The sequence below is a fragment of the Trachemys scripta genome, chromosome 22 (assembly GCF_013100865.1).
Source record: "Trachemys scripta elegans isolate TJP31775 chromosome 22, CAS_Tse_1.0, whole genome shotgun sequence".
In the NCBI taxonomy this organism is placed as follows: Eukaryota; Metazoa; Chordata; order Testudines; family Emydidae; genus Trachemys; species Trachemys scripta.
The window spans coordinates 5,763,739-5,833,227 of record NC_048319.1 but is presented as its reverse complement, the minus strand read 5'-3'; the positions used below and the strand labels follow the sequence as shown (position 1 = coordinate 5,833,227).

Genomic DNA, 69,489 nt, shown 5'->3' with positions numbered 1-69,489 from the left:
CTTGCTGGAGGGGTTGATCTATTGGAGCAGGTCATGGTGGGAGAACCCACCTGCCTTTTCGGGTTCATGAAACCTCTAGAACTTATTTTTAAAAAAGTTTGGAGTTTCATTAAACTTTTTGGAGTTTCGCTAAAGTTTTCTTCTCTTTTCTTTCTCTTTTCCCCCCCCCCCTCTCCTTTTTACCCTTAATTTAAACCATTGTTTTTCAAGGGAAATTTAATGTGAAAAACATGTTTTGTTTTTATATTATCTGGAAGCCTGTACTAGGCAAGCCAGCGAGATTCTTCTCTGAAAGTCATTCTGGCTCCGCTGCTGAGGCCGACGGGGCGAATCTAAGAATGGGCCGTGCCATGGAGCAGCACAGGACTCGCATTTCACTGAAGCCAGTCAGAAGTGGAGCCTTCAAGCTACCAAGACCCTAGACCCCTGATTTCTGAGTAGGTTGTAAGCCTGGCAAAGTTAGATTTCCCCCCCCCCGCCCCCCCTCCTGCTAGTAGCTTGCTGAGCCAATGTAACTTTTGTCATTGCGGTTCTTTGAACAATTCCTCTCTTTCCGGTACTGAACTATGTAAATTATGGTCACATCAGACCTGCCAGGAGGGGACTGATCCAACTTCTAGCGAAGGGCCCGATCCTGTAAGATGCTGTGCGCCTTCCGCCAGGTGCTGACTACCCTCAAAACCCCCCTGAAGCCAATGGGAGCAGAGTGTTCTCAGTGCCTTGCAGCATCAAGGCCTCAGATGCCATTTTGCAGCTTGCTTCTCTTCCCGGTGATTCAGTGGGAGCAGGATTGGGTCTTCAGTGGGAAAAGCTGACAGTATAAATAGCACTTTCTTACTCAATGTCTCTGCTCCCCACCATGTGTCAAGCCGTGAGTAATAGCTGCTTGCCTTGCTTTCGTTTCTCTGGTTAGTGCGGCATTGACAGGATGGCCCTGCAAGAGCGGGCTGGATTCCATTCGGCCCCATTCATCCTCCTCCATCACACCATCAGCTGGCATCCGGTCGCAGGCTCTTTGTCACAGGTGATGACGTGCAAGGGGCAGGATGAAAGCAGCTGGCTCTTCAGACCTTGTCGGTGGAGCTTGCAAGGCAGAATGTGGAGTCGCATATTGAGCAACTGGGATCCATCGTTGAGAGAGACTAGACACAGAGCCCTGGGATGGGCCAGATTGTCCCCTCTTGCCAGAAGACAGGAGAGTTGGGTTGGTACACTGTATGAGAGTCACCGTGAGGAGTTAGTACCCCATCGTTCCATTGGGGTGAACGGGGGGAGGGTGGATGGTAGAATTTCTCTCCTATTCCTGGCAGAAAGTGCACAGCTTTTGGCCCCCCGGAACCAACAGACCTTGGGTGATCTGCCAGATGAAAGGACTATCCGCACAGACATCCTCTTCTTGTACACCGGCTTTGAGGAACCTCTGCTCCTCACCCGTCTCTGCCCCCAGCTCTCTGGAAGGTCCCACCAGGCTAACGGGCTCTGAGTATTGCTCACTTCGGAGCAGATTCCCTGCAAGGATGATGGGCAGGACAATGCATTAAGCAACCCAGTCCTCTCTTCAACTGCACTCCCTGCCACCTCTATCCCCACATGCAGATCCCACATCCGGTAGCGTGCCCTCCTCACAGGATGGGGAGGGAAGAGGCGGGCGCGGAGGAGGCAGCACCCCCTTCTGCCCGGAAAGGGGAAGATCGCCCACCTGAGCATGCAGCGCTCAGCAGGACCCTCCGGCCCAACATCCTTGTTCATAGTCACTTTTCTAGCTCTAACCAAGCTCTGCAGCTGGTGTACGTCGGCCCAGCTCCCTCTGGAATTGATCCTCTGTGCCACTAACTGCGACTGTTACCTGTTGTTACGGCCTTTGTCCCTTTTCCTGCTTATTCATCCCCCAGTCAGACTCCTAACCCCTGGTGTTATTGCGGGCTTGTGAAATGACGTGGCCCAGATCCATCATGCATGACACAGTTTGCTACGCAACTCACGCAGGAATGTAGTGTAGACAAAGTTATGAGTCAACACACAAGTAGGCTGTGGGGGTTCCCAGTGCCAATGGTTCTTCCGTCCTGTTTAACGTCATGGGTGAAACTGAGTCTTGATGTATAAAAGGGTGCAACTCTATTAAAGGCATCTGGGTTGAGTTTGCCCCAGAGGAGCAGACACAGTGCCACATAACAGAAGTGTAATCAATGGGGGGGTGTCGCAATGCAATAGTTCCGTGACATTTTAGACACATCTTTGCGCACCATGTTACTTGGGCGATATGACTGCACCATCTGTATTTGTGCAATACCCTTTTGTGCAAATAGTTTTTGTGCACTGCTCCTGAATTAAAATTCTTGGACCAACAGATCCAAACATCTTGCACCCATTAGAATAGGACATTGATGGCAACATGATTCCTTTGACTTGCATGTCTTGGAAGGGACTTTGGACACGGTGCTGTTTTCCCCATGGCCCAGAGCAATCTTGGACGCCTCTGGATGTGCTCATTCAGGACTCTTCATGTGCCCTAGATTATCTCCCCACTACGCGGTGTCCACCTGGCTTCAGTTAGACCCAGGCAAGTGACTTGGGCAGAGACTCTGGGTCATTAGAAACATAACCTCTTCAGCGACCACTAAAATCTTGCCATCCACCCTTCCTCTCTTCTTTCATAGCCTGGCACTTGTGCCCCAGCCCCCATCCTAATGATCAGACAATTATATGCGTAACTCGATCATTTCATAGGGAACCAATTAAGGCAGCTATAAATCTATGTGCATCCACAGCCTGGAGAAATCGAATACAGAGCCAGTGAACGCCATAGACAACAGGCATCTGGTCCTTCACTCAGATGGAAAACCAGCTTCATCAAGGACTAGCTGCTTCTCTTCAGTAGTAACAACGTGACTCTACCGACTTCTGTACAACTTTCCCAGCTCCAAGGTGCTGTCTATATTTCTCTGCTTTCCCTAGCTCTACTTCACAGCCCCGGTCATGTTTCTTATGCCTTTCTTTTCAGGCAGTTGGGGCCATAAACTTCAATGTGCTTCAGTATTGACGAACGTGTTTTAAAAATCTCCAAGTCCATTGACTTCATTACACCTGCTTATGCCAAGGCTTAATTTGCTCCTCCACGTTCAACAGCCCAGACTCTGACATGTTGTAATGAAAGAAAAGGACCTCACTAGAGGTCAGAAGTCAAATCCTGGCCCTATTGAAATCATGAGAGGTTTGCCATTGAATACAGTAAGGCTAGATTTTACCCAAGAAGTCTTTACTGGGACACACAAGAGCTACTGGAGGATCTCGAGATCACACATTTTGCTTTGAATCTTCAAAGCACACTAACACCAACTAATTGCAGCAATCCTCCCAATGCTCTTGAAAGGTAGGTAACCAAGAATGATGTCAACATTCTTCAGACGCATAGGGGTCAAGGCCCTGACCGTCTGCGGTATTTAGGATGCACATACTGGGTCAGACCAGCGGTCCATCCAGCCCAGTAGCCTGTGTCTTCCAACAGTGGCCAGTGCCAGGTGCCCCGGAGGGAATGAACAGAACCGGGAATCACCAAGTGATCCATCCCCTGTAGCCCATCCCCAGCTTCTGGCAAACAGAGGCTAGGGACACCATCCCTGCCCATCCTGGCTAATTGCCATTGATGGACCTATCCTCCACGAACTTCTCTAATTCCTTTTTGAACCCTGTTAAAGTCTTGGTCTTCTCCATATCCTCTGGCAAGGAGTTCCGCAGGTTGACTGTGCCTTGTGCGAAGAAATACATTGAAGTCCTTGGGAGTTAAGCACCTAAATATCGTTGAAGATCTAGGCCCAAGTGACTTGTCACAGAGTAAGTTGCAGAGCTGGATTAGAACAAAGAAAGTCAGAGGCTCTTAGCCTTGTGCAAGCGCTCATAGACCACTCTGCCTCTCCAGCCAGATGCAGAAGATGAGCAATGTTCCTGTTGGAATGGCAGGGAGACAATGTAGGCAAGGGGTACAGGCTGATTTCTGACCTGTTACTATCTGTATTATGGTAGCACCTAGAGGTTCCAAGCAAGATCCTAGCCCCACTGAGCTAGGCACTGTACAAACGCATCGTAAGAGACAATCCCTATCCCAAAGAGTTTACATTCTAAATGGGCAAAACAGACAAAAGGAGGATTATTATTCCCATTCTACAGATGGGAAACTTACTCCTTCCAGGGCTAGTGAGCTAGCCCACCATCTCATAGTGATATTGACTGGTGAATGGATAGAGAACCATTGAACCAGCTGAAGAGAACAGGATGGCACACCAGGATTAGAAAGACACTCAGAAGGATGCAAGGAATACTGGGAAACTTTGAGCTCACGTGGGAACCCAAAACCTGGGTGAAGAAAGTAAGGGGAAGAAGCACCCCCAAGAACAGAAAAAGGCTGGAGCAAACTTAGTCTGAGTAAGAAACCGAGTCAGGTTCTCTGGACTTTGCCCAGCATAACTGAGGAGCAAGAGGCCATAATGCCAGGAAAAAGAGACCCACCAGGAGCAATAAGGAGGCTGATGTGGCTTTGGATGGGGCTGACGCAAAGCTCTGAGGATTAAGGAGGTGATGTCCTGGAAACGGAGAAGGAAAGAACCAGGGAAGAATATTCAGTTGGATGAAGCTTGCAGAGACGAAACACAAGCGGCTCTGTGCAGGGCCGGCTCCAGCATTTCTGCCACCCCAAGCAAAAAAAAAAAAAAAAAAAATTGGGGGACAGCCGCGATCGGCGGTAGCAGTTCAGCAGTAGGTCCTTTGCTTCTAGAGGGAATGAGGGACCTGCCGCCCCCAAATTGCCGCAGGTGTCGCCCCTCTCCCTTGGCCGCCCCAAGTACCTGCTTGTTAAGCTGGTGCTTGGAGCCAGCCCTGGCTCTGTGGCACTAAAGATGTCTCTGGGCTGGAATAGCTTTCAGGCCACCTTCAGTGGAGAGAGGGGTCAGGATCAGGAAAACAGCTAGAGTGGGGCTGCAGCTGGATTCAGTTAGAGTCTTGGGTATGTTGCAGGATCTATTGCCATGGGATTGAACACACATGGAGCAGGTTGCTTAATATAGGGTCAGATTTTCTATCTAGGTGGCTTTGAAAATCTGGGTCTAATTCACCATCTATTGAAATCAATGGAAAGACTCCCACTGACTTCGGGGGGGCTTTAGATCAGGTCCTTCTAGAGCGAACCGAGGCAAGGAGATGTAATGAGCCGATAGAAGTGTATGGATGCAGAGTATAGTCCGAGAAGAGCTCTGCAGGCACCGAGGGGTTAATGGGACCCTGAGCAATAAACAACTGGGGTCACAGAGAGCAAACCGGTGCCCGACAAACTCAATAGCTTTTCTGATCGAATTACAGCCTGAGATGCAGGCAGCGTAATAGATCGGAACTTTAATTAAGCATTTGACACAGCGCCTTGTGAAATCTTACCCAAATAATTCATTCAAATTGCCTGGGATATAAGCACTGCCACATGTGCTGAAATCTGGCAGGAGGATAGTAAACAAATGGCAAAGTGTCAAGTCGGGGTGGGGAGTTGGTTTGCTGCAGGACTGGGCATGGGGCGGTTTTGTCATTTAACCCCCTTGCTGTTAATAATCTGGAAGATGAGGTAAATGGGGTATTAATTAGCTGTGCAGTTGATGCTACAGTAGGGCACGGTGCAGCCAACGGCTTGGCTGGAGAGGGAAAACGGCAGTCAGGAAAAGCAGATGCACTGGGATAAAAGACCAAGTAGTGGAACTAGGTATTTATAAGGTGGTATCATTAGTATCTTGCATTTCCTACAGAGGCTTTATTTGAAGAAACCAGGGTGAGTACTCAGGGGGAGTCTGACTTGATCAAGACCAAACATCCCAAGGGAATCCTATTTGGAGGCATTGGTCTTTGAAAGATTTGAAACCCTCTCTCCCCATTTTGCAGAAATGGAAGTGTGACATGAAAAGATTTCTGGGGTAGGAGAAGAGAGCTCAGTAATTCTTAGCATTTCTTCGGAGGTTTTCATCTTCAAAGACTTTTGTGGATATTAACGAATTAATCCTCAACGACTTCCCCGCGAGGGACCATAGGATGGAGCAAGAAACATTATCTTTGTTTGACAGATGGGGAAACTGAGGCATGGAGCTGTGAAGCAACGGGCCCCAGGGGAACAGAGGAAGCTAGCCTCAGAGCTGGGATTAGAACACAGCAGTGCCTGATGTCCAGCTCTGGGCTCAGACCCACTAGTCTGTACATATATCTCCCCAACTCCGTGGATAAGACCATGGTCTACAAGCAGCTCTCTCATTCAGACTACATAGAAAGCGTGAACGGGGGGGGGGGGGGGGGAATACAGCCATGAGGCAAACCCAGTAAATCACTCTGAATAAAGGGCCAGTTGATTTAAATGGGCGTAGCTCCGTTGACGTTGATGGAGCTGCACCATTTTATACTAGCTGAGGATCCGGCCATTTCCCTTAGTCATAGAATCATAGAATATTAGGGCAGGAAGAGACCTCAGGAGGTATCTAGCCCAACCCCCTGCTCAAAGCAGGACCAACCCCAACTAAATCATCCCAGCCAAGGCTTTGTCAAGCCGGGCTTTAAAAACCTCTAAGCGTGGAGATTCCACCACCCTAAATAACCCATTCCAGTGCTTCACCACCCTCCTAGTGAAATAGTGTTTCCTACTTTCCAACCTAAACCTCCCCCACTGCAACTGGAGACCATTACTCCTCGTTCTGTCATCTGCCACCCCTGAGAACAGCCGAGCTCCATCCTCTTTGGAACCCCCCTTCAGGGAGTTGAAGGCTGCTATCAAATCCCCCCATATTCTTCTCTTCTGCAGACTAAATAACCCCAGTTTCCCTCAGCCTTATCCCTAGCTCTTATTCATCACTTTTCATCAGTAGGTCTCAAAGTACTTTATAAAGAAAGTCAGTATCATTATTCCCTTTTTACAGATGGGGAAACTGAGGCAATGAGCAGGGTAGTGACTTGCCCAATGTCACCCAACAGCTAATGGCAGAAACAGGGATACAAGCCAGCTCTCCTAGTGCTCTATCCATTAGGCGACACTGCCTTAATACACCCTACTGTGCCTGAGTGCTGAAGACATCTCAGAACAACATAAGATACATGCTGAAGTCCCTGGGCACAAGTAAAGAGTGGAGTTTTGCCCTTATATCTTGGTTCCCTGGCTTTGCTGGGCTTACATTTGGATCGTGTGCCAGATCCTTTGGTGATATAAACCGAGGCAGCTCCACTGACTTCAGAGTAGCCACACCAATTTACACTAAAGACCTGGTCCTCTGAGCCAGATTCTAATCGTGTGTTCAACATGTACACGGCAATAATGCACAGTGGTCGTTTTCTATTGTGTGACACGTAAAATGTCTTGCTATTTCTTGTGCAAAACACTATTGCCAAAGGTCAGCCTAAAAAATTCCCTGTCCAGAATAAAGCTACCTCTGTATTCTCTGTAATCACCCCCCTGCTTAGGCAAATGCCTAAGTAAATAGATGGTTCTTATATTACACCCTGAAGGTCAGTGGGTTGGGACTCTGTTCAATCACAGAGCAAATTCCTACACTCAAGGGTCCCCCCCACCCCACCCGCTTCTGCTGCCTGGTCTCCCATGTTTATTTGTAGGTTTTTCTATGGCACTCATCATCAGTTGTATCAGAGCAGCCCCTGAGTGTTAGTGGATTACATCCCGGTGGAGTAGGGAGCTATCAATGCCATTTTACTGGTGGGGAAACTGAGGCCGATAGTGAGATTAAATTATTTGCCCGAGGCCCCACAGTAAATCTATTGCCGAGCCGGGATGGAAACCCCAATCTCGTGTAGCTCTAGCCATGGGATCTTTAAGAAGCACTTTGCTCAATGCCACTAATGAATTCAATGCCTTGTTGCAAATTGGAGCCATAATTTATGTAGCAGAGTGTAATTAGCCCAAACAAAGGAGAGAAGCAAGATTCTCTTGAAGGGTCATCTGCGGTTCAGGGATTATGGAATGAGATTAAAGAAGATTGTTTCTTTTTCCCTCTTTAATGTACACATAATTTTAAAATACCACTACAGAGCAAAATACCATTGGAAGCCGCTTGATCCAGAACAATGCCAGCACCCAGACAGCTAACCCGAGTCGTTTCAACAAGGGAACAGAATCAGACAGAGAAGGTCAAGTGCAAGGTTACCATTTATTGTGTCTGTAAAGAATTGCTTTATCCCTGCCCACCAAACACTGTAGCGGCACCAAAGCCTGTTGCAAAAGCCAGCATTACAATGTCCCTCTCCGTGGAGGGCAGATCTAGAAGAAACATTTGGGCCTCGCCAAAGAGACATGTTTCGTTTCTTGGGTGCTCAGATTAAGCTCAGGCACCTATGACCTTTTATCACTGGACAGAAAACATACTGTACTTGGTTTTTCCGGCATGGCTTCTCCCTTTCCCCTTATGGCTTCATATCTGCCAGCCATTCCGTTTTGTTTTGACCTTAGGCTGACAAACATAAGCGCACCAGGGAAAATGTGAAAAGGGGAAGAAGGATTGTCTGTTGATTACAGCACAGGACTGGTTGTTACCTTCAGTTCCTGGCTCTGCTACAGAACTTCCCCCCCTCCTAGCATGACCTTAGGCAAGCCACTTCCTCTCGCTGGGCCTCAGTTTCCCCAGCTTTAAAATGGGGATAATGATACTTCCCTGCCTTCCAGGGATGCTGAAGCTAAATTCATTCGTGCTTAGAAAGGGACAGATCCTCGGCTGACGTAAAGTGTCATATCTTCATTGACTACAGTAGCAAAGCTATGACAATTTATATTAGCTGAGTATCCTTCTTCCCCCAGCCTTTGCAATCCTTGAAGGGACTTAATTATGTTCTGAGAGGAAGAAAATATGCCATGTTTTGACCTTTTCCCTCCCCAACACAATGCTGTAGACGTAGGGCATCTGACCAGCAGTTCTGGCAGCCTGCCTCCAGAGGTGGCCAATCCTTGCTGCTGCTGAGAAAGGTAACCTCCTCCCCATTGTGCAATGCCAGGAAAAAATCCCATCTTGGCCACTTCAATGAGCAGCTCCTGCCTTGAAGCGGGTGGATTAATGATCCCTCTGCGGTGCTGCATACTTGTTCTTGCTGATTTAAAGCCAGCCACAGAATTTGACTCTCCGACCCCCTGCCCTTCGTGGGCAATTGCTTAGAGCAAACGCGGCAAAGGTCCACGTGCCGCAAGAGAAAGGTACAAGGCAGCTGGCAACTAGCCTCTGCCACTGCCCAGGCTGCTGTCCCGTGCTGCTCTTTTTAGTGAAGTTGTCTCTGCACAAAGGCTGGGGCATTTTGATTTGGTAGCTTTTGCCATGCACTATGTATGGGTGTGATGCCTGCACGAGGTGCAGGGTAATGGAGAATCTGGTTCTGTGCGTGGCCGGCCTTTCCCGTTTCTTACGATTCTAGCTGGCTGGAGAGAGTTGCTCCTTCCACGGGACATTTAGCCCTGGCTGGACCTGAACTAATCCCCCACCAAACCAGGACTCAGGGATAACTCTGGGATAGCATCAGCAGCTCTGAGATGACCTGCTCTGAGCAGCAAGATCGCTGCTCCATAAGGCAGAATTTAAGCGAGAGGGAGTATGAAGCAAGAGAGGTCCCCTGTGGCATCTGGAAGGGGCCTCCTTTCGGAAAGACCCTGGATCAGTTTTGCAGAGTGAGTGACCTCAGTGGAGGCCAGTGTTAAGGGTCTGATGTTCAGGGTCAGCTGTGAAGTACAGAGGGACAAAAAATAAAGGTGACAGGGGTTAGAAAAGACCTCTGAAACAGCTGCAGGAAGAGGCAGAGAGAATACAGCATGCGTCTCTGCTTTACCCAACCCCAGGGAGGCTGGGAACAAGCGTGGTTGGAGTGGGGCATGATCGGAACCTGGTAGCTATGCAGAATGATATTCACATGGAAGTGATATCACTCCAGATTCCCTTAACTTCCACTCCACCCTAGCACTGGTGTTGCACAGGCCTGGGCAGATGAGTCAGTGGCCCCTGAGGCGTGATGCTAAGAGAGGGAAGGGAGCCAGGCAGAATCACAAAGCAGCTAGAACTTCATTTCCCTGTATTTTCTCTGGATCTGCAGGTTCTGGAAGCCACGTCCCTTCCCCCTTCCAGCCCTCCCACCCCATGGAAAACCTGCCAACCTGTAATATCCATGGAAAACCTGCCAACATTTACTTTGCAGACTCTCCTTGGCCTCACAGACATGCACCAAGCATAGAAGACTAAGCACAGGGCTGGGAGCCAGGACTTCTAACCCTCACTCTGACACTGAATTGCTCTATGATGGCCTGTCTGTGCCTCAGTTTCCCCATCTACAAAATGTGGCTAACACTGTTCTACTAGCGAGGCTGTGAACTTTAATTAATTAACATTTACAAAGTGCTTTGAAGATGAAAAAGGCTGCATCACAGCAGAATAGTAGTAATATGATCTGAAATTACTGGGCACTCTGGCACCGTGAGTGAGAGGGTGCTGTAAAACCTAGGTCACTAGACAGCTAGATTTAACCTGAAAGAAAACCCCAGGCCCACGCATGGCTGAACTTTGCCAAAATTCAAATCAGGGGTCTGGATTATTCGCTGCCCTACAACCCATGCAGACATTTGCACTAGGACGGACTCTGCAGTCTGGTCCCATCCTTCCACTGAGTCAAATTATTTGCTCGACTCCACATTAGTACACACACACACACACACACACATATCCTGAAGTTCCAAGAGAAATCTCTGGGGAATAACACTCGATCTGACCCTCCCAACAAATCTACGTTCCACCAACAACTTCAACAAAAAACCCAACAGCCTAATATTAATTCTGCGGGGCTCTCTAGCTTTTTTCCCCTTCTGCTTCTTTTTTGAACCAACTGTGATGTATAAAGTGCTATAATTATTCCCCACAACTAAGCAACAACTACAAACTTAAGCCATTTGCCATCCAGCCTGGAACCATGAGTGATTCTAAGCTGGGGCTGGCAGGAGTAAACAGAGCTAGGGAGAGATCTACTCCACATACCAGAGACATGTGTTTAAAGGGTCAGGCAGGGAGCATTATTTTGGCGGAAAAAGTATAAGGAGTGGAGAAAAGAAACAGAAAAAAGTCGACGCTCGCAGCCAGCTACGCGAGAGAGTTTTCTCCCCATCCCTCCTCCTGTCAGCTTGTGTGTACGTTATTGATGAGAGTGGGAGTGGGGTGATTTGTAACCTCAGACAATCAAGCCTGAAAACATACATTCGTCCAGACAGACACACACACACACACACACACACACTGCTCTTCCCGGCACTTCACTGGCTGCGGCGCGGGCACCGCCCACCCCAGCAGCATGATTCAACCCTGCACGAAAAAAAAAATCTTTATATAGCCAGTGTGAAACTGAGATTTGTAACTCAAAAGGCAACAGGTCAGCCCAGGACCAGGCGAAGAGACTTGGAGGGCCAGCCCACGCCTCTCCCCCTCGGAGATCTGCGGGAGCCGCACGCCCCTGGGGCAAAGGAGAGGGCTCGGCGGGGGTGGGAAATTGACTACCCAACTTTTCAAGTTTTGGGGCTGCCTGGCTGGTTTTTGATCGCTTGTCTGGGCTCAACATGAAGCCCTGGCTGGTGCTGGTGCTGGCTGGGATGTGGTGTCACATCACTGGAGGGGAAGGGGACGCCGTCCAGGGTAAGTGATTCTCCGAGGCTGCTCCAGGTGCATTTCTTAACGACAACCCCGGCCAAAAAAACCCAAACAACCCGATGCTGCCCTGAAGCAAACTGTCCCGAGTTAGGGACGGGCAGGCAGCTGCAGACGCGTGCTTGTTTGCAGGTGAGCTTTGCAAACCTCGCCGGGCAGAAGTTGGGGGGGGGGGGGGGGGCTTATTCCCCCTCCAAAATAAAACCCTTTCCCGTTTTTAGGTGAAACGTTGCTATTCTGCAGCGCTAAGGTCTCCAGTAGTTCAAAGCCGGTTCTGATCTCAGACCGGACCTTGTCCCGAACGAATCCGGATCAGGATCCCAGCCTGCCCCCTCCCCCGGTCAGCACCAATGCCAGGCGCACCTTTGGTTGGGTGTTGGATGAACTTCCTAGCAGCGCACGCCTGGATGAACGCGGCCGTTCGTGTGGGAGCTGCCGCAGAGTGGGGTGCCCCTGGGGGGCTGCAAAACTACCTGTGCTCCAAACGGTCTGGCTAGTTTCTGCTCTGGAGAGCTGGGCTAGTCCCCAGCTGGAGCTCCAGGGAGGCTCCTTTGCACTTGGGAGTTGAGTAACTTTTAAAACGAATCATCTATGGGATGGGTTGGTTGCATCAACTCTGGATCTGTGCAAATCACGTGCAGTCTAGACAACTGCATTGGGGCAGACTGGGGGAGATGCCGGACAAACACCCATCCATTTACCTGCCACCTGTTTCTTACCGTTCCCCAGCTGGGCTTAGGAAGAAATTGCCTTCCTGTGGTGTAATTCAGCAGGTGTCTTAACCTCAGGGGAGCAATCCCCTAGGGGTCGTCACAAACAGGTGTGTGTGTGTGGGGAGGTTGTGACCACTTCCCCCTTCTCAGATTGCTAAATGGGAAGGGGTTTTCTAGCTAGATGGGCGAGAGATCCCAGGCTGGGAGGGGGTCCCAGTATGGGAAAAGTTGAGAACCACTATAAATCTAGCATTATGGTCGGTCACCCCTGGCCGCTACTGGAGACTAGCTATTGTTGTCCAGTATCGGGGTAGCCGTGTTAGTCTGTATCCACAAAAACGACAAGGAGTCCAGTGGCACCTTAAAGACTAACTGCTTTATTTGGGCATGAGCTTTCGTGGGTAAAAAAACACAACATGTTGCATCTGAAGAAGTGGGTTTTTTACCCACGAAAGCTCATGCCCAAATAAATCTGTTAGTCTTTAAGGTGCCACCGGACTCCTCGTTGTTTTTGTAGCTATTGGTGGGCTTCACAGGAGCATTTCTTCTCACCAGACTTGTTACGGGCCCAATCCTCTGAGCTTCTGAGCATCCTCCGCCCTCCCCCATAGCTTCTCTCCCTGCCCCATTTGGTCTTGTGTGAAGACATAAGGATGAAGTCCCACTATCATGATCATACTGATATAGACTGCAGTGTCATGAAGGCTGTGATTTCATTGTGGAAGGAAGCCTCAAGCAAAGAGATTCCGGGCAAATGTTAGCCAAGTCCCCTGCTATCTCAGTATACTGCGGCTGGTCTGTTTCACCAAGTTGGTGTTAGTAGAAAAGTTGCCCACTGGGGTCAGTTCCTAAAAAGTGCTGAGTACCCATAACTCCCACTGACGTCCACAGGTGCTCACCTCCCATCAGGATCAGTCCCTAAGGATCTCAAAAGCAAGAGAACACACATGCTTCCTAGGGCAGCCATAGTGCTGAGTTTTATCCGTTTAAAAACTAGAAATGATTTCCAAACGCCAGCTCGAAACATTGGGCGTTCAGAATCCAAACCTGGGAACCGACTTGAATTTAGCAGCCCTGCCCAGGGGCCTGATTTTCCATTGCCTCGTGCGGTCATTTACCCCCGGGCCAAGTGAGTACCAGGTACTATCATTCTGTTCTGGTAGCATTTTACCATTGCAAATTGCTGCTGAAGATGGAAGGTAATGGAGAATCAGGCCCCTCGGGTTTATAAAGGGGCATCCTCAAACCCCAGATCCATCTAACTGGAGCGTTCCAAAGCCAGGTGCAGAGGTTGCTGCTTGTGCCCCTTTCTGTTAAGAACATTAACATAAAATAACACTAAGCGTGGGGTTTGCCTATGGAATTTTACTAATGGCTGTCTACCGGGGAACCTGCCTTAGAGATGCCAGCTAGCTAACAAATCCCTATCTTACGAGAACATTTTAAAGCATCCAAGTTCCCACTGCAGTTTTGCTCAGCCTGTATATAAAGCTCGAATTCTGCCAGGCAGTGGGTTTTTGCTTCTTCCTTGAGTGACAGAGCGAGGTCAATGGGGACCTTACTTCAGAAATATTTCTAATCACCTTAGCTATGGCATCATCTTAGCATGCTGCAATTATTCATAGATTTTATGCTCGCAGCATCCTTGGGAGGTAGGATTCCTGGTTCACAGACACGGACTTTAATGTGATTTACCAAAGGGCCACAGGGCACAGCTGGGAATTGGACCTAGATCCCAGCCTCATGCCTTCGCCACAAGACAAATCTGGGCCATTGTCTGCACCGCAATGTTTCCCCTGATACTTAGTGCACCTCTGAACCTGGTCTAATCTGAATAAAATTACTACAGCTTGTACATTGTATGAGATACGGTTGCTGACTGGCAATGGGAGCACAGGCCATTCGGACCCTTGCTGAAATCAAAAGAATGGTTACAAATATCAGCCAAGGTCCAGTTAAATCATGGGGATTAGATGCACTAACAGTGCCACATGGGCAGTCGCTGGGTCAAAGCCCTGGAGTCCTTAATGAGTTCTTATTCTCATAGAGGAAGGATGATCCGGTGACTATGCACGATCCTGGATTTAGGAGACCTGGATTCAATTCCCCTTCCTCCACATCTGAGCCTCTGTGCCTGAGTTCTCCATTTAACAGCACTTCCCCTACCTCGCAGGGATGCTGGGAGTCTAAATGCATTCAAGTTTGTAAGGAGCTCAGGTACTCCAGCAGTGGGGGCTAGAGAAGTACCATAGATGGTTTCAGTCCCCGCTGAGGCACAAATTAAGGGGTGAAATCCTGGTTCCATTGAAATCAATGGCACAACTCCTGTTTTCAGCTTTTCACCCTAGGAACAACAGGAACTTTGCCTGAGTAGGAACCTGGGGAATTAACTCCTTCCCAGGGATTGTAAAACCAAGCCTGTGACCACTCCTCCTCGTTAAAGAACCCAGGACAAGTATACAGGTGTTTGCCCCGAGGTCCAGGCCAAATTGCAGTTCGGAGAGTTGCATCCTGTCTCCCTCCAATTCTCCCCTGCAGTATGCAATTGGATATGGGATTCTAATTTGCTTCTTTCTTCCCTGAACTGGTGTGCAGCCTTGTTAAACAGATTCGGTGCTTCTCCCTAGCTGCATTTCAGCAGTACCAGAAGTGTTACTTGCGTATAAATTCTCCTGGCGGTTAAGTTTACACAGTGCATTGGGGTTCCTTCAAGTTGAAAGGCACTAGGTTTTGAAGGACCCTAAAGAGTGCCAACGGTATGGTACCTAGGCACAGTTAGAAATGCAAGAAGTTGTTCTATGTAGTAGAATGGGATTAATGGGTGTGTTAAAGTAACGACACAGGGTAAATGTTAGTGATAATCTTAAAACAGTTGTTTTTTCTCATAAGGCTCAGGACAACTGACCCCCTCTTCACTTGCAAATTATTTTGTCAACTAAACTATTCTAAAATAGCCAGATTCCAGAAAACCTTGTTCGGATTGTATCCAAATTTAGAAATTCTCCCCTCCCCGGTAGCTGTGTGTCATCTCCCAGCCTGCAATGAATTTAAATCCTACTGGAAGGATGACCTTGCTTCACTAAGGAGGCTCCTGGGGAGGGGTTTGGCCCACTTCTAATACTCGTGCTTATATTTTTCACTAGCTTTTGGAGCGGTGTGGTGGGAACGGACATTTGTGGGACTGAGATGCTATGAAATCGGGAGGTCCTCGGGTAATTTTAATTAATTTCCCGGATCTAACCTAATTTATTTCTATGGTGCCGGTGGCACTTTACATACCTATGACTAGTGGAAATGCTACAGAGAAATGAGTGGGTCAGGATGGAGGTGCATTGAGGTGAGCGGGGAGCCCAGGAGTGGGGCAGGTGCAGGTTAAGGTTGGGGAGGACTGACAGAGAGCTGTGTGGGGAGCCCAGCACTGGAACGGCTGGCTGAGTTGCAGCAGAGCGGTGTGGAATGCCGGGATTGGAATTGATGGAGTTGGATCTGCTGGGGCCAGGATTGGGGAGGACTGACAGAGCTGTGTGTGGGTTGTCTAGGACTGGAACAGCCAGGCAGGCTGCAAGTCAGGAATGAGGAGGGTTGGCAGAGCCGTGAGGGGGGCCAAAGCTCCCCACATCTTGCATCCGAGCTTAATACCCAGCCAGTTATTGAGATTTCCCCTTGATGAATTATGTTCGGGAGAGGGCAGCACAGTTTCTGCAGCAAGCAATAAGGAATCACACGGTGGTGGCAAACAGGACTGAAAGAAGAGGTGGCAGACAAGGGCAGAGGCCCAGATCCTCAAAGGTATTTAGGTGGCTGACTCCCACGGGAGCTAGGCACCTAAATACCTTTGGGGATCTGGGCCTCAGCGCCTGCCACTCCCATTTATTTCGATGGGAACTCAGCGCTTCTTGGGATCAGGCCCAGAATTAGCATCTGGACTTAGAGATGGGTGAAAAATCGTGGATCCAAACACTTTCCACCTTTTTTTGGGGGGGGGAGTGAACCTGGATTCTGCTCCGAGCCCCTTATCGTGTGCTAAACTAAAAACCATTAGCCAGATCCTCATCTGGTGTAAATTATTGTAACGCCATTGAATTCAGTGCAGTGATGTGACTTTACACCGGTTGCCGGCATACTTTAAAAGCAAACACATTCCTCTCCCTGTAATGTCCTTAAAACTGAAAGTATTTTAACAATCTATTTTAGAGGATTTGATCCTGCAAACACTTCAGAACAAGGTCCCTGTCCTCAGGATCAATGGGACTACTCAGGATAGTAAGAATGTTTTCACCCCTCAGCTCACAGAGCGCCTTACTACACGCAGTAGTAACAGCAGGGTCTGGCTTGTGCTGGTTGTTCTTTGTTTACCTTTTCCATTGCTCTCAACTTGGACAAGGACAACAGGCTGGTCAGTTTCACTGTTTCCAGTCAGTTGCACCAGCAGAATGTTGCAATGTTTGGGTTGCAAATGCTGCAGAGGATGTTTATTTGCTTAAAAAAAACCAACATTTTTTATCAAGAGGGGACAAAGATCTGGCTCTGGGCTAACGTGACATGCAGACTACACGCGTGAGTCTACACTACAAACCAACGTCCGGGGTGTGGAAAAGCGATGTAGCTATACTGACCTAGCCCTTGGTGTAGACAGCACTGTGTTAACGGGAGGGTTTCTCCAGTCGACATAGCTACCGCCTCTTGGGGCGGGGGAGCCCCTACGCCGACGGGACAAGCTCTTGTAGGTAGCGTCTGCACTAAGCGCTACTGCCCCGGCAGCGCTCTACGTGTAGACAAACCCTCGGAGGCTGATTTGACTTATACCAGTGTGAAAATGGCGTGACTCCAGAATGGATGTCGCTGGGATTTGTAACAAAGCAGAGTCTAGCCCAATTAATATTATTAACAGATGAATAAGCAGCTCAGGGCCAAATGCCGGGCTCATTGACAACCACGTCATAGCAATGTACGGTTCTGAAGGGGGCAGTGTTGTCTAGTGGTTAGATCAGACGTGGGCAAACTGTGGCCCACGGGACCATCCAGCCCGGCCCCTGAGCTCCCGGACTGGGAGCCTAGTCCCCAGCCCCTCCCCCGCAGCCATGTGGGCCGCACTCTGGCCCACCGCTCCCGCTGGGCAGCGTGGGGAGCGCAGCTGGTTCTGGCCTGGGGTCGGGGCTGCGAGCTCCTGCTGCTGGTAAGGGGGCGGGTAGAGGAGGGTAGCTGGGGGGCAGTCAGGGAGGAGGGGGCGATTGTATGGGGAGGAGGTTCTGGGGGGTCGGTCAGGGGATGGGGAACAGGGAGAGGTGGGAGTCCCGGGGGGCCTGTCAGGGAGTGGGGATGTGGATAGGGGTCGGGAGGGCAGTCAGGGGACAGGAAGTGGGGGGGGGTGGAGATCCTGGGGGACAGTTGGGGCGGGGGGGTCCCGGGAGGGGGTTGTCAGGGGATGAGGAGCAGAGGGCAGTTGGATAGGGGGTGGGAGTCCTGGGGGGTTGTCAGGGGGCGGGGCTGTGGATAAGGGTCGGGGCAGTCACGGGATAGGGAGCAGGGGGGCTGGATAGGGAGCGGGGGTTCTGGGAGGGGGCGGTCAGGGGACAAGGAGCAGGGGTTGGGTGTTCTGAGGGGGGCAGTCAGGGGGTGGATGGGGGGGCGGGGGCCAGGCTGTTTGGGGAGGCACAGCCTTCCCTACCCAGCCCTCCATACAGTTGCACAACCCCGATGTGGCCCTCGGGCCAAAAATTTTGCCCACCCCTGGGTTAGATCAAACATTGGGACTCAGCCTTCTAGTCCTGCCACCAGGAGGAAGTGTGGTCTGGAGGTTAGATCAGAGGACTAGGAGTCAGGACTCCTGGGTTCTATTTCCTGCTGTGGCATGGCATTGTTATTGACCTTGGGCAAGCTTTGTGGTAGGGCTTGTCCACATGGGAAAGTTACACCAGTATAAGCTAAGGTGTGAATTGAAACTAGTTCTATGGTGGTTACAGTTCCTTGCATGACCACTAGGATTTGTCTAGATTTGGAAGTTATTTTGGGTAAAGGTGGGATGCGAAGTTAAAGTGGAATAGCCATTTCTGAATAACTCCATGTGTGGACGCTCTAGTCTAGAATAAAATGTCCCTGTTTAGCTTAATTCACAAGTAGATTAAGCTAAACCAGAACAAGGCACTCTGAACGAGAGTGTCCAAATATGGAGTTACTCAGGGATTGTTGTTCTGGAATAGCTGCATGTGGAAACAAAGAAATAAAGTACCTTTTTTTTTTTTTTTGTTAGTTTATTGTGCTAAACTGAAAAAAGCCACTCATGCTGGAATAAGAATGTCCACAGGGGGCATTATACCCATATAGACAACCCATTAAAATCACTCCGTGCCTCAGTTTCCCCATCAGGGACGTGATCCTCACTCATCCCCCAGGGGGCACTGTGAGGATTAACTCATTAATATGTGTGCAGTGCTATTTACAAAGGACCAAGTCAGTGTTCGGGGCTGAATCCTGCTCTGGTTTACACCCTCTGTGATGCCTTTAACATGGGTAAGATTAAGAGCAGAATCCAAAGTCCTGGTCGTATGCAAAGAAACACTGTGCTGGCAAGAGGAGTGACAGCCCCTGTCCATGACCAATGGGGGTGGGGAGGAGGGAGTATACTCCAAATGTTAGGATGCCCCAGGGTCATCTCTGTGGGTTTACCCTTGGCTGCAGCATTGTGAGATTGGGAGAAAGGGAGTGGGGCCCAGCAGTTAGTCACCCAGAATGATCAGAACTCAGTGAGTTTGTTCAGGATTAACCCTGCATGAGGCCAGGGTGGGAGAAACCCTCCTGAATGAGACAGCCGGCTCCCTCTTCCCATTGTTTCTGCTCAGACACCCCACCCGTCTAGACTAGTGACCGGGGGCGAGAGGGGGAGACTAGGAACCTTCTGTTCCTCAGTTAGTGGCCTGGTGTCCTGTGCTTTTAATCAGAGAGGGCCCAGACACAGAGCCTGTTATTATCTTCTCCTCTATAGAACAGAGAATGCTGGGCTGCAGTGGGAAATCTTCCCTCGGGAGCTTCCAATTGCCCAGGGCAAGGAGCTACTGCAACCCAACCAGAGTCAGGTTAATTGTGGGCTGGGGAAGCTCAGACCAGACTCTGATCTCCGCGTGCGCTGGGATGACTCCCCAAGTAACTTCACTGATTACCGCAGAGTCACTCCAGATTTACCCCGGCATGTCTGAGGGCGGAAACTGGCCCCCACATCTTTAGCCGTTTAACAAACCCCAAATCAAGCTAATGAGAAAACAAACCAACCAGCGTCAGCGGCGGCCGGTTTACAAGGAAGGAAATGGCAAAGGAATCACTCACAAAAGAGAGAGAGAAAAAAGAAATGATTCGCTCATGAGATTAAGAAACAAACAGGCTTTTGACTCAGTGAGATCAAATGCCAGTGGCCTGGCTGTGTCCCAAGGGGCTGTCTCCAGTGCCCAATGGTCAAGACATGGCTGCATACGAGAAGGATTGATCCCAAGTGCCATACCACTCATGGTCCCACACGTCTGCTCCACCACTACAGCCGGTAGTTTTGCAGTGCTGCACACTGGACATAGGGCAGCACTCTCCACAGTTTAGCCCAGCCTGGGGTCATGGCACCAGGGCATCCATGGGGTGTTTTAGGCCAGGGAAATTCATTGTGCTGCCAGTGAGGTGCAAGGTCTTTTCAGCTTGTTCTAGTCTTGCTTGAATGCTCTGTGCTCTTTTTTTTTTTTTTTTGAATGGGTGGCTGTAAACGATGAAAACCTAAGAAAGGGGGAAGTAACGAGGGAGCGCTCAGAATCTCCAGAGTCAAATGTCCCTGGACACTAGGAGGGAGGCTTGAAATCTAATCCCAGATTGAAACCTCTTTTTGCACATCCACTGTTAGGATTGAATTGCAAGCCTCGTGCTGTTCAGTGTCTTTCTTAAAGCCCCAGATCCTGGATTCATGTGAATAAGAGAGAATCCCGACTTTCATTTAAAAAACAACAACAGATTCTAGCCCTTGTGATTGCTGAGAAAAGCTTGAAAACGTGACGTGCTAGAGGCTACGATACGGGAAGGCAAATGAAAAGCATCCCAAAGTTGCTATTTTTGAAAAGTCTCATGGTTTTTAATCCAAGCTGATGGAATTTTGGGGACCAACTCATGATTTTTGAATGCTTGGAGTTGACAGAACTGCAAAATCTCTTTCAATTTTGGGGTCTTTGCTGTCTGGAGCTCAGGACTATAGCTTGGGCCGCATCTGTAGAACTAGATTCATGAGTATCCAGCCCTACAGATGAAAATGAAGGGGTTTGGGAACTGCCACTTTAGGTTCTTGGTGCTGTTCTCTTTAACAACTACCCCGTGTCTGTTTTCCAGAGCCTAATGCCAGAGATGGGTGAGGGGCAAGCAGGTCTGGCTCAGAGAAGGCACTGGAAGGGGGTGAGGGGAGAGAGACAGACAGCCTGTCTCAAACACAGCAATTTGCAGACCATTTGCAATTTGCAGACCATGCTACTCAGCACCCCCTGCATTTCCCAAGCCAGGCCCAATGCATGCACCTGCACAAATATCTGTGTGCACCTGTGCAAAGCCCATGCATATTGGGCAACTGCACATGCCCTAGCAGGCTGACACACATTTTGCAAATCCAGCCCTAAATATTAGTTTATTCCCCCCCCACCTCCACCCCGAGGTTGAGCTCTGTTGTGTCTTTGAAGAGGGGCGACAGCCAGCTTGTGAACTGCAAGTATCTAGAAGCACCAGTAGGTGGGGAACTACTTCGCACATATTATGCACTGTTTTAGCGGTGCAAAGGCTTCGGGCTGGCTCTCTGTCCAGGGAGTGGCTTTACCCAATAAACACAGTAGCTTCAGCTTAAGGACACAGCCTGCCAAGTGTGGTTCTAATGGTCTGCTTTCTCCTGGCAGGTGGGATCTGCTGGCTGCAGCAGGGGAAGGAAGCAAAATGCACCATGATCCTAAAGGCCGACGTGACCTGGGAGGAATGCTGCGGCAATAGCAACGTTGACGTCGCTTGGTCCAACTACACCCAGCCAGGCAACAAGATCAGCCTCTTGGGGTTCCTCGGGCTGGTGCCCTGCCATCCTTGCAAAGGTAGATGTGCTTGCTGACGGCTGAAATCATACAGCCGGCCCGCTGTCCTTGCGTCGGCAAAGTGCCCAAGGAAGCCCTGGCCTGCCCAGGGGCTGGAGGCCCGAGCCTATTGTATTTTATTATAAATACTGCGTAGTGTTATGGGAGCATCTAGAGACACAGTACGTCTACACTGCAAAAAAAACACCCTGTGGCAGTAAGTCTCCGAGCCCGGGTTAACTGACTCGGGCTTGTGCTGCAGGGCTAAAATTGGCAGTGTAAACGTTCCCTCCCGGGCCCTGAGACCCTCTCCCCTCGCTGGGTCCCAGACCCTGGGCTCCGGCCGGAGCAGGCACATCGACACTGCTATTTTTAACCCTGTAGCGTGAGCCCGAGTCCACTGACCTGGGCGCGGAGACTCGCTGGCGTGGGTGTTTGTGGGTTTTTTTGCAGTGCGGAGCTAACCACAAAGGCCTGGTCTACACTTAAAAATTAGTTCAACCCAGCTACCCGGCTCAGGACAGTGAAAAACGTCACAGGTCGAGCTAAGCCCTGGTGTAGACGTGGCTAATTCGACAGACGAATTCTCACATCAACCTAGCCATTGCCTCTTGGAGAGATGGATTAACTACCTGGATAGGAAAACCCCTTCCGTCAACATAGGACGTGTCTTATCTGTGGCGCTCTAGCTGCAGCAGTACCCAGAGTGAGACTGTCCCTGTCCCAAAGATATTCGTTTAAATAGCGAGAGCAGGTAAAGGATGGGAGGTGAAACAAGGGAAGTGATTTGCCCAGAGTGACATGAGGCAGAGCTAGGACAAGAACACAGGTGTTCTGAGTCCCAGTCTGTTGTCATAGCTACTAGATCACAAACAGCCACTAGGAGCAGAGGTTTGGGGTCACATTTAAAATGGCATCGACTCCGGCGTCGCCCTTGGGGGAGTTTGGTCCTACAAAGCAGAAATCTCCAGCCATTGTCTGTTCTTGCAGCATTTCCACCATCTTGGCCTGGTAGCTCGGGGGACTGGCCACAGCGGACCTAGACAAACAGGCCCCTTTTTGGGTTGGGGTCTGACATGGAACCAGCAGAGTTGGTTCTGAGCCAAGTCACTGCCGTGTCTGGCGCGCAGTTGTTTACACCCGTGCGGAGAGGTGTAAACGGAGCCCCCGTGGAACGGGGGAGCCATTTGTGCTCACTTTGCACTGGTGTCAATGATGACGTGGGCTGTTAGGCACAAAGTGTGTGACCTTGTTTCTCCCTGCTCCTGCATGTGGGGGAGGGACGACCTGGAGGTTCCCCCTGTCGTGGCCCATGGTTCTACGTTCTATCAGGATCAGGAGGTGCGGGGGTTTATTCCCTGCCCCGCCACTCCCAGCCAAATCCTAGAGCAACAGGAGCAGAAGTGCTGGTCGGGGTAGCGGGGCACGAGCAGCAGATCCCCAACTAGAGGCAAGAGCCCAAGGGGGCGAAGTTGGCATCCTGGGTGGCCCCGAGGACTGGAACGGCCCCTGACATCGATCAGAATAACGCCAGGCGGGCGCTGTGTGACAGCTGCCTATGGGCTGCCCCGCGTTCCAGAGGAGCCTTGCGTGTCCATGAGGTGCACTAGGAGACTCCTCCTCTCACTGCTGGCCCCGCCCCCTGCATGGGGGCTTGCAAGGGGGCAGCGTAGGACGATTGACTGCCGCCCCACACTGTGCAACTCCCCCCAGTCCTGTTGGAACGCAGTTCCAGCCCTGGACACCGCTGAGGAGCAGAGATCTGAGTGTGCTAAGCCAACTTGCAGCGGCTCGTTCCCGGTGAAATAACCGTTTCCTCTTGCCAGATCCTCCCTTTCCAGCTGCCCGCCACAGATTTCCATTTATTTATTTACGGCTCTCCCCTTTCAACATCTCCAAACGTCTTTATAGAACGGGCTCGTTCAAAAAATGGAAACGCTCCAGTTTGTGCGTTCCAAGCCCTCCAGATGTTTCGGAGCAAGCCAGAGGCACGGATCCTCGCGTCACACTTGCGCGGCCATGTGAGGACAGGCCAGAAGACCTGCTGACCGCAGTTGTAAGGGAGTGGGTTGGAAAGGTCGCGTGGTTCTTTGAGTCATTTGTTTTACAAAGGCCATTAACGAACAGCCTTCCCCCGCCCTTATGCACCCCTCTCCTGCCTGATCACAGACACTGCTGCCTCCCTGCCCTTCAATCAGCCTTGGAGAGGTCTCCAGAAGGGGAACAACCTGACGGGTAGTGAGAGAGGCTGGAGGTAAAACTGAAACTGCCCTCCTGGTCCTTGATTCCTTATAGAGACCAGGCCCAGGCTGCAGGATTCAGACTTGAAACTTCCCCCAATTCAAGGTTCTGAGGATTGGGTCTGCTTCTGATGTCTGACATCGCTGGGTGGCAGGCAGTGCTGGGAGGGAACGGAGGTAGAGGCCCTGATTTAATGAGGGAAGTCAGAATCCGCCTCCAGGCTGATGATTACTGTTCACTGCACCTCGGCCAGCACTGCGGGGCTGAGATTGGGACCCCACGGTGCCAGGCACGGTGCAGAGCACGAGCCAGCCCTTCCCCCAGAGATCTTACAATTGACATGCACAAGGCGGGCAGAGGGAGGATTATTCTCCCAGTTTTGCAGTGGAGAAACTGAGGCACAGAGCGACGTGGGGGCCAGGAGCTTTGGACAGCCTGGCAGTTTCTGAGCCCTTCTGAAAATCCTAAGCAACTTGCTGGAGGTCACGTGATGTATCAGTGGCCGAGCCAGCAATTAAACCCAGCTCTCCTGCGTCACGGGCTGAGAACCAGCCTTCCTCACTCACCCCGTCCAGGAGGAGGTAACAGAGCTCCTTGATCTGCTCGGCTTCTGCTTACGTTTAGCTCTGCTGCTCTAGCCAGGCACCGATCCGCTGCACGGGATTTATCAGCGCCTCAGGATCCCGGAGACGAGAGGATCCCAAAGCAAGAGGAGGAACATACTCCCCACACTGCAGAAACCCCCATAAAGTCCAATCTGATCCTGCCCGTTCCCCAGCGGGCCGGAAAGGAACCTCCCCCAGAGCTAGCCGATGAGCAGGAGGCCTTGGAAAAGGGCAGGAGGGACACCCTGTATCTGTGATCCAGCTCCTAGCTCTGCTCCAGGAGAAACGGTGTCTCTCTGCCCCTAGCATAGTGTCGCCCCCCTGCGCTGCAGCCAGGTCCGCTGGAGAGTGGCAGAAAGGTCCTGGCATCACCCCCAGGGCCCCTGAATGGAGGAGGGTGCCAGGGTTCCATGTCAGAGGCAGGTTATGTTCCTTCTGGGGCATTCTGGGTCCCGGCGGGGCACTGCAGAGCTAACCTGGGCAAGGGGCCGGGGCTGCTGGGAATGGAGCAGTGGCAAACCCCCCCCCTCGCCCCCAGGCTCATGCTTTATCTGTCTAGCAGTCCTCACTGCCACCCCCGGCGCAGAGAGAGGCCTGCACCTGCTGGAATCGCCCAGCTCGCCGAAGGGCGTGGCCTGTTTGGAGCGTGGCCCATGCCAGGCGAGCTCAGCCGAGGCTCGTCCACGTGAAAGAGCTGCTTCCCCTGAGCCCCACGTCGCTCATTTACTCAGCCCCCGCAGAGCTAGGGACTCTGACTCACAAGACAGGCCCTGTTCCGGGCAATGGCTACTGCTTGGATATAGAGCTCCGGGTGCAAACAGGGAAACCAGCTGGTCCCCTGCCAGGGGATTTCCCCTCTGCAAAATAGGGACAAACTCCTGGGGGAATTCCACCTTCCTCCCTACGCGATCTTCCAGGGAAACCGCACCACACCATGTCCGCAGTCAATCCCTTCCCCTTATTGCATGGGGTCACTTCCTCCTCCCCCCCGAGCTCCAGGGGTAACATTCCCCAAGCCCCCCGCCTTCCACTTCAGTGAAGGAATGACTCCGCAGGGGGAGAGGTCTCTAGGTCCAAAGAGACACATTTCAAGTAATACCGTGGTGGGCGTCCGTGTTCCCCTGCTCCAAACGGGGCAGTAAAGTTGACCCCGCGGCCGACAGGCTAGAGAAGATGCCGAGAGCACTGGGGAAGGTAGCCGTCCTGCAAAGCAGGGGCAGTGGTTTTAAGTCACACTTGTGGAACATGCTGTAAATGCTCCCACTGGAGCAACCTGATTTCTTCCCCCCCCCCCCCCCCACGCCACACACTTCCAACCTCTGGAGACGTGATAATTAGCCTCTCATAGGAGCCAATGTCGCTTCCCCCTGGCTCGCGCTGCGCACTCCCCAAATGTCTCCCGGGTTCGGGGAAAATTCTGCGGCTTGGCCACACACGCACATGAGTTCAACGGCCCCGTTGAACCCGCGCAGACTGTTTTTGCTAGGAGGCGACCCAGTGCGACAATGCAGCCATCTGTTTCTTCCTCCCCTGCCCGTAGGGAAAGAGGCGTCCCAGACAGATTTCCCCCCTCGCTGTTGCCCGTTCTCGTTTTCAAGTCACGGAGGCCTGGAGCGAAACAGGGCTGGGTATTGTTCGGGAAAGAGAACTTGTTGATCACACAGCCGCGTGCACAGCCTGGGCTTTCTGGAGGGTGCCGTGCACAACAGAGCAGGGCTCTCTGTTGCACGAGAGAAAGAAATGTCTCTTAAAAAAAAAATCAGCTGGCAGTTGAACACAGGGGCCAGCCCCTCGACTGCTGTAAACCGGTCTGACTCCACTGATGAATGGAGCGACTTTTCCAGCTGCAGATCTGCTCCGTTATTAGGGTTGCCCGGTGTCCGGCTTTCGACCGGAATGCCTGGTCGAAAAGGGACCCTGGCGGTTCCGATCAGCACTGCTGACCGGGCCGTTAAAAGTCTGGTTGGCGATGCAGCGGGGCTAAGGCAGGTGCCCTGTCTACCATGGCTTTGTGCGGCTCCCGGAAGCAGCAGCATGTCCCCCCCTCCGGCTCCTATGTGTGGAGACAGCCAGGGGGTTCCGCACGCTGCCCCCGCCCCAAGCGCCGGCTCCACAGCTCCCATTGGGCAGGAACCAGACTGTTATGGGGCTGAGTGGCTCAGGACTTTGTGTCATTACCCTGTAGTTACACAGGATTGAGGTGACGCAGGGTAAAGCCTGGGCTACCGGGCATGATCTGAAACTGAACGCTCAATCAAGAAAGTTCTGCGTCCAGATGGAGGGCAAGTTGCATTCAAGCTGGAGGGAACAACCCCTCGTCTAGACAAAGCCCGGGGAGCTCTCCACATCCAATCCCCCAGGGCTGACCCCAGCGAGAACCGGTAGCTGTTACCATCTGTTTGTGTAACGAGTTGGGCGGGTCTTGGGGGGAGTGGTTCCTAGGAGATGGCCCCGCACGTCCCAAAAGCCAGCACGGCAGCGAGCACTCTCGATGGTGGCCCCAGCAGAGTCCAAGGACTGAGCAAGCCACAGTGCTGTATCCTCTCTCCCCCGTCTCTGGCCCAGCTGGGGGCTGTTAAGAGCAGCATACAAGAAGCCTTTGACAGGGCTCAACAAGAGGCATCACTGGTCCGATCGAACCCAGGACCAATACTGCGTTGTCTTGAGCGCCCCCTACGGGCACCGTCACTGTGGATCCGCTGTTTAGATCTGCGCCGCCATCCCTCATTGATCGAGCACTCTCATAACAGGAGGTGCTGTGGGGAAGCTTGGGGTGCTTGCTCCGGTCCTGTGATTAAAGAAGGGAGATATCCTCTCCTCTCCTATAACTAGGAGGGACCTTGAAAGGTCATCAAGTCCAGCCCCCTGCCTTCACTAGCAGGACCAAGTACTGATTTTGCCCCAGATCTGTAAGTGGCCCCCTCAAGGATTGAACTCACAACCCTAGGTTTAACAGGCCAATGCTCAAACCACTGAGCTATCTCTCCCCCCTGATTTCAGTCCTTGTGGGCCTTAAGGGGTTAATTCATCTTTGCCTCACACCGGGGGGCTGGTGAGCAAGATTTGAACCACAGCTGGTTCTTGGTCCGCTCCTGTGTCTCCCGGTCCCCTTGCAGCCTTCGATCCCTCTGCAGAGGGAGAGGACATGCCCCGGTGCAAACCGAGTGGGGGCTCCCTTGTGCTAACGCCTCTTTCCTTTCCCCCCAGAGACCTGCGAGGGGGTGGAGTGCGGCCCTGGCAAAGTCTGCAAGATGAAACACGGCCGTCCCCACTGCGCCTGTGCCCCGGATTGCTCCAGCCTGCCCAGGAAGCTGCAAGTGTGCGGCTCGGATGGCTACACCTACCGCGACGAGTGCGAGCTGCTGACAGCTAAGTGCAGAGACCACCCCGACCTGGAAGTGATGTACCAGGGCAAATGCAAAAGTACGTCGGGGGCCCCTTTCTCTTCCCGCATCCTGGCCCTCTCCCTGCATGCGACGGGCAGCCTTAGTGGAACGATCCTAATAACCCCCAAAGCGAGTGTGTTTCAAGTTCCCTTGGTAATTGGAGGAAATGGTGCTCAATCATTTCAGATTGTCCTTGCTTCTCCGGTGCTGTCAAGCTGGATGTTCTCACGGGTCACCCTTTCCACCAAGGCAGCTGATCCTCACCGAGGGCAGCTTCCCCAGTAGCTAGCACTTGCAGCCCTTGCACATTCAAGGCTTGGTACAAGCATTCCCCCGCTCCTCATGTCTGGTATCTCCTGCCCCCTGGAGGTGACTTTGCAGCGATTCCCCCTACTGAAATACCCGTGGCGTATCCCTCTAGCGTGGGAGATTTCTATACTGGACAAGGAGTGTGGGGCTGTTCCCCTGACATGCCTGCTGTGCCGCCTGCAGCGGAAATGGGAATTCGTGGTGGAAGGGCAGGGTCCTATTTAGAGTCGATTGTTAGTGGGTGGAAACCCATCACCCCCAGTGGAGCCGCACGCATTTATGCCTGGTCAGAATTCATAGAATCATAGAATGTCAGGGTTGGAAGGGACCTCAGGAGGTCATCTAGTCCAACCCCCTGCTCAAAGCAGGGCCAATCCCCAGACAGATTTTTACCCCAGGATTGAACTCACAACCCTGGGTTTAGCAGGCCAATGCTCAAACCACTGAGCTATCCCTGGCCCCCTCAACGCAAGAGTGAAGCTGGGAGGAAAGCTCTGGACGGCAGCGTGTGGGTCACTGGCACATGGGCTGGCAGGCCAGAGCTGGGTTTGACCTACAGGCCGTTCCCCTACTTCTTGCCTCTGAGCCAGAAGCTTTAGGGTCCAAGAGAGCCCCTGTCATGACTCATGCTCCAAGCCAAGGCCTGAAAGGGGGTTGCCCTGTTTGAGGCCCGGTCTTCCAGCTGAGCTCTTAAGTTGAGGCCCCTCCTGACCATGCTCCAGGGCCATTGAGAGAGAGGTTAATCCATCCCTCAGGATCCCCAAACCCTTTCCAATCTGGAGACACGTGAATCCCCTCGGCCGTGCCCAGGCTGAGACGTGGCAGCTGGTTCCAGGGCTGAGCAGGCCCCACTCAGCAGATCCCTGCTGCTCCGTTTGGATCATCCCTGCGTCCTGGCCAGCATTCACTTTCCATAGCCCAGTTTCCAACGCTAAGGGCTGTGGTGGGAGCACAGGCTCCTGTCTCCTGCAGGGCCTCTGACCTATTCAGCCAATCACTCTAGGGGTGCTCTGGGGGTCTAGGAGCAGAGCTGGGCCAGAGAGATGGAGTTCAAATCTGGGCTTCTCTAAGGGCTAGGGTGACCAGGCAGCAAGTGTGAAAAATCGGGATGAGGGTGGGGGGTAATAGGCGCCTATAGAAGACAAAGCCCCAAATATCGGGACTGTCCCTATAGAATTGGGACATCTGGTCACCCTACTAAGGGCCAAGGTGAGGCCAGTCTATTATCTGGTTCGGGCCTAGTTCTGGTTTTATTGCATGTCTTTTCATGGGTTATTTTAATGTGACAGGGGGCCCAGTATGAGAGATCTGTCATTCTCCCTAGGTGGAAATGCCGTGAGGAGAGCAGATGTTGCATTATTTTATCCTCCTAAATAATAATACCAAGCTCCTATCTTGCACTTTTCACCAGTAGAGCTTAAGACTCTTTACAAAGGAGGCCAGTGTCCTGATAACCCATGGGGCAACTGAGGCACAGGGCAGCGAAGCAACTTGCCCACAGTCACCCAACAGGTCATTGGCGGAATAGAACCAAGAAATCCTGAATCCCAGTCCATTGCTCTGTCCACTAGGCATCACTGTCTCCCATGTCCCCTGAGGCTAGAGCCTCAGCTGTTCTCCCACCGTTGGCCTAGCCCCGGTGCAGCACCACCCATGCCAGCCCTGAGCAGGGTGAGACGCCTCACTGTAAAACCCCCCAGCACCAGGTCTGCATTAGTGATCCTGCTTTGGTTGCTTGCCTGGGCAGAGCTGCACTGGGGCCAGGACTTAGGGAGGACAATGTGTAGCGCTGGCTGGGACCTGAGCCAGAGAGAACCAGGGGGTCTGCATGTGTCCAGCAGCTGGGATAAATGTAGCAAATGATGAGTAAGAACCAGAATCTTCGAATACTGAATAGCCCGATTCTGCCACTCTCTTTGCATAGCAAGTCCCCAGGAGAGGACCTTGCCTAGCAAGATACCACTCAGCATGGGTACCGGTGGCAGCATCGAACCCTGAAGTCTTTGAGGTTTTGATGAAGAACCTGTTGAAACTTACACTGGGATAATTCCCCTGGGTTCCATGAGTTTTCCTCTGATGTACATTGGTGTAAGTGAGATGAGGATTAGGCCCCCCCGTGTCTACCTCACCGTGCTGCATCTAAGAGCTGTAGGGAGTCTCTGGGTATGTCTCCACTGCATTGCAAACCTGGATCTGGGGGCCCGGATTTGTGGACTTGGCGTTTCCCAGTCTGCGTTTGAGCGTCCTACTGCGTTGTAAACCTGGGTTTACGTTTGCTGGACCAGAGTTTCCCAGCTGTGCTAATGCGACCATACTGCACTGCGCAGCCGCGTCCACACTGCAAAATGACAGAGCTTGACCCAGCCGCCTCCCAGAGTCCTAGGACCCAGGTCCTGAGTGCTTGCTGACCCGAGTCCTATTGACTTGTGTGTGGACAGAAGTGGGGCTTGGGCTCAAACGTGGGACAGAGCCTGGGCTTAGCGTGAAGTGTAGACACCCCCTCTGAGAAGTGCATAACCGCACGTAGCAGAGGGCAGATTCTCAGCTGCTGCAAACTGTCATAAATAGAACAATGACCGTTTACACCGGTCGTGGATGTGGCCCCATACGTACTAAGCTGACAAGGCTCAACGGAAGCTGAGGAGTTAAGGTGATAAGTGGAAGGCGTTATTTTTATTCTTTAGGTAACCGGAACCATCCCCAAGACATTTGCACCCTGATCTACTGCTGTGGGGGTTACTTTATCCATCACTGAAATGCAGCAACCTCTGGGTGATAAGTGGCAGATATTTAACAGTGCACAGCAACGTATATCCTCATTTGCTCCAAATTGCAGTAGGAAGTGTATGACTCTAAAGGCTTTTGCAATCGCACCAGCATGAAGTGGGTATAAAATGCTGCCCTTCTCCTCTGTAAGGGATCCTCCTTCGGCAATAACTGCACAAGGGGCAGGGCGACAGGACCTGACAGCCCCAAAGTCTCCCTGAGCAATGGGATTTTTAAGCCCTATGTACTCACTGAAATACGATGCCCAGTATTGAATGCGCTGTATATTCTACACTGGAGTAGCATCTTCTGATGCGTAAACAGCTCTGGATTTAATGGGGGTTTTACGTACATCACCGACGAAAGAACAGCGGCCCATAACATGTCACTTAGATGCATCCAGCTATTGTTTTAAAAAAAACAGACCAGAAAAACATCCCAAACCTGCCAAGGTCTGGCAGCTTTATTATGCCAGTTATTTTTGCCAGCCCCCTCTCTGAAATTCCTTCCTGTCGAAATCATCTTAAAAACCAAATCTGGGGAGTTGGGAGCTGGGCTGTCTAGTCACCGCCTGATCCAGCTTCAAAAAGAGCTGAAGTTTTAAACCCCGGTGAAAGAGTGTTTATAATCTACAGTAAGTGATGACGCACGCTTGCCATGGAATGCCCCGTCTGCTGGAGTGTGTGAGCGTATGTGTGTACACAGCGGAGATGGGACGCAGGCGGGCTGTCAGAGCAGAAATCAGCCGTTGCTCCATGTGTTCTGGCTAGCTTAGCGTGCGGGTTCGCACTCTTGTGACTGCTCGGTGGGTCGAGAACCCAGCAATTTGCCGGTTCCATTTGGGTCTGGCTGGGCAGTGCCTAGGGATGGTAAAGTCACTATTTGCTGCTTGTTTTAATTTGGAGTGAATTGTAGTACCCAGGTCACGGGACCCTGGCATTAGGTACAGGGCAGACAGGGGCATCCCACACACAGTGCACCTCTATTCTGACTTCCAGCACCTGTGCTGGTCTAAACCAGGGTCCCAGTGTTGCTCTGCTCTGCTGTTGCACCTGAATTCTGGCCTACATATCCCTCTGCCCTCTTGTGAGCACGGACCATCAGTCGGGCCGTGGAGAGGGGCCAAAGGAAGGGTCACTGGTTTACTTCCGCTGAGGTTTGGGGAAGTGTGCAAGTGTCATGCCAGGGGCAGATGAGGCCATGGGATTCATTGCACTTATGATCCGATTTGCTCCTGTACCCAGATCTACAGAGGCACGAACAAGTAGCCCTCAGATGCACAGCACCATCTAAAACCACATAGGGTTCTTCCTTCTGCTGGTGAAGAGAAGCAAATGTTTCCCAGTAGCCAAATATCTGGATTGGTGCTGAATAAGAGGGGAAGCACAATTTCCAGGGAAACTTGTTGCTAAACCCTGCTCCCAGTTACCTCAATGTAGAGCTGGAGAAACCTCACTGAAACCAGTGGGGTTATTCCGGAGTTAATCTGGTGAAACTGAGAGCAGTATTTGGTCCACAATGATCCTTCGAATGCTGCCCCCCCCCCCCCCGCCCCTGTAAAACAGCAGCTGTAGAATTTCCTGTTGATGGAGCTTGAACTACGTGCACACATGCTCCGCCCAAGCTCACTCTCCGGCTTGTGACTGCTTCCCTTAGAGTCCTGCTCCAGCGTGGTGTGCCCCGGGACTCACACCTGCGTTGTGGACCAGACGGGCAGCGCCCACTGTGTGATGTGCAGAACGGCCCCCTGCCCGGATCCCTCCACCCTGGACCACACTCTCTGCGGCAACAACAACATCACCTACCCGTCTGCCTGCCATCTACGGCGGGCAACCTGCTTCTTGGGCAGATCTATCGGAGTCCGTCACTACGGCAGCTGCTTAGGTATGTTTCACTTCTTGACCTGGAGAACCTTCACCTGGGTACGGTGGATGGGGGTGTGGTTCAGAATTGGCTGGTAGGTCCTTCCACACAGTCAGGCCTTGCGTAAAGATGTGTTGAGAAACAACCCAGCCAACACGTGTAGGGGGCTTTTGAGAGTGGAAAGGGATTCCCCAGGCTGATGGCTCTTTCCTGTCAGCCCCGTGCCCTCTAATTTTAGTGCCTCCGTTTGCGAGCGTCCAATTTCTGCTTCTGACTGTTACCGCTTCGCTTAGAGAGATGGGGCATGATTTTCAGCGGCACCAGGCACTCACTATTCTAGCTGAAGTCAATGGGGCCGGATTCTCAGATGGGCTCCTGGCGTTGGGGGCTGAGCATTAGGGAAAATCCGTTCCTCGTTTTGGGGCCTGAAAGGGGGGGTGAGCTCTGCTGAAAATCTGGCTTTTTTTTCTGGATGCTGAGTGCTTGGGAGTCTGACCTTTGGTGGATTGGAAATGGAACCCCCAGACTCAGGCACCCCAGATTATCCGGGCGGCTTTAGATGATAGATTCATAGATTATAGGACTGGAAGGGACCTCGAGAGGTCATCGAGTCCAGTCCCCTGCCCGCATGGCAGGACCAAATACTGTCTAGACCATCCCTGATAGACATTTATCTAACCTACTCTTAAATATCTCCAGAGACGGAGATTCCACAACCTCCCTAGGCAATTTGTTCCAGTGTTTAACCACCCTGACAGTTAGGAACTTTTTCCTAATGTCCAACCTAGACCTCCCTTGCTGCAGTTTAAACCCATTGTTTCTGGTTCTATCCTTAGAGGCTAAGGTGAACAAGTTCTCTCCCTCCTCCTTATGACACCCTTTTAGGGTGGCCGCGCTGTAAACAACTTGCTCGAGGTCACCTACTGAGCCGGGAGAAGAGCTGGGAATAGATCCCAGGTGCTCAGCTGCCCCTGATCCAGAGACCTGCCCCCTGGGGACTGGTCTGAGAACTGTCCCGAGAGCAGAGTGATGACTTTTGACCACTCTTGTGATGGGCCACGTTACACCAGGGACCTGGAGATGAAAGGCTCCATGGCCCAGTCCCGGTCCCCTGAGCCCTCCAGACTGTAGTGTTTAATATTGCCCTGCAACTCATTTTCTTTTATGGCTCTGTTTACAGCTGTGGCTAAGTTCCCCCTCGATGTGGGCGATGCCGAAGAAAACTATGTGTGAAACACTCCTTCTTTGCCAAGAGGCCGAACCCAGGAGACAGGGGCATTATGTGTATATTGTACAAACCATATACCTGATATTTATTAAGATGAAAGATTCTTATTTATATCTGTTTATGTTATGCAGACGCATACGGCCCGATTCTCATTACTCCGTTCCTGCGTCTGGGGCACGGGAGGGAGATTAGGGTGGCTTTAAACCACCTTTCTGCTCCTCATAGTCCTGGGTGGTTCAGAGCCATGGTGCCCATGGGAGGCAGTGACTAGCCGTAGCACGGAGCACTCCAACCATGTCTTCAGTCTGGGCTGGGAGCAGGACCATTGTACCATCTTTACACCAGCTCTACACTGACTGGGGAGGCCCCCACGTGCAGGAGGGTTGTCTGGGGGCCATTTCCACCTTTTTTAAGGCCCCTTTATGCTGCCAGAGGGCCCTAGTGTCCCTGAGAATTGGGCCCACGCTGTATACTAGCCCCAAGACAGCACTCCCGGGCGTATTTATTTTTTTGTTTTAATTCTTGGTGCCCCCATCTGCAGAAGTTCCTGGACCTGTCCAGCGGGAATGTGAGGTTGAGCCTTCCCTTGTGGGACTTTCTGTCCTAGGGGCTCAGCTGTGGGGATGGACAGCTCCCGACGGCAGGAAACTCAGTTCGGAGCTGTGGTTGTTGCATCTTTTGTTTTCCTAAGCTTGTCCAATCCAGGTTCCCATGTAATAAGCAATGTCAGTGAGGACGCAGAGGTAACACAACCTCGCACACTGCCCTCGAAGCCAGATTTCACACAACGGGCAAGGCTGGGCAAACCTTTGCCATTCTAATGCCATGCCCCTGGGTGGCCCATTGGCAGAAGGGATAGAACCTGAGACCTCTGGAGCTAAAAGCATCAGCTCTGTTAGCCAGTGCTGTGGCAGGCTCATTGACCTAGACAGGGACAATGTGCCACATGAGTGTTTTACACCAGCCTGGATCATTGCAACTGCAAAGGGCTCCAGTCTGGATTCAGAGCCAAATTTACCCAGAATTCAGTGGTGTTGGTCTCTTAGTTCAGGCCCATCTCAGTAATACCTCTGGGCTTCATTTTTCATTGTCCTGCACCTTTGCGTAGGGCGACCAGACAGCAAGTATTAAAAATCGGGACGGAGGTGGGGGGTAATAGGAGCCTATATAAGTAAAAGACCCAAAAAATCGGGACCATCCCTATAAAATCGGGACATCTGGTCACCCTACCTTTGCGGAGCCACTGATGCTGGTGCAAACAAGCATGCATGGTAGCACTTGGCACTCGTTCGGAGGCTGTGAGACAAGGCATCTGAGACCAGGGCCCCAAGGGGATGTGCGTTAAAGAGACAGGCAGGCAGCTTTGGTCCCGACTCTGACCTCTCCTAACATCATTACAAACCTGATCTCGCCTACATCAGCTTTAGGGGAGTCGCTCTGATTGACAGCGGTGTAAGTGAGAGGAGAACCCGGCCCAGTGCCTTTTGGGTTTTAAATGTCATTCTGGGGTTTTCAAATCAGTCCCTCGATCGCCATCAGGCCCACGCTGAAAGGCCACTGCTAGCTACAGAGCATGCTGCAGGTTGACTGCAAACTCTGTTTCCAGACTGGCCCCCTTCCCCCGGCTGCTGACCCTGGGACACAAATGGGGGAGGAATCGCTCACTAGAAAGGGGGGAGGACAGTTGGGAAGAGAGGTGATGAGTGCTTGGCAAATAGGGAAGCGTTGCAAGATGAAGGTTGGCTGCGTGGTCAAGCCCTGAGGCTCAGGAGATCTGGGTTTAATTCCCAGCCCTGCCACAGCTTCTGTATGTGACTTTGGGGTCCCTGTGCCTCAGTTCCGCCCCTGTAAAAATGGGGGTGGTAGTCCTTCTGTTGTCTGTCTAGTCTGGTTAGCCTCTCCTCCAAACTCCTGCCTCTCTCTCCCCCTGTGTGTGTTAACAGAGCTCTGCCCACAGGGGTCCTGATGGCAACAGGAACCTCTAGTTGCTATTACATTGGGTTGGCCTGTTGTGTCCTGGAAACGGTGCCTGGCTCCTGTGTGACCCACCCCAGCTGCCCCCTCTCCAGCAGGTTGGTTTCTTGAACCTCGGGACATTACAGCTGTCCCTGGCTTATCAAACACATCGTAAGAACCTCATGGACACATTCAAAAAGGATCCTCAACTCAGCTTCCTCTGATCGCATCCCCAGTATTTATTTTTCACATCCCCGGCGACATCGTGTGTGTTGTGACCTGTGTAAATAGCGTATCGTCTCCAACACCACGCGGCTCAGAAACCATTGCCTTTATATTATTATATATATTAAAAAATCCCCTCTCTTCTATTTTTGTATGGTTGTGTCCCCATCCTTTACGTATGCCATGTAACATGTATGTTTCCTATTCCATATTGTTCGGGGGCATTTTACTGCTATGTTACATTTTGGGTTATAATTAAAAGGAATAAAACTAGCTCCACGTCGTCGTTTTCTTTTAGTAATTTCTAAAGTGGAGGCCGTGCCCAGTTTCACAGAGCTGAAGGCCAGAAGAGGCCATTCTGATTAACTAGTCTAGTCTGACTTTTTGCATACCACAGATTAATTGCAACCAATGATTCCTGCAGCAAGACCAGTAATTTGTGGTCGAGCTAGAGTATGTCTTTAGGAAAGAGACATTTAATTTGATTGAAAGATGGCGAATGCTCAACAATTCCAGTGAGTAATCGCTATTAAAAATGTTGCATCTTTTTTCCAGTCTGAGTGACAGCATTGGAGACAAGAGTCTTCTGTCATCCATAGAACAGGTGCATCCTGGGTACCAACAGCACCAACTTCCCCAGCAATATATCTCAGCCCTGACCTTGGCCTCTCCACTGAGATTGACAGCAAAGGGGAGCAGTTAGTAGCAATGGAGGTGGTGGTTTTTTGTGGTCTCTTGTCCCAGATGGGGGGTTGATTGAGACCTGCCAAACTCATTTCACATAGGCTGCCAAACAGCCATCATGTGGTAAAGCCATCTGGGCATCACTGACCAGAGCACATAACACCAAATGGAAGTTCCTCCGCTGTAGCAGAGACCACTGAAATCAGGGGAAGCCTTTCTATGGCCCTCATTACCATAGTATCAGTCTTTAATGTATTTAGCCTCACAACACTGCTGGGAGGTGGGGCAGTGCTGTTAGCCCCATTTTACAGATTGGAAACTGAGGCATGGAGCAACTGGGTGACTAGCCCAAGGGCACACAGGGAGTCTGTCGCAGAACGGGGACTTGGATCCATGGCTGTAGAGTCTCAGCTAGCACCCTAACCACTGGCCCATCCTTCCTTCCTCCCCCTTAATGTGACTAGGATCAGACCCTGGAGTGGAAATGTTTCAGACTCCATTCCCAATCCCCAATCGATCCAGTCCACTTGTCTTGGTTACCAGACCGCTTGTTAAAGTTGGTAGTTACTGAATCAGGGCGTTTTGGCAGAGTCCTTAAAGAAGTGATCTTCAGGTGAGATCATTGCAGAAACTCAGGGGCAGGTAGAGTAACCCATTCATGGAAATTACACAGGGGTTAATCACGCAAAACGCATTTGATCAGACTGGGTGAGCCCGTCAGTCCTTTCTGCACCTACTGCCCCGGGTCATATTTGAAGGTGGCTGTTGGTACATCCCATTTTCGAGGCAGTACGGATTTGTAAACTGGGCACTGGCCTGGGTGCCAGGCCTTGGTTCTGTTCCTGGCTCCGCCAGTGACCTGTCATGTGACCTTGGGCAAGTCACTTCCTCTTGGTTTCCTTCTCCATTAGACAGGGATAGTGAGCCGTGCCCAACTTTTGAGCTCTTTGAGATCTCCAGCGTGATAGCCCGCTCCGATGGCCCCCTGAACGGCACGCAACTTCCCGCGGTGCAGCTCAAATGCCTTTAATGCAATTTTATACCTTCAAGCCATATTGCTGCAAAGTTGGATCACAGTCACTTTAGTTCCCAATAAAAATGGCTGGGAAACATCACCGCATTCATGATATTTGAGCTGGTCGGTGGGGGTGGACAGATTAGATCCTGTCTCTGGTTTTCTCTCATGCCCCTGGCTGAATTCAATGAGATTGAGAGCAGGGTATGGGGCCAGATTCTGGGGTCACTTACAAGGAAGGATACTTTTGGAGAAAGAATAAATAAGCAGCATGAAGCTGTTTCTCAGTTTCTACTTTTTACTGAGAAACTTCTGGGCCCATAGCTGAGATTGGAGCACAGATTCGCTTAAAACAACAACGGCACATAACACTGGCTCAAAGAGCAGGACAGAAAAGCAAATTCCTAGAGGCTTTGCACAGGCATCAGTCTGGCTGGTGCAGGCTGAGCCAGAAGGTGTGTGTGAACGTGTGTACACAAGTCTCTGCACGTGCATGTGTGTGTGTCTGTGTGTGTGTGTGTGTACAAAGTGCCTGTGTGTGTGTCCGTGTGTGTGTGTACAAAGTGCCTGTGTATGTGATGATGCATTTGTGGGTCTTTGAGTCCACACATGAGTCTCTATTAAGTGCCTGGGTGTGCGCCTGTTTGTGCCTGTTGTGCGAGCAGACCCATGGCAGTCAGGCCACGCCCACAGCTCTGGGCAGGTGCAGGGAAGCCCTGTCTCTAAGCTTGCTTAGCACAAAGTATTTCCAGGAGCCGAGATGATCAGCTACATGGCTAGAGCCAGATTTAATTCCAGCATTAACCAAGCCTCTGGTTTTGCACCCACCAAACACATGCAGGTGCAACCATCTGCTTACACCTAACATGCCCTTGCAAATAACAGGGGGTGCAAAACTCCCCCAGAACACTCTCTTTGTAAAGAGAAGCCGGTGTTTGAAAGCCTGGCCCACACGGCAGTGTGGCAGAGGCAGGACAGACTGGTAAACCTCTCCTTCCCATGGGTGAGCAATGGCTTCCATGACGGGTGCTTTTGTTTGGAATACAATAGCACTGACTGAGATCCCTGACACAGACTGCGACATAGTCCATGCCCCAAAGAGTAACTTGCCCAACATCCTACTGCAGGGCTGGGGCTGAGTGGGGCTAGCCACTAAGCCACACCGCTTCCCACATGAGCAGATGTTTACACGGTGAGTAAAGGACTTCCAGACAGATTAGCTTGATCAGCTGAGTGCCTGGGACATTGGTCTTCCAGGGTAGAACAGTGCCCCGTGTTCCTTTAAAGGAGCTTTCTTCCTTAAGTGAACACACATCCCGGCTTGGAATCTGCCTGCACAGACTTAGCACACGCCCCGCCCCCTGGGCTGCACAGGCCCCACCCCCTGGGCTGCAGGGACCTAGCACACGCCCCGCCCTCTGGGCTGCACACGCCCCGCCCCCTGGGCTGCACACGCCCCGCCCCCTGGCCTGCAGGGACTTAGCACACGCCCCGCCCCCTGGTCTGCACACGCCCCGCCCCCTGGTCTGCAGGGACTTAGTACACGCCCCGCCCCCTGGTCTGTAGGGACCTAGCACAAGGCCTAGGCACCAGCAGCGCCACTTAAGTCCCACTTTAGCCCTATGGGTGGATGTGGGACCGTAGTAGCGCTCAGCTCTCGCCATGGTTCCCCCTCATGCAAATTTGAGGCCCCGCTGAGTGGGTGGGGAGGGGGAAACGCCCCCTTCTTATTGGCCGTCTGCCTCTCTGCCCGCCTCCTCCAGGGGCAGAGCAACCAATCAGAGCTCTAGCTCCCCTTTCCGGCCCTCCTGCCCTCCTGGGAGCACCGCGTGGGCTCCTCTCCCTGCTCCTGTCGCAGGACCTGCAGTGGAGGGGGGGGCTGAAGCGCCCCTGGAGCTGCCCCCGCCCGGCTTGGAAGGGGAGGGGGGACGCTGCTGCAGCCCCCCGCGTTGGGAGTGTGGAGCTGGGGCAGAACTGGAGGAGGCTGGGTGAGGATGGAAGAGCTGGGGGGCAGAACTGGCGGGGGCTGGGTGGGGCAGATTTGGGGTGAGGTGGGGGTGGAGGAGCTGGGGGCAGAACTGGTGGGGGCTGGGTGGGGCAGATTTGGGGCTGGGTGGGGGTGGAGGAGCTGGAGGCAGAACTGGCGGGGGCTGGGTGGGGCAGATTTGGGGCTGGGTGGGGGTGGAGGAGCTGGAGGCAGAACTGGCAGGGGCTGGGTGGGGCAGATTTGGGGCTGGGTGGGGGTGGAGGAGCTGGAGGCAGAACTGGCAGGGGCTGGGTGGGGCAGATTTGGGGCTGGGTGGGGGTGGAAGAGCTGGAGGCAGAACTGGCGGGGGCTGGGTGGGGCAGATTTGGAGTGAGGTGCTGGCTGGACTGGTGGAAGGGGAGGACAGAACTGGTGGGCGTCTGGAGAGCGGAACTGATTTGGAGACTGGGGCACAGGGTTGATTTGGAAGTTGGGGGGAAGAATTCATTGCCGGGCAGGGGGCGGGCAGGTGTGGGGAGTGTAAACTCCTGCAGCAGGGGCCAAAACCCTCCTACCCAATATGTCTGGGAGTATGGGCAGCACTAACACACCACCTCTCTCAATCTGGGGATGGGCAGTTCACCAATTGTTAGGCAGACTGAAAAAAAACCCACATATTCGCTTTGTAAAGTGGCCCCCCAAACATGTGGCTATTTCCTGATCTGTTGGCATCCAACTCATTTATTTTTTGATCTCCTGAGGTTGGCAGTACTCTGCGTGGGACCTAAAGGGAGGTCCTGCCTTCTGCTGGGCTCCCTGAACGGGTGGATTTCCGACTTCTCCGTTCCTAACTCAAACCCTTCCAGGTCCCATGTTCTGCCTTTGCTTATTGATGTTGGGTCAATTTATGCTCCCCGCCGAGCATAGACATGAGGTTTGGGACGGTCAGGAGGCCGGTCGCCACAATCTGCAGCTACGCTCTGTGTCCGCATGAAGAGGGTAGGGGATAAGGAGTGGGCTGATGGCTCCAGGAATATGTAGACCTGGCGGGTCCATACCCAGCTGTATAGCCCAAAGGCTGCTGCAGTAGTAGCCCTGGTACTGTCTGGCTAAGTATTTCTAAGGGTCCTCTCAGTGAGGTATCTGAGTGAGGACACAACTTTCCCCGCTCTGTCTGAAGGCTGTCGCAAAGAGATGGGTCTTGTATCTCACGCTGTTGGGGTAGGGTCCATGGTCATCCCATCCCATCCCCCTCCCTACACCCTGTGGGAAGTAGTAGTAATAACAACCTCTAGCTGTTATCATCCAGAGATGTCCAAGCACTTTACAAAGGAGGTCAGGATCCTTATCCCCATTTTACAGAGAGGGGAAACTGAGGTGCAGAGAGAGGGCGTGGCTTCCCCATGATCACCCAGAAGGCCAGTGGCAGAGCTGGGAATAGAACCCAAGTCTCCAAAGTCTCAGTCCAGTGCTTTGTCCACTATGTGTCATTATCCCTAATGTACAGGTGGGGAAACTGAGGCACGGTGAGGCAAAAGGCCAGATCCCATGAGGTGTTGAGCAGTACCCATTGCCCTCAGTGAAGTCAGTGGGACATGAGGGCATTCAGCACCACAAGGGATTGGGCCCTAAAGTCCCATCCTCCTGTGACAGAGTCATGGCAGAGCCAGGAGCCCTACAACCCTTGGTCCCTTGCTGTAACCCTGAAATACCTTTTAAATGTACTGAACTGGGTCTCCTGGTTTTACAGGATTTTCCTCACTAGCCTTGCATCTTCCAAAGGGAACCTGCCGTTTTAAATCCACGACCAGAGTCACCAGTTCACTCCCAGCATGAGCCCAGTTTCACTGGCCGGTTCTGCCGGGTTGATTGCATGGCCAGAGTTGTGCAAGGCTGCTGGAATATACCTGTAAGTCTGGTCCCCTCTCGTTACCTGATGACTTTCAATGACGCCACCAAAAACTGCCTAGTGCTGCATTTCATGCAGGTATTTGCATGGCCCAGACTGCCGGGCAACTAGATATCGATTACTTAAAACCACGTTGTAGTTAAATGGTTGCTGAACTATTGAATCGACATAAAGCCCCAGGTGATGTGTTTTTAATCATCTGCTGGCTTTCCAGTAACATGCAATAAGCGTCCCATTAACATCCACACCGAAGGCCCTGTTCTCATTGAGAGAGGAGCCCACGATTTGCCAGGGGCCCGTAACTCCCTCAGGATGATAGTGATTCCCTTCCTATCCTTCCCAAGCTAAGCCTCAAACTTTTATTGTCTCCAGCGCCTATGGCTGCATTCAAATTCTCTTGAACACGGCACCAAGCTGGTTGGGGGCTTGGACACCACCCACGTGGGTCTCAGACTGTCCTTTTTTGGTGGTTAAAAGGGATCGTGGAGCGAGACCAACTGAATTCAAACCTGACCAACTGTTTCGAAGTGAAACAACCTCCCCGGATATTCCGAGGGCTTCAACTTCAGAGCTGGGGTCAGCAACTCAGCATGGCCTAATGGAGCCTGGGAAACCGGAGCCTCATCTGCACTAGAGGTTATTTTTGAAGATGTCCCACCACTGCTGCTCCCCTGACTTCAGTGGGAGTGGAACTGCATCTCTGGTTAGTGCTGTGGGTTCCCGAAAGGGTCGACCAGTGGGGGGGCTAAGGAGGGAAGGGTGTGTGGCTTCATCCGGTGTCTCTGTTCCTGGCTCTTCCATTGACTTGCCGTGTGACCTTGTGCAAGTCTTGTCTAGTCTCCTGTGGGCTGTAACACTTTGGTCTAATTTTAATTGTTGGGTTAGTGTGCGGGTGTTGAGTGGATGGTTGGCCTATGATACACCGGAGATCAGACACGATGACTGGCCTTAAACTCTCTGACTGTAGTTCACTCAGTCTCTCTGTGTCTTGGTTCCCATATCTGGCAGGGACAGGGAACTGCATGAATGCTTAGCGATAGAGCTGGGTGGGAAATTTTTCGGGGGAAAGGGTTGATTTTTGACACATTTCCCATTCCGAAAATTTTTTGAAATAAATAATAATAAAAAAAAAAAGTTTAGAAATTGTCAGTGTCCCATTTTGGATGGTTTTGAAACGAAAAGTCCCATTTTCAGTTCAAAACAATGTTTCTTTTCAAATGTAAGTTAATTTATAGTCAAAGGCTTTTTAAAATAAAAAATGTCAAAATTGAAATAAACATTTTGAAATGATCAACTGGAACATTTCAATGGACCCAAACTGACTTTTTTGTCCAGATTTTCAGTAGGCCAAATTTTTGAGATTTCCACTTCTCATCCTGATTTGGGACAGGAAAGTTTTTTTTGAAATCTTGACAAATTTTGCCGGACAGGAAATACAGTTCCTGCCCAACTCTGCTTTGCACCAGGGTCCCCGATCTAGAATGCTACCCTAATGTAACCATTATAGTATTCCAGCAGATGCTGTACAAACAGAACAAACACAGTCCATACTCCAAAGAGCTTACAATCCAAGTATAAATCACAAGATGTTCCCAAAAGGCAGTTGGCTCCTTAGAGAGGTAGAATCTCTTGGAACTCGAGTCTGGGGCCGGTGGCTTGTTTTGCAGTTGTTATTTCTGTTCTCGCTCTGATTAAATCCAAATGCTTTCAGCTCACCAGGGAGGTGCATGTCAGAGCCAGGCTGCATCTAACTTTACCTTGCAGTGTGTATTGTGTGTGGCTGGCTCTTTCCTCCTTTGATTAATCCATCCTGTCTGGCAGCACCTTTGCCCCAGAATCTGGAGCTTTCTAAGTGGTTTTAGAGTAAACCCTTGTTCCTTTAATCACAATATTGAGAATGAAATCCTGGTGCAAAATACAAGCATTCATTTGCAATTGATTAATATGGTGGAAATGCAGTTTAAAAAGCAAGACAGTCCCTGCCTCAAAGATTTAGCAAAGCGAACGTGTGACAAGAGACCGTGTGGAACAAGTGGACACCCATGGCAAGGTAAAAGTGTCCTGATTGTGGACAAAACAGGCCCATCGCCTTGTGTTCTGTCGGCATCAAGGCAGAGGGGATTCTGTGGGAGGAGAACATGGGGCCTTTGGCCCAGAGCCTCTGGGTCAGACTCCCATATCTGTGAGGATCGGGGCCGTTATTGGTTTTTTTTTTTTGTTTTTTTTTACAGGGAGCTCTTCCCGGACAGAAATGCCTTCGCTGCTCAGGGATCAGTGCTCTTAATCTATTCCAGCCCAGTGCGTTGCCATTAGAAGCGCTGTTATGATGTGTTTGTATTCCAATAGCACTAAATGCCCATGCCAGGGTAAGTGCCCTGTTGTGCAAGGTGCTGTACATACACATAGTGAGAGACAGGCCCTGCCCCAGAGAGCTGACAGCCAAAGTACACAAGACAGACTCACGAAGGGAGCAGAATATCTACAGACAGGCACCTGAGACAGAGAGACGAAGGGCCAGATTTCCAAAGGTATTTAGGTGCCTAATGGTGCAGGTAGGTGCCTAGGAGGATTTTCAAAATGCCTCTGCATGTTTGGTTCCTAACTCCCACTGGTTTCTTGGGATGGGCCCGGACTAGAACCCTGGACCTAGATGCTAGATCCACTCTCCATACAACCCCATGCCCCACCCCTTCCAAGCATGGAGGATTGGAATGTGGGTCTAAACCTGAATCCTCCAGGACTGTTATTCATGGCTCTCAAGTGCAGCCCCGCGGTGAGGTTGGGAAGCATTTACCAAGGCCCTGTGGCAGCTCCAGTGCAGGACGAACATGTGACTTGCCCAAGATGCCCCACGAGGTCAAACTCTCCCCAGGTGTGAGCCTGCTGAAGTCCATGGAGTTGTGCTAAGGATGCGAATTTGGTCTGGGGAGTCAGAAGAAATAGAACCCAGGAGTCCTGGAGCTGTTCTCCAGCCACTGCACCCTGTTTCCTCCTTTGTTTTTCCGCTTTCCTTTCTCTTATAGCAGTTCAGGACCACCCCAGGCTCTCAGGCGCTGTCACTCCCCCACCAACTTATCGATGGGTCGTCTGCAAACCAAAGGGGCAAAGTCTGGGTTGGATTTCATGGCAAATGAAACCAATTGGGAACCCGAAGGGAAGGAGGAGAAATGCTCCAGGAGTGAGGCATCCTGCTCTAGGCAAACGATAGGTGGGGGAAGAACAGACTGAAGGGGAGCTGGGAGGTTGCAGCTGGGCTGTAGAACCAAAGGTTTTTTGGGAGGCAGTGTTGTCTAATGGCTAGGGCTCTGTACTAGAAGATCTCTTCTTGACTGTGCCACTGATCTGCTGCATGACCTTGGGGAGGTCACTTCCCCATCTCTAAAAGGAGGATCATGACCCTGGAAAGTGCTCTGAGATCCGGAGCTGAAAGACCTGTGTGTGCTGGCAGTGGAGAGTTTCAAAAGTGACTTGGGTGCCTACGTGCCATTGGTAGCATTCATGCTCCTCAACCCCTTCGGTGCTTTGGATAGCCTGCCCTTGTGTCTTTTCTGCGTAGCATCCTCCCTCTCTCTCCGGGAAAGACAGGCCTGCGTAGAGAGCGACGATGAGCCATTGGCTGGCTCCGGGGCAGGGCGGAGTATAGAGAGCTCACCCGACGTCCACCTGCGTAAATACAGTATGTCATTGCAGCCCTCGCCTCGCTGCCAGCCCGGGGATCGCCGGTTCTCTCATCTGTCTGCTGCTGGGGGGTGGGTACAGGAGCCCGGGGCAGATGGGCTGTGGTTTCACAAGAGAGGCCTTTGTTCTTTTCCTCGAGGCCCGCTCCAGACTCCCATTCCTTTTCCGCTCAGCCTGCTGGGTGTGAATTTACTGCTGGGTTTTGACAGCCTTGGAGGCTGGAGGCCTCTGCTAATCCGCAGTACAGACCGCGCCAGGGCAATACCTCTCCTGTAACGGGCCTCTGCTGGCCCCTGGCCCGGGGGAGGGGGGGTTGCTTTCCAGCGCCCATTCGGTCTTGGGCCTCTCTGTTGCAAGTGCTAATTGTTCCCTCATGCAGCTGTGATGGGGGCACTTGTCTATTGGAAACTTGACTGAGACCTGCCAAACTCATGCCACCTAGGATGGCAACCAGCCACCAGGACGCAACACCTTTGTCATGGCCAGCGTGGGCTGGGCCCATTAAACCCCCTCCAAGTCATCCATTCTCCCCCAGCTCACTAGCCGGAGACATTTTTATTATATGAGGCCCCAACCAAGGCCCCAAAGGTGCGGCACGGTGCAAGAGATAGTCCCTGTCCCGAGGAGCTGAGTGTCGATAGACAAAGGAAGGATTATACTCCCCAATTTATCCCCAGGGAACTGAAGCCCAGAAAAATGAAGTGACTTACCTAAGGTCACACGCTGAGTCGGTGGCGGGGCATTGAACTCAGTTCTCCCGACTCCCAGCCCGGTGGTCGATAGGCTTGTGGGGGGCATTCGCTGGGGCTAAGGTTTTCAGAAGTGGCCACTGATTGTGGGTGCCCAGCTTGAGAGCTGTAAGGCCTGATTCCCGGAGGTGTCGTTTGATGCAATTAACGGGGGCTTCCCAGCCCTCCTCTGCACGGGACCCAGCGCGACACAGCAGCTGTGTGGCCGGAGAAGTGCTGTTTACGAGCTGCAAGGTTTAGAGCCCCAGTGGAATCCGGCCGGCTCCAGCCCTGGCCGGGAGTGGATGACTCAGCTGGGATTCCTGCACACGGGTCACTGGGCTGGGTCGCTCTTTGGAGCACGGGGCTGCCGTTCATCCCAGAACGCTGTCTCCCGCCACGGAACCGCCAGCCGGGGGCCTACAGCTCGCGCACCTCGAGAGGTGGATGCAGCTCAGACCCTGCTTCCTGGATCGGTGTGGCAGGCTGGGCCGAAGCAGAGAAATCTCAGTGTATCAGGAATAGGGTCACTTGTTCCACGAGGAGGTACAGTGGCTTTCCAGGCAAGTGAAAGGCAAACTCCAGGCATCCCTCTCCCGGCAGCTCCGCTGCCCTCCAGGGAGCGAGACAACACAGGTGGGCATGGGCCATTGCAATGAGGGGAGGCCTCCCAAACTAGACAGCATCTCCCCTCCCCGCCATCTCCCCCATCAGTCTCTCCTGAAGAATCACAGCTTCCCTCCAGACTTCAAAAGGCAGAGACATCATCACGTCCAGTCTGCGCCGCCTTCTGCCTCTTCTCAGGCCTCTCTCGCTCAGGATGGTGGTGGCTAACCCCATCCTATAGCTCGTGGGCTATTGAGCATCTGAGCCGTATGCAACGCTGGGCACGTTCTGTCATTGACTAGGGGGCACCTGGCCTCGCGGTCATTGACTCAGCTTTCTGCCTTCAGTCTGCACCTCTGAAAGGAGCCGGGGGGCCAGCAGTGCCGGTCTCAGCGTGGAGCCCAGAGGTAGAAGCTGTGAATTTAACAGGCTGGGCCTCCCGATGCAGATCATAAGTAGGCCGTGTGTCAGTGTGGGGTGGCTTGGGAGAGGCAGTGTTGACTAGTGGTTGCAGCAAAGGCGTCTATCCCCAGCTCTTGGGAGAGGAGTGCTGTTTAGAAGTTACTGCAGTGGCCTGGGAGCTAGGAGTCCTGGTTCTATTCCTAAGGCTGCGCTAACTTGCACCAAGCGGTGGACAGACTAGGGGGAGCATAAAGATGCCTTAAAACTATCTTTGCCTTAGCCCTACTCCATCCCTTCCCCGGAGCGGAGTAAGACAGCAGGGGGTAAAGGGTGCAGGTCTCTGTGTCCGCGGGGGTTTTTCCATGCCTGGGGCCTATTGCAAGCCAAGCTTCTTGGGGATGATGCATCCCCACTGGTTAAGAATGTAAGAACGGCCCCATACTGGGTCAGCCCAAAGGTCCATCTAGCCCAGTGTCCTGTCTGCCGACAGTGGCCAGTGCCGGGTGCCCCAGAGGGAATGAGCAGAACAGATCATCACCAAGTGATCCATCCCCTGTCGCCCATTCCCAGGTTCTGGCAAACCGAGGCTAGGGACGCCATCCCTGCCCATGCTGGGTAATAGCCACTGGTGCCCATGCGCCCTTCACCTCCTCTTGCGTGGTCCCCTGGCAGTAGCACTCCCAGCCCAGGTGAGCGGTTTGCCGCATGAAGGCAGAGCAAGGCGTTCCGCTCCGGTTTCCCTGCATTAGCTTTACAAGCTGGCTGCCTCTTCCCCCCTCCCCCCCCCCGCCAGCTGTTCGGGGGCCAAGCTAATAGATACCTAATTCCACCCCTGGGGAAATTGTCAGTTACAGGATCTGGCTGGGGATTGGGGAACAACACTAGGTCTGCAAGGGGGCACTGAGGGCTTCGGTCTGTGTGACTGGAGAACCAGAGCCACTGGGCGGGTAACATCTCCAGGCTCATCAGCCCGGCCACATGTCCAACAGGAAAGCGACAGCAGCCCCCAGCAGCGGCTCCCTTTCCACCCACATTGCGTGTGGCCTGTGCCGGTGGCCAGCCAGGTCCCTGAAGGCGTTTCAGCTCGTTTGACCACTGTCGCCAGTTGCGTCAATCGGGGGGGGGGGGAAGAAGCCCCCAGCGGTGCGGCTTGTGCTGCGGAGCGATGGGCGATGCCAAAGCCTGCCCCAGCACACGACCCCGCTGGCCACCCAGGCACAACTCCTCCTGGGGGTCTGAAGGCACCAGCCCACTTCCCTTCTCTCTGTCTGGAGGGGGGAGGGAATCACGGAGGCAGGGGCCGCTGGATACGGCGAAGCAGGGATGAAAGGCTTCTGGAGGAGGCGTTGGGTCTGATCCTCATCTCGCTCACCCCGGTGTAAATCAGGACTAGCCCCAGTGTTTGTACTGGGCCTGGTCCGTGATTGTAACGACACGTACATGCAGAGGTAAAAGCGGTGTAACCAGAATCAGGCCCAGTCTGTCCAGTGGCAAGAGCACAATCCTGGAGTCAGGGGTTCTGCTCGCAGCTCTGCACCTGACTCACTTAATGCTCTTAAGTAAGTCTCTTCCCCAAGCTGTGCCTCGGTTTTCCCATCTGTGAAATGGAGAGGATAATTACCCCGGAGGGCATTCTGCGCCAAAAAGATTACAATTCTGCGCACAATATTTTAAAATTCTGCAAATTGTATTTGTCAAAGAAATGTGGAGGCTCCAGCACGGCACTGGGGGGAACAGGCCACGGGCTACGCAGAGGTGGGAGATCACTGTGCAGCTCCCCCCCAGGGACACGGACTCAGCGGTGAGGCTGCACCCAACCCTGACACAGCACAAGGACCGGGCCTGCCCCAGAAACACCCCAGGGCCCTGCCCCTCCATGTCAGGTACACCAGGTAGGCTCAGCAAGGCAGGATCCAAGTGTGGAGGGGCATAGGGTGGGGGCATCCAGATGTGGGTTGAGAGGCTTCTGGGTGGGGCCATCTGGGTGCAGGTGGCTGAGTGGGGGATCTGGGTGTGGGGGGGATCTGGATGAACAGGGGCTTGTTGTGGGTGCAATGGTAATGGGACTCTGCAAGGGGGCCCAAGTGAAGGTGGTTGGGGCTCAGCAGGGGGGTCTGGGAGTGGGGGGGCTCAGTGGGGTGGGGATCCAGATGCAACTAGTTGGGGCTTGGTGGGGGGGGGTCTGGGTGCGGGTGGCTCGTCGGGGTGGTCCAGATGCAGGGGGGGTGGGGGGCGGGGGGGGGGGGGGGAGGTGGGGGGGTGAGGCTTGGCAGAAGGGTCCGGGTATGAGGGGGTCTGGATGCACAGGGGTTGGGCGGATGGGGGAGCAGCTCCCTGTACAGGGATCCTTCCCCCTGCAGCTGAGGAATTATGGGTGCAGGAAGCATTGGGGGGTGAGTTTGCAGAGCTTCCTGCAGCCGGGGGAGAAATCGGGGGGTGGGTCTGATCCGGCCCTGGATGCCATGCAGGAGAAGAGGAAGTCCTGTCCTCCCCAGCCCAGCCTGGACTAGCAGCTAAGCCCGGCACAGGGTAGGAGCCACCAGCCAGGTCTTCCCCAGTTCCGCCTCCTGCCCCACGGTGATTTACCTCTCTGCCGGTTGCCCTGGAAACCCAAACATACTGCTGGGGAGGGTCTCATGACCATTCTTGTGGCTTCCCTTTGCTTCCCATCAGAAAGTCATTTTTCTATGGGGAAGCAAATAAATCTGCAGGGAACATAAATTCTGTGCATGCGCAGTGATGCAAAAATCCCCCAGGAGTAGATAATCCTTCTGGGAGGCTTAATTTGTTAGTATCCTCAGGGTGCCCATAGAAATGCCCGTAAATAATACGTACGGTACGATACCTCGCACAACAGGGGCACTAAGTCTAGGCCTAATGGGACACCAGCCACACCTGCCAGCCACAACCACTCTCCCCAAGGAACGCAGTCACATCAGTCGTTGCAGACAGGCTGTATCCCCCCCCCCCCCCGTGCTCTTTATTTCCAAGCTCTTTACAGCCATGAGCCCATTAACTCGCACACCCCCACCCTGGGAGAGGTAAGAAATAGGGATCATTTTGTCCGCCACTGGTATGCACCCACCTCTGGGGTGGAAGGTGGCAGCTGTTTAACAGTCTTGCGGCAACACTCCCCAACAGTTTAAGTCAAGGAGTGAAGGAGAAAGCAACGGAGGTTGAGAGGAGTGGGACAGAAGGCAAGAATTTGACACACCCATTTATCCTACCTGGGCCAAGTATCCTCTCGTGTTTGGGAGGGATAAATAGCGATAGTCTCCAGCTGTTGCTAGTTCTGGAGGAGGCAGTGTGACCTAGTGGTTGCAGCGGGAGTGGGGGTGGGGCAGGATTGCTGGCTCTATACCTAGCTGTGGATGGGGGTATGGGCTAGCGGTTACCCTAACACCCTGGTTTAATGGTTACAAAGGGACAGGGCGTCAGTCGCCGCTGAGATAGCGTCTCTGGCAGCATAGCGCCCCCTAGCAGCAGCCGGACAAACGTTCCGTTGTCGCGGTCCCAAGCTAGGCCTGTGCTAGTCCCTGAGGCCAGCTCCAGCCCGGCTCCTTCCTCTGCGGGGTAGATGTAGGCTGGGACGCTTTCCGCTGAGTTCTGTGGGCTTGGGATCAGGCTGCAAGTAATGCAGCCAAATATGCCCCCTGCTGGTGGACCAGAGAGCAGCAGATCTCTTATTGCGCTACGGGCTACCCATGGGTTCCTACTCTGGCTCCAGAGGTGAGACCTGCCCCCTTTACCCACTGACCCCCAGCCCTGCTCAGGGGCACCCACCCCCTAACACACAGTGCAGTTGGAGAGCCAGTGATCCTAAGGATCTGCTCCAAGGGGTATCCCAGCTATCCTGGTGCAATGAACCCCTTCCCCTCAATTCCTACCCGTGCAGAGGGCTCCCCCCACGCCTGCCAGGGCTGCAAGGACCAAGCGTGTGGCTGCCTCTTGCACACACAGCTGGGGAGAGGCCTGGGCAGGCTCCTTGTATGTCCATGCAGAGCTAGCCCCAGTCTACATACCCTCTGCCTACATGTCCGTGGCTCCCCCACGCTGCCTCCTTAGGCTGGAAATCTCCAAAGGCAGCAGAGACAAACGAACAGGGACCGAGCTTGGGGAGGAACCCTTTATTGAGGAGCAGAAACAAAGCGGAGCGAGCAGCGATGGCCATTCCAGCTTCTCCCAGCAAAGCGTTTATGTCCCTGCAGGGATATTAGAGCCCTGGTAACAACGGAGGTAACAGGATGGATCAGCCTCGGCCAGGTTTTCAGGTGTCCTCCGAGCGGAGGTTTGTAAGCGGAACGCTCCAGCGTTGCAGGCCCAGAGGCTGTGATACTGATCGGGGGAGAGTGGGGCCCACGCTGCCTTGTAGTGGCTGTCTGGGACAGCCCGGTGAAAAGGGTATCGGTATAACTCAGGCCAACAATGAGGGGCTTTGTCACCGCTAGCGGCTGGGCTACATAGAGGTTTGTGAAGAAGACACAGAGGTGTCTCTTCTACTCAGTCCTTAGAGGCCTGTGTGCTTAGATCCAAAGGTTGTAGGTTCAAGCCTGACCCTCCTGGGCTGTTGTATTACATCAAGCCTTATATGTGGCTTGGGTGATGATCCTCCAGGCAGTCTGGGAAAGGCATGTATCCTTCTGTACACCCATTTTGTGAGGCTGCGTAGGACAGGGACGTGTAGGCCCAGATGGTACAATGCTACTGCAGCGCTAGGCTTGTCCTGAAATACCTCAGGCAAGATGATGGGCATCACCTCTCTGCCCCTTTCACCTGAGCATCTCCAAGCACTTCACAGCTACTAACTCCTGAAGCCTCCCCCAACAGCCCTGTGAGGTAGGTACCTTTCTCCCCATGTTACAGATGGGGAAACTGAGGCACAGTGTGAGGAAGGGATTCAGTCAGTGGCCAAGTGGGAATAAAACACAGAAGCCCCAACTGCTAGTTGCCCCTAGACCACATGCCCCTCACATAGCGGGGAATAGAACTCACGAGTCCTGATGCACATTTCCCCCCACCCCATCCTAAACACCAGACCCTATAGACTTTATAATGAAACACACATTAACTGCCCAACAGAGAAAGATCCCTCCCTCTTTTTCTTAGTCCCAACTTCCCCCTCTTCAGAATCCCTGTCACACAAGGAGCCCCCGGAGCTCTCGTCTCCAGTATTAAAAGCGCTTCAGTACGTCGTGGACCCAGGAGATGTACTTGGAAATCCGAGTGTAGATGTCTGGGTACCTGCGATTCCCACACCGCTGCCCGGAGAAGGAGACTATGCCGTGTACTCTGCCCCCACAGATGAGGGGGCCCCCGGAGTCCCCCTACAATGCAAGAGGAGACCTGTTAGCACAGGATGAGACTGGCTAAGTCTGGAGGAAGAGGAAAGTCTCAGGAAATCAAACCTAAGCGTGGAGCTGGCCCTGTATCGCCCTAGGCAGAAGAGAAGGGTCAGGACTGGATTGCAGTGAATATAAAGGGGGTTCTTTACTGAATGAGGCTTCTGGACACAGACAGACCCTGGGTTTCTCTCTGGCTTCCTATTCCCCGACTCCTGGCCTGGCCTCCAGAGAGACAGCGCTGCTGCCTGCACTCCAAACAGCAAGCCCCGGTGTGGGGAAAGTTTCTGTGGCAGTAGCCTTACCAGGCACAGCTGGGTGTTGTGGTGGATGTGAAAGGCCACAGGGCACTATCCCACAGTACTGGTCTAAAAACCACTTGGGTGTTTGGGAACTGGAAGGAAACTCGGAGTTCTGGCTGGAACTGACTGAAGCAGGAGGAGAACTTCAGCGTTGGAATCGGAGCAGGCATGGTACTCGTACTGCAGGTGTCATGGCTGGCACGGCCAAGGCACTACCGTGGGGAAGATCACAGCCCCAGCTATGGACTGTCACCAGAAGCAGCTTCAGGCTTCCCTCCAAAGCTGGGTCTGGCAGCGTGGGCTCAGCAGGGGCGCCTGGAGGAGGAGAAAGCGCTTACCGAGCAGACCCCCTGGAGGGTGCTGTTAAGGCTGGCGGCGCACAGCATGTCCTTGTTGACGTGACCCACCCACAGCGCATTGCAGATCTTCCGGTCCACGATGGTTGTCTTGGTCTCCCTGAGCTCGGTGGGGATGGTGCCAAAATTGGAGGTGTCGCCCCAGCCCAGCACTCTGCAGACGACCCCAGGAGGGAGGTCGATGTTGGGTCGGGGGAGGCTGATCCGCTTCACAAACTGGTTAAAGGTGGCCGACTTGTTCAGCTGGGGAGACGAGAGCAAACGTGACCCATGTTAATACTCGGGGGGGGGGGGGGGGCGCCTGTCTTGGGTGCTAGTGGCTGAATCTGGAATCTCCTTCCTTAGAGGTTTTTAAGGCCCGGCTTGACAAAGCCCTGGCTGGGATGATTTAGTTGGGGATTGGTCCTGCTTTGAGCAGGGGGTTGGACTAGATACCTCCTGAGGTCCCTTCCAACCCTGAGATTCTATGTAAAGAGGGTTACGAGCCTATTGCTGTCCCCCTAGCTAGTGGAGCTGGCAGGACAGGTGCCTGCTTTCCGCGGGCCCTGGCTTCAATTGCTGCTGGGGGGGGCTGTGATACAAACACAGTCCCATTTCTTGGTTTATCCCCCCCCACCCCCCAGTTCTGGTTTTGCCTCTTCGAATGCACAGGATCCGGTCTCAGCATCACATGCTGTTGAAAGCAGCAGCCCCTGCAGTTTACCCAGCGCCCCCCGTTTGCTGACTCGATGTCACGCCAGGAGAACGCGTCGAATGTGATCGCTGCGGGGTGCGGGTCAAGCCAGCAATGGTGCAGCCATGCATCCTTCAGAGCCTCTGCTCCCTGCACACGCCAGGGGCCAAACCCTTACCCAACCTGGCTGGAAAGCGGGGGCAACTCCACTAAAGCCCCCAGACTTGCAGCAGGGCTGCAGTGCCACCTAGTGGCTGATTTAGTTATTCCTTTCAGGAGATGTCCTCATTCCAATGCAAAGGGGGCAGTGAGTGATTTTTCCATTCCGCCTATTCTGACCCACATCCCACGTCCTGTGCCACCTTCACACAGGAGACAGGGGCTGGTACTGGGGCTGTTTCTGTCCTGCTGCCGGAGAACTATGGCGGGCTGTCCCACTGCTGCCATCAGCAATGCCCCTTGCTGCGTCCCGGGGAGCCCGGGCGTTTCTATCACAACAGACCCTGGAAGGGGGACAGAGGGGATTGCACCATGACAGTGAAATCTACTCCATTTTTGTCCCTGTGTTTCACCTCCTCCCCCACAGCCTCACCTAAGGCCAATTGCAAACCACTCAAGTTCCTTTGAACCCACCAGCTTTGAGCGGCTCTGATCTGCGCCCCATACAAATACCTGCCTCCCAGCTCTGTAGGCTGCACTCTTAATGTGAATGGGACATCAACAGATTAGTCATTTACCCCTCTGGTTGGCGTTTGCTGCGGTGGGTCCAGTTCAGCCCTGCTGTGACTTCTGCTGGCTTTAGTATGGTGGTCATACCAGGGGGCAATTTGAGTCTGATTTTCCAGTGGGGGTGGGGGATGGAAGGGTAAGGAGCAGAAGATGGGAGTTTAATTCCTGTCCCTTGTGTAAGGTTTGACCCCCAAAAGAAAATTCGTTCTAAACTCTGAAAGTTTTGGAGCAACTGGAGGTTTTCATCAGGGTTGTGAGCTTCTCTCTTTCCCCCAGGGATCAAAGGTGACAAGAGCAACTCACTTCCAGCATGCGGATGTCATTGTGGACCGTCCGGGCGTTGAAGTGCGGGTGCATGACGGATTCCCGGATGCTGAAGATCTGCTGAGAGGCCTCCTGGTGTTTCAGGGAGTGAGCCCCCAGCACGACGCGCACGGCGGGGGAATGTCTGAAACGCACAGCGAGAGGGATTGACATCAGCACGGGGCTGTAGCCAGGAACAGGCTGGAGAGAATAAGGGGCTGGGAGCACAAAATGGGGGGCATGCCCACCCGAAAGGGGCAGGGGCTGTGCTGGGATTTGAACCTGTGTCCCCAGTGAGGGTAGAGATTTCAGCGAGGTGCTTCGGTTTTGTTGGGCTAGGCTAAGGGCTCCTGGGAAGGTCCCTGAGCTGAGCCGTGGGGCAGGCTCTCCTCTGCCCCTTGCAGTGAATGTCAGGGGAGCAGGGTTTATTTCACATCCTCGGGGAATGCAGCCATCGGGTCCCCCGAAGCGCCGGGACTTACCTGGGAATCACACAGTGAGCCGCCGTCATCACCCACTTGCGCCAGACCAGGAATCCCCCGCAGACATGTCGGCCATCCAGCTGGATGGAAGCAATGTAGGGCCGGGAATGGGGCTTGACTTCCTTCCCCCCGATAATCCAGCTCCCCAGGGCACCTGTCCCAAACCAAACAGCTGTTTTTTGGGGGGAAAGAATCCACCCTCCAAAATGGATGATCTCGAGGTGGGGCTAGGCAAGGATTCCCAAAGGAGCAGCTAGGATTATCCTGGGACCCACAGGGCTGTGGGAATGGCTGGGTCAGAGCCCTGGGGGGACGCACCAGGGGCTGGATTGCGCAACCCTGACTCAGACGAGTCGCCCCCTAGGGGTCAAATCCGAGTCTCGCACACGTGGGTGCAGCTCCATTCACTTCCCTAGGGGCTGTACCCACTCGTGGGGAGGTGACGTCTCTCCCCCAGCCTGTGGCACACCCAAGCTCAGCTATTCCTGGTGCCCAGACCCAGGTGGAGGACATGAGCTCAGACCTCTCTCTAGGTACTTACACGCAGGGAAGTCCTGGCCCCACTGACATCCATGGCCATTGTCAGAACGCTGCTTGATATTTAAAGCATTTCTCGTCACACCTCCCTGGGAGGCAGGGCTCTCGTCCCTCCTTTTACACCAGGGAAACCGAGGCATAGAGCTGAAGCAACTTGCCCAAGGTCACCCAGTGCCTCGGAGACAGGGCTAGGCATTGAACCCAGGTTGACACTGTAACCACTAGGCCATGCTTCCTCCTATACTTAGCCACCCACAGCAGCTGCCCTGCCACTTCTCAGCATCTACTTGCTCAGCCCAGGAGCTTCTGAGCTCAGACACCCTCACATCATGGGTCCTCCCCACCAACCCCTACTCCCCCAGAGCGGCATCCTTTACCTGCCGGGATGAGAACAAGGAGCAGCAGGCTGGTATTCCCCATGCTCTCTCTCTTTGCTCTTTCACGCTGGGGGACGATGGTGAGTGCTGATGGCTGAGGCTCTGGGGGAGAGGGTTAAGTAAGCCCGGAGGGCGTGGGAGGGTCTTGCGGTGCCACTATCCCACATAGCTAGGTTGCCGCTCGGCTCTCGGCCTGCCCTGCTCGACTTGGTTCCTCTTCGGTTTGCGAGCTTGTGCAATCCCTTCTCCCGGCCCCTGCGGGAAGAGCCCAAAGGGAGAAACCTCAGGGTACATGCAATGTCAGGGGGGCGATTTAGACACACAAAGGGGGCCTTTGCAGGGAGCGGATGTGTTATCAGGCAGTGCAGAGGCCCAAGCCGAGAGGTTCTGCAGGTGTGTTATTCAGGAGCTGGCTGGTCACAGGGGTCCCGTCTGGCCTTGGAATGGCGGAAAAGTCAAGGTCCCATTACACAGGGTCCCGCCCACACGCCCAGCGAGGGACTGTCCCCACCCCGAAGCGCTCGCCATCGAAACAGACACAGGATTCTCATGCCCATTTCACACGTGGGGACCGAGACCCAGAGTGGGACTGTCCCCAGGGGAGTCGGAGGCTGCCAGGAACTGAACTCTGAGTCCCAGAGCATCCCCCCAGCACTCACTGCAAGACAGGGAGGGACACTTTAGTCTCATTGTCTGGCTGACAGCCCCTGAGACAGAAAGAGGCTGGGTTGAGTTTTAAGACAAACCCTGGTTATCTTTCAAAGTGAGCCTGGCCCAGTTTATGGGATTGGGTGGAAAACCACCTCTCTGAGCACTTGGAGGGAGGGACCGTCTCTTCCCGCATGTCCGTACAGCACCTAGCGCAACAAGGCCCTGAGCTCTCTGGCTGCTACTGTAATACAAAGAAATAATGATTAAAAAGCATGGGCCCTAGCCTGGGGCACAAGATGCCTGAGTTCTTGTCTGATCTCTGCTACTTACCTGCCATGTGAACTTTGCCAAGTCATTTCCCTTCTCCGTGCCTCAGTTTCCCCATCTGTAAAAATTAAGATCATGGGCTCAGTGCCTCAAAGGTATTTAGGCACCTAACTCCCATTGAAATCAGGGGGAGTTAGGTGCCTAAATGCTTCTCAGGATCTAGGCCCTGGTACTTATGCCCCTCTGAGATGTTAGAACAGGTAGAATAAACCTCTTAAGACTTTCCATAGCACCTTTCACTGTAGTACCACCGCTCAACAATTCTCTGCATTTTCCCCCCAAACCCAGGTGAGACTTGGTGGGTTTGGCTCAGTTTTACTTTATATATATATAAAAAAAAACCCCACTCCAAACCAAAGTTAGGGGCTGGGGTAAAAATGGGGAATAAAACCATAGGGATCAAAACTAGGGAGACAAGACTGCCACAGACCCCCAGCCAGCCACACCCATGGAGCTTCCAAGACATCTAGTCAGCGGGTGACGTCTGCACGTGTCAGCTGGAAGCAGACTGTCATCCTGCCAGCCTCACCTCCATAGCAGCAAAGCTTCCGCCGTCAGAACTTGACTGTAAGCGTGAGGCAGGACAGAATCCGGCTCGCACACACATGGGGAGGAGCCATGTATTTGCACACATGATAAAGTGCGCACCTGGGAATCGGGGACCTCAGAGAGCAGGTGGGAGGTGTACAAAGAGGCCGGTTTTACACACATGCTCTCCTTGCTCTTATAGCGGAAGAATTTTATATGTTTGGCCTGCAGAACAAACCTGAGATCCAAATTTCAAATCCTCCCCAAGAAGTTCAGACCCAGAATTTTATTTCCATTAGAGAGATAAGGGACTGCTGGGAATTTAGATTCCCTGTTCAAATGCACCTGCAGATCTGACAGCTTGGTTCAGCTCATTATAGAGATAAGGGCCAGCTGTGAAATTTGGAGCCCCCTTCTAAACTCACACGCAGATCCAGGTTTTTGGGTCAGCCCATTATAGAGACAGGAGAAGTGGGCAAAGGATTTTCCTGCCAGTGTTTGGGAAGGGGTTTGTAATCTGGAGATCTGATCCTAACTCTGCTAATTGGATTCAAATTCATCAAGTGGTCTTAGGCCTCTAAAAGTGGAGTAATTCAGGCTTCTGCTCTGGACTTAAGGCTTGACGCTTTCACCATATGGATTTCCCAACCCTAGTAGTGGTTTTAGATTCACCATCTTTGCTTCCTGAGTCAGTTTCTTAAAGGAAACCGTTGTGTTGGGCGGGGGGAAAGCCCAGACTTTCCTGGCACCCAAAATTTCTTTCTCCTCCCGCAGCCACCGCTTCCCCTAGGTTCACGCAGTATCCAGCCAGTATAATCATAAACTAGATCCAAACACTCAGTAGAACACCTTGCCTCAGCTCCCCATTGGCACAGACACCGCTCTTTATTACGTGCTTAGCCATAGCTGTTTGCTTAGATACTATCAACGCACCCACAGCCAGCCCAAATTGAAATTTGCTGGGCCACCTTGGTGCCGGTGGGGATAGAACTCAGGTCTTGCCTGGTTTTGCAAGCGGCTGAGCAATTCTGCGTCCCTCCAGTAGGGGCCAGGGGTGCCACATACAAATGCACCCTCCAGTCCTTAAAACTTAAATGGTTTCAGTTCCCAAGGAGCCACCATCACCTGCTAAGGGCTGTCCTGTGGGGGAGGAAAGGAAGGCGCTCTCAAGCAGCCCTGGGAGCTGGGTGGCTAATGGAGGACGGGAGAGCTGTCCCAATGCTGGAGGCAGGGATGGACCTTAGCATTGCAAGCCAAGGGGGGGCTGTGATTTATAGCCGGGCATTGTGGTAGGTGCAGTCTTCAGTGGCTGTCCCGCTGTGCTTTGTGGGGGAGAGAGCGGACCTCCAGTCGCCTTGTTATTAATAATAATACTTCTGTCACCGGAGCAGCTGGATCCCCTGGTGAGGTTAGGGCCTCAAGTGTGCTTGGTGCTCGGTATAACCCTAGTGAGGACAGCACCTGCCCCAGAGGGCTGGCAGGAGAAATAGACAGGAGTGGGAGAGGAAATAAAGGCAGGTGAGCGGTAAACACCCAGTCAGCACAGGGGAGCGTCCAGCAGAAAAACTTGGACGAGTCTGTCTACCTCCAGGCAGCCGGCTGAGCCCCAGTGCTGGCTAATAACCACCTGGGAGCCATCGGCACCTGACTTACTCTGTGCCATTGTCTCTTCGTGGCCATCGGCCCTCCAGGAGGAGCGGAAGCAGCGACTGCTGCCCTGGGGAGGTCAAATGGGGCCCAGCTGGGCCCACCCGGAGCATTAGCGACCCACCCCTGTTGTAGGGGCACTAGGATCCCGGTGGTGCCTCCCTTCACCACGTGTCTTTGTGGGGAGGAAATCGGAGAGGAGGGAGCCAGGGACTCCAGCTGGTTGGCGCAGAAGCAGGCCTAGCAGGGGCCCATTGACCATCCAGAGAATTTGCTGAAGTTCGATCAGGCTTCTTGTGCTCTCTGCTAATTACTACTAAAACGCCAACGTTTTCCTGGGGAAACTTGCCTTCTTTCAGCACCTCTTGGGTGCGCATGCCAGCTGGGGCCAGTTTGGGGCCCTGACTCTCTGTTTGGGGCCCACGGGGACGGTGGTGGGCGCTGGATACGGTGCAATGCTGGGCACACATGACTGGGCCACGGGGACGGGGGTGGGCGCTGGATACGGTGTGATGCTGGGCACAGGCCCCATGACAGGGCCATGGGGACGGGGGTGGGCGCTGGATATGACTGCTTGGATCACAGGGAACACAAGTTAAAATTGCCTGCGTGTTTTTGAAAGGCCTTTCTCCCTGCTAGCCCACAGGGCCACGTAAAGCTACAGTTGCCTTGCCCAGGAAAGAAATCCTGGCTCTCCTCGTCCTGTCGGGGGAAGGGGCAGTGCAAACAGCTGTGTAATAACCACAGGAATAAAGACTTAAAGTCAGACACTGCCGAGGGCATGCAGCAGCCGGGGTACGACTGGAATGAGCAGCAATGCCTGGCGCAAGGGAAGGAACGGGGGCAGTCCTCCCAGAAAGCAAGGGAGGGCACCCAAAAAAACAGAGGCTGCACCCTCCAGCCCTGCTGCTCCTGTGTGGACCTCGCGGTCGCACTTGCTGGGGACCCCACAAACACACACGCGCGAGTGACAGCGGCTGCCTCGTGAGACCCGGAGGAATTAAACCCAGCAGCGGCCAGTGACAAAGAACTGGCTGAGGAAGGGAGTGTGGAGGATGCAGACCCTCTTCGAGAGCCAGCCGGCCCCGGCCCAGAGGAGGAACCCACTGAGGAAGGACAAAGGAGCTCAGGTAGCTATTTTCTTTCCTGGCTTTTTAAAATAAAAAACAGCAAAAACGTTGTTTATAGGCCCCGAACATTAATCTCCCCTCTCAGCCCTCTTGCCCTCCAAATGGTGGCCAAAAGTGGAAACTGTATGAAGTGGCCAGTTTATTTGAATGACATGCACTGGCAGGCAGGCAAAAAAAAAAAAAACCCAACCCAAGAGAGAGCCAGGGCTGTAAGAAAGCCAGAAGCCATTCGGAAATGCCCCTCGTCCATCTTGTCCTAGAATTTAAGGCCAGAAGGGAGCACCAGATCATCTAGCAGAATCTCCTGTGTATCACCAGCATCCACCCAGCTACCAGCCCACACACTAAATCCAAGCCCGGGATTGGACCAAAGTATTACGGCCCACCAGAGACTAGACATAGGCAGAGCGACGGGCACTGCCCGAGGTCCCTGCGATGGCAGGGAATTGGTTAAGGGAGATGTGCCCAGGTAATCCCAGCAAGTGACCAGCCACCACGCTCCACGGAAGAAGGTGAAAAAAAAACAACCCAGGTCGCTGCCAGTCTGGCCTGGATGAAAATTCTTTCCCGCCCCCACATATGGTGGCTCAGTTAGATCCTGAGCATGTGAGCAAGACCCAGCCAGCCTCGCACAGGAGAGTGAGAATGCCTGGTGCCACCTCAGAGACCTGGCCCTCCCCATCTAGTGTCCCACCTCCAGCTGTGGCCATCCCTGATGCTTCAGAGGAAGGAGACCAACCCCCTCTCCCCCCACCATACATGGGGGGGGGGAAATCCCTTCCTGACCCCCTGCAAGTGGCCAACTAAAGCTCTGAAGCATGAGCGTTAGGAACCCAAGTCCTAAACCAGAAGGGATCCCCCAGGGCTGCTGGGCCCTACCCCCCACCATCTCAAGCAAATCCATCATACAGTCACACTCACCAATGTATCCAGCTCTCTCTCAGAACTGATTAAGTTGTTTGCCCCCACAACTCCCATTGGGAGGTTGTTCCAGAACCTCCCTTCTCCGATGGTTAGAGAACCTGAATTTATTCGTGGCCCATTTATACCCATTTGTTCTTGTGCCACCATGTCCTGTGGGTGCAATAGTTCTTCACCGTCCCTGGTATTTACCTCCCTCATGTATTGATAGCGTGATCACATCCCCTTTCAGCCTTCAATTTGCTACGCTAAGCATGCCAAGCTCTTTCAGTCTCCTCTCATAAGATAGGACTCCCCTGATCATGCTAGTAGCTCGTCTCTGTCTCTGTTCCAGTTTGAATTCATCTCTCTTGAACATGGATGACCAGAAGTGTGCACAGTATTTCAAATGAGGTCTTACATGGGCCTTGTTCAATGGCATTAATACTTCTCCATCTCTACTGAATATGCATTGCCTGATACATCCTAGGATCGCATCTGCCTTTTTCACAGCCACATCTCATTGCTGGCTCATAATTGTCCTGTGATCGACTCATCCATCCAGGTCTCTCTCCTCCTCTGTTGTTTCCATCCGATGAGCCGCAGCTTGTAGCAGAGATTCTTATTATTAGACCCTAAGTCTATTAGACCTTGCACTTGGTACTGCTGAATTTCATACCATTATCTCTCCAGTCTTCAAGGTCATCCAGATCTTCCTGCATAATATTCCGATCCTCCCCTGTACTGACAATGCCTCCCAGCTCTGTATTGGCAATACATTTCAGTAGCACACTCCTACTTTTTGTGCCGATGTCATTAATAAAAATATTGAATAGGATTGGTCCCAAGACTGACTCTGGAGGAACTCCTCTAGTCTGACAATTCACCTTTCAGAGCAACTTGTTACCTTCTCCCCTTTAGCCAGTTTCTTATGCACTTTACATTTCTTGTATTAATCCCCTTCTCCACTTCGACTAATAATTTCCCACATGGCATCAAGTCAAATGCTTTACTGAAGGCCAAGTATATTAGATCTACTGCCTTTCCTGTAGCTAAAAAATCAGCTATTTTCCCAAAGAAGGGAATCAGGTTAAGCTGGCATGATCTAGCTTTGATAAACCCATGATGTATTCCAGCCCCTTTCCTGTTTTCCTTCATATCTTTAATCATTTTTTCCTTTACAATTTGTCCCAAAGCCTTGGATACTACTGAGGTCAGACTAACAGGTTTGTAATTGCCTGAATTAATTTCTTTCCCCTTTCTTAAATATAGATCTGACATTAGCGATTCTCCAGTGGTACCACCATGTGGTACTCCCTCCACATAGGAAGATTTATTAAGAATCCTTACTACCGGACAAGCAATCTCGTGCGCCAGTTCTTTCAGTATTCTGGGAAGGAACTGATCTGCCCCGCCCTGATTGGAGTTCATTAAGTGCTTTAAGTTTTTCTTCCATCTCAGGAGGTAATTCCCATTTTTATACCCTCATTTCCATCAGCTGTCCTTACTTCATGCCTGTGGTCCATGTTCTCATCCTTTTTGAAAACCATGTAAAGAATTCATTTGAGTTTTGAGGCCATACCTAGGTTATCTTTAATCTCCTTCCCATCCACACTGCACAGGGCCCAACCTCAGCCTACCTTCTTTTTTTATTTCTATAACTAAAAAACCTCTTCTTGTTTATATTCATTTCCTCGGCAAGCGCTAATTCAGCTTGACTTCTAACAAGTCGCACTTTATCCCTCCATTTGCTAACTCCAAAATGTTGCTTTCTTTGCTGCTCAATCCTTTCTTCCACTCCCTACAGGCTCTCTGCTTACCCCTAATAACCATTTTACTGCAGTTCTTCATCCAGCTGGGTCTGGAGACTTTCCCTGCAATTTTTGCCCCTCGTGTGGGATGTAAATTTCAGATCCTTTTTGTATACAGGCGAGTCTCATCTTACGCTGGGGTTACAATCCGCTGTCAGCGCGTAAAGCGAAAATCGCAGACAGTCAAAATGACATTGAGTGTAATGGCGGGCGGAATCGCCCGCACTTCAGGTACAGTATTTAAATGGTTATTTTTCTTTTTTTTGGTTTTGTTTTTTTGTTTTTACCAACCGCGCAAGCTGAATTCGCGCATGTTAAACGCGTGTAAGATGAGACTCGCCTGTAGTTGAAGAAATTCCAAAGCCCATTCCACATACCAGCCCTTGAGGTCTTCAGTAGCAGAGCAGGGAATAAACCCTCCATTTCTTGAGTCCCAGCCCAGCGTTCTGTCCACTAGACCACACTGCTTCCCTTATTCATTGCCGGTGGCATTATGGTCTAAGCATTTATTTTCAATTGCTCACGGTTCACATGGTTCACATCCCAACAGGGTCAGCTCCTCCCTCCCGTGGAATGGTTTTTTGGATGATTATTGGTATAATAGCTGCGCCTAGAGACCCGAACTGAGCTCAGGGCCACGTTGTCCTAGGCCCTGATTATTATCCCCGGTTTCCATACAGAGACGCTGAGGCCCAGAAAAGGGAAGAGCCTCTCTCAAGGCTATGCAGGGAACCTAGCAAGGTCAGAAATGCAGCCCAGCTCTTCTGAGCCCCAGTGAGGAATTGAACGTTGGGTGAGAGCTTCGCTTCGCCCTATTTGCTTAACCCAAATTTCCCCTCACGTCCCCCTCTGTTGTGCAAGGGTTTGGCTACCTCCCTGCCACCCCAGAAGTGGCTGCATTTCTGACTTTGTACGGATATGGTGCAGTGCGCTGGGTTCCTTCTCAGCTCCTGTTTCTCCACCCCAGAGATGGCTGCATTTCTGACTTTGTACGGATATGGTGCAGTGCGCTGGGTTCCTTCTCAGCTCCTGTTTCTCCACCCCAGAGGTGGCTGCATTTCTAGCACTGTCTGGATAGGGCTGGTAAAGCACGCTGGGGAGGCAAGGCGCTCTCGACTTTCATTTCAGAACGCCACACCGCATTTCCCAGGCGAGCTCGGAACGGTGGCTGCGGTCATTGTAAAGAAATCGAAATAAACCCAATAGGCTTATCATGCCCCAGTCCCGCCTTCCCTCCCCTCTCCCTGCAGTGTGTACGACCGAGCAGGCTGGTTCTGCGCCGTGCTTAGTCAAGGCCGGACCTGCAGGCTGTCAAGGGAAGCTTGCTTAGGAATTTGGAGACACACGTCTGTTAAGGAAATGGGATCGGGGGGCAGGAGGGGAATAAGTCCTACTAACTCAGGGAGTCCATCCCAGACCCTGCCCCGGCTGGTTGGCAGGATGCTAGGTCTGGGTTGGTGCTCCCCAGCGGTCAGGCACTTGGAAGGGATGCAGCCTCCTTATTGAACGCGTCCAGGCGCTGCTCAAGGTCTCCACTGAGCCTTCTGTTCCTGGAGACTCTCCGAGCAGCGGCAGTGACAGGCGACGCCCAGCAGAAGGTGCTGTTAGGATGCTGGAGAAGGGGAAGGGGAGGAAAAAAAAAAATCCCTTCACATCCCCAGCTCAGCCATCCACTGCCAGCCAGTCGCACTCAGGACAATAACACAGCTGGGGATGCTGCAGGGCCACCAGCCGCTCGCCACCTCTCCCACAGCCTGCTGCCCGTGAGCGGAGAGACAGCGAGGGGGGGGACTCGCCCAGGGCTGGCGTTTGCCTTTCCCTCCAGAGCTTCGCCTGGATCCGTGCAGGGCTGCGAGCCAGAGGGTGAGGCAGCCAGGGGATTGCAGAGGCTGGGAAAATGGAGTAAGTACCGCTTTTCCTCTTGCCCCGGGCATGTGTTGGAGGCTGTGGGGAGACCGGGTGCATCCAGCCATCTGTCTGTCTAGGTGCTTATCTAGCCTTCTGACCCATAGCATCTCCCCTCCCCACTAAGCCAACCGCCCTATTTCCCCCCCGCTCCATCCCGCTGAGGTTGGATTCTGCGCTCATCTGCTGCTGACGCTACCCCGGCCTCTTCTCGGGAGCTGGCCTAGCGGGGCTGGCTTCCCCCTCCACCTGCATACAACCCCCCCTTGCCCCTGCTGGTCCTGCTCGCCAAGGGGACAGCTTGGGGCTTCACGAGGCCGGGGAGCCAGGGGGCTGCGTGCAGGGGGAGGTGGGGAGTGTGGCGGGGTCTTCCTCTCTAACCGTGGCCCTTGGCATTTGCGGCTTGGGGAGAAGGAGCGGGAGGGCCTGTCTGACGTGTTGCCACTGGTCGGCGTGATCACGGGTGGGTGGGGGTTGGCGCATGTGAGGGTGCAGACGCCCCCCCCTCGCCTGGATATTTTGCAGTGACTCAGAAATCCGAGCGTGCCCTGCCTCTCCATAGTCAGGGCCTCTGTGGTGTAGCGATGCTGACCTTATTGTTTGCGTATGGAAGCAGGGCCTGGAGAACCAGGCTCAGGATCAGGGCCGTGCTGAGTCGGGGGCTGGGCGATCCCATAGGGACACAGGGGTGCCTGCTGCAAAGAGCTTCATGTTTAGAAAGACAACAGGTGGAGGGAGGGGGGAGAAGCAGCGAGATCAGGCCACGGAGGGACTTGGCCTGGCACCGAGCGGCCCCGAATGGGCCTGGGAATTGTGCTTTCCCCCAGGACTCCAGCAGCGTCGTCCCCTCGGAACCGCTGGCTCCAGGCGTAATCACCTGGGAGGGGACGCAGCGGGTCTGCCGCGGCTCGCTGCGCTCCGGGTAACTGGCCGGAGTGGCTGGTGCTGCTGTGTTTGTTCTAACGAGCACCTCCCCTCCCCTGCCTCAGCTGCTCAGGTCTCAGCCCTGGGCAGGACGAGCAACAGGTTTTCCTGAGGCAGTGGAGGATCAGTGCCCGTCCTGCCGTGGTTCACCGGCGGGAGCTGGCAGCCCTTGGCGAGCAGCGCCCGGCTCACCAGTGGAATTCTGCAGGGCTCCCGTCTCCTCCAGGGCGGCACCGGTGACTGACCATCTGGGAGCCAGATGCCAGGTGCTCAACAGGTCCCAGCCGTCTGCTCCCGCCAGGCCTGCAGCAAGAGGGGGTGTCCCCGGGCTTCCTCTGGCCACCCTCCCTCCATTGTCAGCCTTTGATTCGTCCCTCGAAGCGATCAAAGGAACCAGGAGGCGGCTAATCTGGGTCAGTGGCTGGTGTGGGGAAAAAAGCTGGATCCTGGGGAGGCATTTGAGATGCATCTCTGAGGCCTGAACACAGATTCTCTGCAGGAGAGCTGGCTACATGGGGAGCCCCCAGCTACTCCATTCCCAGCCTCTCCCAACAGGAGGCGCTGTGTGGCGTGGGGCTGGAGAGATGTGTCAGGGGGAGCTCCCAGATTCTCCACTCTCAGCCTCTGCTAGTATGAGGCGGTGTCGGGAGCAGGACAGGTTAATTAGCTGCCGGGGGCGCTCCAAGCTACCCCAGTCTTGACACCTTCTACCAGGGGGCACCACGTGCAGTGGGGCAGGAGGACTCGCTATGGGGAGTTGGCAACATTTGCAGGGCCACGGAGGTTCACTGCAGGGAGAGGGGTCAGAGCACTGGATGGCAGGAGTTGATGGTGATTTTCATCCCAGGCTCTCAGGGCAGGAATTGCTGCAGGGAATGGCTGTGAGCCGGTGTGGGGAAGCCAGGCTGGGCTAGGGGGAGTGTGTGGACAGACTGTAAACTCCAATACCCATCGATTCCTCAGATCCCGGCCACGCCCTGGCTGATAATGTCCTGGGAGCATTTCCATGGCCCAAGATCTTGGCGCCAGGCCATAAGCACCTGCAGCTCCTGTTGGCTTTAATGCCTGTTAACGTGAGAGCCCCCTGTTCCGGGTGACAGAGGAGCGCCAGCCCGCTGAGTAGCCGATGGGGTAGAACTAGAAGCCCCTGTTTTTGAGGGTTGAGAACGTTGCTGTGGGCTGGATACCTGGTCGTAGGAGGCCTCGGCAAATCCAAGCTTGATGCTTTGGGAAACTCCTGGGCATGTCTAAAGGGGTTTCTCTTTCAGCAAGAAAAACTAGCACGTAGGCTGCAAAAACCCACCCTTGCAGACAGCACCTGTTGTAGGTGGGAGCATTGTCTAGTGGACTGGACAGCAGGCTAGGAACCAGGATTCCTGGGTTTGATTCCCAGCTTGGGGAGTGGGGTCTAGTGATTAGAGCAGGGGGCCTGAAATTAGGACTCCTGGGTTCTATTTACAGCTTGGTAAGGGCTGTAGGGTCCAGTGGTTAGCACAAGAGACTGGGAACCCACCAGGGCTTCTGAGGCTAAGTTTCTGCCTCAGTTTCCCCACCTGTAAAATGAGGCTTGTACAGTCCAGCCTTGTGGCACAGCTATGTAGATTAAGTGAGTAATATTTGTAAAGGGCTGTGAGATCCTGTGATGCTAGAGAAGGATGACGGGGATTAGAATCATAGAACTGGAAGGGACCTTGAGATTCCAGTCCCCTGCACTCAAGGCAGGGCTAAGTATTATCTAGACCATCTGTGACAGGTGCTCTTAAAAATCCTCAGTGATGGAGATTCCACTACCTCCCTGGGCAATGTATTCCAGTGTTTAACCACTCTGACAGGAAGTTTTTCCTAATGTCCAACCTAAACTGTCCTTGCTGCAGTTTAAGCCCATTGCTTCTTGTCCTATCCTCAGAGGTTAAGAAGAACAATTTTTCTCCCTCCTCCTTGAAACCTGTTATCATGTCCCCTCTCAGTCTTCCTTTCTCCAGACTAAACAAACTCCATTTTTTTCAATCTTCCCTCAGAGGTTATGTTTTCTAGACCTTTAATCATTTTTGTTGCTCTTCTCTGGACTTTCTCCAATTTGTCCACATCTTTCCTGAAATGTGGCACCCAGAACTGGACACAAGACTCCAGTTGAGGCCTAATCAGAGCGGAAGAATTACTTCTCGTGTCTTGCTTGCAACACTCCTGCTCATACATCCCAGAACGATGTTTGCTTTTTTTTGCAACAGCGTTACACTGTTGACTCATATTTAGCTTGTGATCCACTATGACCCCCAGATCCCTTTCCGCAGTACTCCTTCCTAGGCAGTCATTTCCCATTTTGTATGTGTGCAACTGATCCTTCCTTCCTAAGTGGAGTACTTTGGAGTACTTTCTTTCCTAAGAGGAGTACTTTGGAGTACTTTCCTTCCTAAGTGGAGTACTTTGCATTATTCAAATTAAATTATTATTAAAGCCAACCAGGCTGACTTAGTTGGGTCTTGAGAGGCAACCGGAGCATGATACGCCCGGGTGTATGGAGGAGGCTCCTCCAGGCATTATCTGCACACACAGGTGTTGTTACTTGCCTACACAAGAGAGACCGGGCCTGACCTCACACCACTGGAACTGCCTCGCTGACGGGAGTTGCTCCTGATTTGCACTGCTGTGTGTGAGAGGGGAGTCGGGCCTGCGGCAGGAAGGGAGAAATCGCCCTGCTTTTCCTGAGGCAGGAAGGATGGGGGAGTGATTAGTTCTCTGGCTGGGGACAAGGGAGAACTGAGCTCATTTCCCAGCTCTGCCACATGCACACTGGGTCACCATGGGCAAGTCTCTTAGCCTCGCTCTGACTCAGTTGGGGGAGGGCTAGCTCAGTGGTTTGAGCATTGGTCTGCTTAAACCCAGGGTTGTGAGTTCAATCCTTGAGGGGGCCACTTAGGGATCTGGGGCAAAATCAGTACTTGGTCTTGCTAGTGAAGGCAGGGGGCTGGACTCAAGGTCCTTTCCAGTTCTAGGAGCGAGGATATCTCCATTAATTTTTTCAGTTCCCCAGCTGTACAATTGGGGCAGTAGCTTCGCTCAAGCTCCCAATGGTGCTGTGAGCATAAATACACTACGGATTGTGAGGGGCTCAGATACGCTGATGACAGGGGTCATACAAGTGCGTTGATAGATTTGTGTCCACCCGGGGAGGGCGGCCTCTGCAGGTAGATTATAAATGTACCAGCTTCTAGTATCTGAGAGGGAAAGTTACAAGCGGCTGCCTGGAGCTTAGTCTGTCCTTCCTGGAGCAGGAAAGAACAGTGGGGACTCCCACCACCCGGTTATCAGCAGGGCTTGAACCTAGAACCCAGAGCCCAGACCTCTACCACATGAGCTAAACGTTAACCTCTCTCTCGGCCGGTAGCAATAGCAGGCTGTTATCCTCTGTGTGGACCAGCCTCTGAGGGACGGGACACACACTTTGCAAGCATGTTATACGGGCATTCGGCTGCTCTCTCTGCTTCTGCCATTATCCCCAGCGTCCTCCTCTGACAACCAGGCTGGATCCTACCAGAAGT

The 69,489-nt window shown here is 52.9% G+C and overlaps 3 protein-coding genes and 1 long non-coding RNA gene across 6 annotated transcripts in view; 3 read left to right on the top strand and 1 right to left on the bottom strand.

The window, feature by feature from the left end:
- The first annotated feature begins 11,263 nt into the window (after nucleotides 1–11,263).
- FSTL3 (follistatin like 3) lies at nucleotides 11,264–36,314 on the top strand. The gene is made up of 5 exons (XM_034755423.1): nucleotides 11,264–11,669; nucleotides 21,298–21,483; nucleotides 27,516–27,731; nucleotides 32,426–32,653; nucleotides 33,813–36,314. The coding sequence occupies exons 1-5, from the start codon at nucleotides 11,594–11,596 to the stop codon at nucleotides 33,863–33,865; spliced, it is 759 nt and encodes a 252-aa protein (XP_034611314.1). The 5' UTR covers nucleotides 11,264–11,593; the 3' UTR covers nucleotides 33,866–36,314.
- Nucleotides 36,315–40,660: 4,346 nt separating this feature from the next.
- LOC117869059 lies at nucleotides 40,661–56,181 on the top strand. Of its 2 annotated transcripts, XR_004643769.1 has the most exons (4): nucleotides 40,661–41,615; nucleotides 41,988–42,318; nucleotides 43,847–44,167; nucleotides 54,705–56,181. It is a non-coding gene; the product is annotated as an uncharacterized LOC117869059 (long non-coding RNA). The 2 variants fall into 2 exon arrangements; XR_004643768.1 differs by lacking the exon at nucleotides 54,705–56,181 and having other exon boundaries at nucleotides 43,847–45,213.
- PRSS57 (serine protease 57) lies at nucleotides 51,158–56,208 on the bottom strand. Its single transcript, XM_034755554.1, has 5 exons — nucleotides 56,128–56,208; nucleotides 55,214–55,367; nucleotides 54,732–54,876; nucleotides 53,009–53,269; nucleotides 51,158–52,353 (listed from the first exon to the last, which is right to left on the bottom strand). Exons 1-5 carry the CDS (start codon nucleotides 56,168–56,170, stop codon nucleotides 52,201–52,203), a joined length of 756 nt encoding a protein of 251 aa, XP_034611445.1. The 5' UTR covers nucleotides 56,171–56,208; the 3' UTR covers nucleotides 51,158–52,200.
- An 8,551-nt stretch (nucleotides 56,209–64,759) lies between these two features.
- Nucleotides 64,760–69,489, top strand: part of PALM (paralemmin) — a 73,985-nt gene continuing 69,255 nt past the window's right edge. For both annotated transcript variants that reach the window (XM_034755612.1, XM_034755611.1), the window contains exon 1: nucleotides 64,760–65,023. In XM_034755612.1, coding sequence (XP_034611503.1) covers nucleotides 65,019–65,023 — 5 coding nt within the window. In that variant the 5' untranslated portion in view covers nucleotides 64,760–65,018. The remainder of the gene's footprint in view (nucleotides 65,024–69,489) is intronic.

Bases quoted from the DNA above. Each gene is read 5' to 3' on its own strand.
- FSTL3 (XM_034755423.1), top strand. From the start codon at position 11,594: ATGAAGCCCTGGCTGGTGCTGGTGCTGGCTGGGATGTGGTGTCACATC. The intron at 11,670-21,297 runs GTAAGTGATTCT...TTCTCCTGGCAG, and splicing joins GGAAGGGGACGCCGTCCAGG to GTGGGATCTGCTGGCTGCAG. The intron at 32,654-33,812 runs GTATGTTTCACT...CTCTGTTTACAG, and splicing joins TCACTACGGCAGCTGCTTAG to CTGTGGCTAAGTTCCCCCTC.
- PRSS57 (XM_034755554.1), bottom strand. From the start codon at position 56,170: ATGGGGAATACCAGCCTGCTGCTCCTTGTTCTCATCCCGGCAG. The intron at 53,270-54,731 runs GTGAGTTGCTCT...TCGTCTCCCCAG, and splicing joins ATGACATCCGCATGCTGGAA to CTGAACAAGTCGGCCACCTT. The intron at 52,354-53,008 runs GTAAGCGCTTTC...CTTGCATTGTAG, and splicing joins CCCTCCAGGGGGTCTGCTCG to GGGGACTCCGGGGGCCCCCT.